The 70670-nt window shown below is 52.8% G+C and overlaps 1 protein-coding gene across 1 annotated transcript; it reads left to right on the top strand.

The window, feature by feature from the left end:
- Window positions 1-10412: 10412 nt before the first annotated feature.
- Window positions 10413-47781, top strand: Cd6 (CD6 molecule). Its single transcript, XM_077797502.1, has 13 exons — window positions 10413-10511; window positions 36630-36698; window positions 37619-37969; window positions 38422-38733; window positions 39244-39546; window positions 40724-40789; window positions 42556-42696; window positions 43061-43159; window positions 44140-44256; window positions 45618-45689; window positions 45915-46172; window positions 46443-46568; window positions 46973-47781. The coding sequence occupies exons 1-13, from the start codon at window positions 10451-10453 to the stop codon at window positions 47035-47037; spliced, it is 2040 nt and encodes a 679-aa protein (XP_077653628.1). The 5' UTR covers window positions 10413-10450; the 3' UTR covers window positions 47038-47781.
- Window positions 47782-70670: the final 22889 nt, after the last annotated feature.

Here is a 70670-nt window from a genome sequence, read left to right as displayed (position 1 = left end):
ATTTCTCCACATAAGTAAATAGATAAGTAAATAAAATAGATAGATGTCGCGACCCCTTGCCCGCAAGGAAGACGCAACTCAGGAATCTTCTTTCAGCAGTTTATTCAGGTCCTTGATACTTTTTCTTCTTTCAGCTGTTTATTCAGGCCTTTGTATTGACATGTCTTTTAGCTTCTACTGCTACTCCTACTACTACTTCTACTGCTACTCCTACTGCCACTACTACTACTGCTACTACTACTGCCACTACTACTACTCCCGTGTGCCCCAGCCTTAATAAAGCAGATAAAGCCCCAATGCACAACTGCCACGTGGACTTTTCTCATAGGGTGCCAAGTCACAGCGTGCCAACTCATTCTGATAAGGAGTTGTTTGTCACAGACTACAGGGGAAACCAGCGCCATCTTGTAATGGCGGCCACAGTTCACAGAAACGGCTCACCACAGATAGAGATCACCTACTATGTGCCAGGCACTGTCCAAGGTGCTGAGGTGACTGAACAAAACAAGCAAAAATCTGTCCTCATTGAGCTAACACTCTAGTGATTGGAGGAAATAGACAACAAGCAAACATAGAGAGACTGGAACAGAACATAACAGGGTGTATTTAAGGTCATAGGTAATAAAGGTAACAATAAAAAATAAAGTCACATATAGAGATGAGGATGGCAGATGCTTTTTAGACCGAATATAATACAATAACTTGTTGTTATAAATCAGGATTTCTTGACCCTGAGACTACTGGTGCACTGGTCTGGGAGGTGTCTGCTATATGGCTGCCTTGGTTATTATGGGTGTTTATTTGCAACACACTGTTCTCTGTTCACAAGATGCTAGCTATACCCTGTGCTAGTCAGCTCTCTGTTACTATAACAAAATGTCCAAGCCAATCAGTTTATAAAGAGAAAATGTTTATTTTGGCTCACAAGTTTGGACGTTTCTGTCCACCACTGATCAGCCCTGTTGCACTGGGTTTGTGGCAAGGCAGCACATTAGAGTGAGGAGCATATGGTGGAACAGACAGCTTACCTCATGGCAGGGAAGTGAAAAGAGAGAAAGAGGGGGCGATTTCCCCTTTACACCCCCAATGACCAGATGACGAGGCCCCACCTCTTAAAGTTTCTACTACTTCTCAAGAGCACCTTGGACTGGGGACCAAGCCTTAGCACAAGGGCCTTGGGACACACTTAAGATCCAAACTAGCTGAGTGTGCTGGTGCAGGCTTATAATCCCAGCGACTCAGGAGGCTGAGGCAGGAGGATCACATATTCAAGACCAGCCGCAGCAGCTTAGCAAGACCCTGCCTTAAAATAAAAAAATAGAAAGGGATGGGGATGTAGCTCAGTGGTCAAGTACCCCTGAGTTCAAGGTTCAATCACCAGTATCCCCCCAGCACAACACACAAATCCAAACTGTACCCCCCCCTCCACACACACACACACATACACATACAGCCTCAATTATGACAATTGAAAAAGTCACATTATCAAATGTCCCCTAGTGGCAAAATCTCCCTGGTTGAGGACGGCTGGTATAAACAAATATGGTGAAGCCCCCACTACCACCCCACCCCAAATAGACGTCCACATCCTAGCCCTGGAGCCTGCGAAGGCTACCTTACACTGAAAAGATCCTCTTACAGTGAAGGATCCTGGGAGGAGGAGCTTATCCTGGGCCATCTGGGTGGCACACCCCTGCCATCACCAGGGTCCTTGTAAGAGAAAGTCAGAGGGAGATTCGACAGACCCAGGTGGGAGAGGAGTCACGGGGGCCACAGGTGGGGGATGCCAAAAATCTGCGGCAGAGGGACATTCTCCTCCAGAGACTCAGTCTGGATTTCAGGCTCTGGCTTCCAGAACTGGGACAGAATAAACTTTGGTTGTTTTAGGTCATTAAGTTTGTGGCAATTTGTTACAGTCACCTACAAACAAATCCAGAGGGGAAGAGCACACCATCCAGGGATGTGGTTTCACCATCGAAAGTCCTAATCCAACACGGGATTCCCATGGGGGGACTTACGGAAACGCCTTTGACGGGGATGAGGGTGGCCCCATGGGCAGATCACACGAAGCTGGAGGGATGAATACAAACTTTGGCCAATAGGCCCCAGCGCCCAGAAATGACAGGGCAACTCGACATGGACTCAGTAGACAGATCTGAACATAGTCCTCCTCTCGGGGCCCTTGGACTCAACCAAAAAGGGCCAGGATGATGTGATTTAGCTTGGGAATTTTTTTTTCCAGTGTGAATTCAGGGTGCACCAACGTTATGTGGGGCCACCTGAGGCCACAGCAAGACAATGGCTATCAAGATGTGCGATCACTGGTGAGGTTTTTCCCTTTCCTAATTTTCCACAGTTGCTCTACTGGGGTTCGGAGGACTTGGTTATTACCGAAAGGTCAAATCTAGCCCAGGGGCCATCCCTCTGCTGCACCCCAGGCTGCTGGGGTCCCACACGGATTATCAGATTCAGCAGGCACCCTCTTAAAGATTCAATGGGGAGTGGTCGGGAGAGAGAGAGGGCCTCGGAGGCCAACACCTGGGAAGGCACCGACGCTGGGTTGCCCTTCAAACAGGACCTGTGGGTCTCAGGACAGGAGCTAGCAGATTCCAGGTGCCCACTTTCATCTCTGACCACCGGGGCTCTTCCCTGGGAACCAGCAGTTCCCAAAGAGGGTCCTAAAGAGACCTGAGTCCCTTTCAAGGGTCCGTGAGGTCAAAATTATTTTCATAACGGTACTAAGACATCATTGGCCCTTTTCACTGATGTAATTTGCCTGGCTCAAAAGCAGTGGAGGGCGAAGCTGCTGGTAGCCTGGCATGCACGAATCAGAGCTGTACTCGTAGCCGTTGGATTCTTCACCCCCCCCCCCCCGTGCACTCAGAATAAAAATGGGGTGGGGGATTGCTGCTCTTACTTGAGAATGTCCTCAATTAAGCAGTGAAATATGTTACCGTTATTAAATCCACAACTCTTGGGTACGCATCTTTTTAATATTCTGCGCCACGAGATGCAGAGCAGGCATAAAGCATTTCAGAATATCGCAGCTTGACAGCTGCCTCTGGGAAAAGCACTTTATTTGCCGTTCTTTGATTTCCCAGCTGCACTGGCTGCACTGCTCTCATGGAACACCATATTTACTTGAAATTGTGGTTATTCAGACTTAAGGATTTGGCAGACTTTTTTTTTTTTTTTTTAAAAGGAATAAAGTGAGCTCATCCCTTCGAGGAAAACAACTGACAGCGTTTGTTGCCAATGATGAAATTGGAGCTTTTAAATGAATTCAAGTTTTAGGAGACTCTGCCACCATGGTATTGACAGCTTCCCCAATGCTTCGTGTCTTTTTTGATGGTTTCAGACATGATATCAGTGAATGGGTTTCTTGATATTTTGTAGTGAAATATGTCAACATTTGCAAGATCTGTGTGCCTCTGTGAACCAGTGTGTTCCAAAATGACCAATGCACATTCTTACAAAATCCATTCAAAGTGCAAGATAGGCCAAGAGATTTTAATTTAATGGTATATAAAAGGCTACGGAAGCCTGGCACGGTGGTGCATGCCTGTCATCTCAGAGACTGGGGAGGTGGAGGCAAGAGGATCACAAGTTCAAGGCCAGTCTGGCAACATAGCCAGACCCTGTCTCAAAATAAAATAGAAAGCGCTGGGGATGTAGCTCCGTGGCAGGGCAGTTATCTAGCATGGGTGAGGTTTTTGGTTCCATCCCCAGTAATGGAAAAAATAAAGGTCATTGACCTGATGTCAGATTTCCCATTGCAACCACCCTTTAGGAAGGATCACTTGTCGAGTTTGGTTGTAGCCAGGGAAGAATATCTACAATCAGCTTTTGAAAGCCATTAAGATATTCCTCCTTTTACTCGCTGCATATGGTGAGCGCAGATTTTTTCCCAAACACTTTAACTAAAACAACATATTTCAGCAGATTGAATAAAGAAGCAGATACGAGAAACCAGATGCTTTCTATAAAGCCAGACATTCAAGAGAGCTGTAAAAATGTAAAAGAACGCCACTATTCCTAATAGGTTTTGGCAGGGGTTGTTTCTTTCTTCTTTCTTTCTTTTTTGTGGTGCTGGAGATTGAACCCAGGGCCTTGAACATGCTAGGTAAGCCCTCTGCCACTGAGCTACCTCTCCAGATATTTTTTGAAATAATTAAGTAAACAGTTTGCATTTCTCAGTTTTAATATCTAATATGATAAACATCACATTTATCATATTAGATTTATCATATTAGTGGATAAATGATCCACTAAGTGCCAGTTCTTTGGAGTCCTTAATGATCTTTGAGAATATAAAGGGTCTTGTGATTAAAAAGTCTGGGGATTACTACCCCCCATATGCCAAAAGGTGAAAGATAAACCCCATGATGATGTACACTGCTTTATTGGGGGAATTTTAGGGGACACATGACCTGGGGCATGCTGGGACGTTGCCTTAGGGTGAAGAATAAGCTCCTGCACCTCTCATCCCTTACCTCTAATCACAAGTCACAGCATGTGGTAGGTGACATGGTTTGAATGTGTCCCTCAAAAGTCAATGTACTGGAAACCCGATCTCCAGAGTCACATGCTCATGGAATTTGGGAGATAATGAGGGTTAGATGAGGTCATGAAGGCAAGGCCCCACGATGGCATGCATCAATGGCTTCACAAGAGGAGGAGGGATGGAGCCACAAGCTCGTTCTCTCTCACCATCTGACACTCTCCATATGCTGTGAAGTAACAAGCAGCCCCTCACCGGATGTCAGCACTGTGCTCTTGGACTTCCTGACCTCCAGAAGTGTGAGCTCCATAAACCTCTATTCTTTATCAGTTACTTGGTCTGTGGTATTCAATGATAGCGACAGAAAACCAAGACAGTGGGCCTCTTTGGGTTTTAGGGCATATGCCATCTGTCGTGTGCCTTGATCGGTGGCCCAAAGCAAGAGAAGGCTCTGTAACAATTGCAGGAAGTGGTACCAGCTGCTGTGCCGCGCGTCAGACCCACAAGGGCCAATCACGCCAGAGACACTTAGATGGATAAGGACGCTTACAGAGTCTCTGGAATCTTCCAGTGGAAGAAATTTGCAGCACAAACCTCTGGGGTACTGGACCAAAACCCTTGACTACTGCAGCAGAGAACCGTGGGTCACTTGAAAGTCACTTCCCAGGTCCTACTTGTCCCCGACAAACTGTGCCTGATGAAGAGTCACCAATGACTAGGAGACCTGAGGACCCGTTGTGAGCTGGGTATTGTCATACACACTGGGTCATGAGGTCTGGATGGAGGAGCAGCAGCACCTGCAGCTCAGGCACACACAGGCCCAGGAGGCACAGATGGCAGATGGCCTCTGGCTCCATTGCAATCCGGTTTTCCTTTTAATCCACACCCTTGTCTTCAAGGGAGCTCCCTGGTGGAGGAGGGAAGGCTCAGAGGTGGTTCACAGATGAGCAACACCAGTCATGAACAGAAGCTGTTGGAGCCTCACGCAGAGGTGACTCTGTCAGACAATGATGAGGGGACCTCCTCGTGGTGGCAGATGTGAGAGCAGCTTTGGTCATCACTGTGTTTGGAAGGATGAGTGGCTTGAGGCTTGGAGATACAGGGACTCCTGGGCAGGGGCCCAGAAGGAGCAGGACAGAAGGGTCAGAGACCAGGACATCTGGGTAGAGGCACGAGGGCAGGGGTGTGGGTTTGTCACAGAGCATGCTGTTCTTTATGTCTCCTGTTCATGCCCAGGAGAGTTCTCTGCAAGGGCCTAGGATGACCTCGCAGACAGGGTGCCCTTCCTGTGGATACTGGGCAGCTTCTCTTCTCTGGCCACACCAGTGCAGGTGCAGTGTGGGGCAGGAATAGAGTCCACAGGTGGGGCCGGCGGTTCTGAGAACGATCCCGTGAGTCCGAGAGGCAGAGCTGTTTGCCCATGGCTATGGATCTCAAAGAGACCTGCTTTTTTTTTTTTTCGACTTTTGACCTTTATCTACTTTCTGTCTCTTGTACTTCATTTCTGTTCCCTGGGATCATTCCCAAATCACCTATCTGTGATCCAGCCCTTGTCCCAGGACTGATTTGAGGGGGAGGCCAGCCTAGGATACCACCTTATTTAAAAGCAACCTCTCCCCAGCATCTAACCCTATTTATCCAGCTCTATTTCTTTTCTCCATGCAATTTGCTTATTATGGCTACTGCTGATTACAAAATGCTCCCCGTAAAAACGTAAGTCCTACGAGAATAGAAATACTTGTGTGTTGGTCCACGCGGCGTCCCCAGCATCTAGAACACATGATAAAGGTGCATCAGATGCCTGAGTGAGGGGCTGGGGCTGGGGCTCAGAGGTAAAGCGCTCACCTACTATGCGTGAGGCACTGGGTTCAATCCTCAGCATCACATAAAAATAAAATAAAGATATAAAAAAAAATGCCTGAGTGATTAGAACCCATGTGTGTACACTTAGGTGCTGAATACTTGGACCCTGGTAGAAAACTCTTGGGTAGGAGCTCAGGGTCCTGGTGGGGAGTACATTTCTAAATTCAGAGCCCAGCCCTAGTCGTCAGGATGCTCCACGGACACAATCTATTTAGAGGAGTGAGGGAGAAATTCCAGGCACTGTGTTTGGAAGAGTAGGAGACGCTCACCAAGTATTAGTAGCATTAATGTGCCACATGGAGGGACGTGCAGTTCAAGGACGTCTCTTTCCGGTTAGAGACTCTGATTCCCTTGGCTGGGCCAGGGCCAGGAGAGAGTTACAGTCTAATGAAAACTGCCTGGGTTCCCCAAGGATGGAGATCCACCAGGAGTCCCCTGCAAACTGAGATCAAAAGATCTGGGTTCCAAGAGTTATAAATAAAAATGAGCTCATTGATTTGGGTATCCAGCTGGGTACATCTTCCAGCCTCCTGTTCAAAGCTTCATGTCCATGAAACACGGGCGGCTTGGGGTGCACCCTGTCATTCCAGCTCCAGCAGCACCCACACCCTGCCGTCCTGCCTCTCGTACGCAGTGCTCCCTGCCAGGAGCACCTTCCCAGCACCCTGCACCCACCTCCACCTGCTGAAACCACCATCCTTCCGTTAGTCCTGTCCTTCCTATTTACTTTTGTGGTCCTCTTTTGGTTTATAACAGGCTCTCTCCCTCATTCCACTCCATTGCTCTATCATTGTACTTAACAAAGTGGTTATGTTTTCGAAATGAGGTGACCCCAAAAGTTCATGTGTCAGAATTTTCAGAGGTGACATGATTGGGTTATAAGAACATGAACTTCACCACTGGATGAATCCACTGTTGGGAATGAACTGGGTAGTGATTGTAGACTACTACTGGTGGGGAGTGGTTGGAAGAAGTAGGTCACTGAGGGTGGAACTTTGGGGGAGCAGCTCTCTCTCTCTGCTTCCTGTGGCCATGTGCTGAGCTGCTTTCCTCTGCCACACCCTTTCGCCATGATGCTCTGCCTCACCTTGGGCCCAGAACCATGGAGTTGGTCAACCATGGACTGACCAAGCCTCTGAAACCATGAGTCAAAATAAAAATTTTCCTCCTTTAAGTCATTCTTGTCAGGTCTTTTGGTCATAGCGATGAAAAAACTGATGAAAACAAAAGTCAAAAGGTAGGTCAACGTTTTCCCTCCCACCAAATAATACAGCTTCCTATCTCTGATCATGCCTTCGGGTTCACTGGCTCTGGTTTTCTGGTTCTTTAGTTCTATCTGTGTTTTCCCCCCTAACTCTATAAATTAGACATTATTATAATTGTTTCGTACACTTGATGCTTATTTAATCTATCTCTCTAATTATATATTTCTTTGCCACCACTCCTACGTGAAACTGAGATTTTCTTTCTGGGATTATTTTTCTTGTTCTTGAAGAATGCCTTGCAGAGTTCCCCGAGGCCCAGGTCTGTGGAGTTGTAAATGCTCTCGGTTTTTATCTGAAAAGGAATCTGTCTTGTCTGTTTTATGTTGTTACAAGATAAACGCCACACACTGGGTAAAAAGAACTCTACTTCTTACAGTGGTGGAGGCTGGGAAGTCAGTGTCGCCACGCTGGAATCTGCCGCCTGACCACATGGCAGAGGGCACCACGTGATGAGATCCAAGAGCGCAGGAGTGTGCAACCTGGGGTCTCTCTTCCTCTTCTTATAAAGCCACCAATCCCACCATGGGGGACCCACCCTCCAGGCCTCCTCTAACACTAATTATGTCCCAAAGTCCACCCCCCTCCCCAATACCATTGACATATGAACATGAACTTCGGCAGATGCATCCACACCATAGCAAAATCTTTTCAGTCTCGTTCTTGGAAGATACTCCAGGTTGACAGCTATTTTCTCTTAGTACTTTGAGATATTTTGTGACTGTCTTCTGGCCTTGGTTGTGGATTCTGAGGAGCTAACTGCAGTTCTGCTTCACAGTTCATCCATATTCTCCCTCGTGAGCCCGGGTTTGGCGACTCCAAGTGCTTGGTGTAGATTTCTTGTTATTCCACGTGTTTGGGTTGGGGGAGCTCCCACAACAGGCACTGAGATCCCTCCTCCAGACCCATTTGTGGGTCAGGGGGTGGTCAGGAGCATTCTGGGTGGATGGTCCCTTGTCTTTCACTCGGTCAATGTTGAGCTAGACTAGCTTTTCTCATCTCATCAGGAGGAGCTTTCTTTCCAAGTTCACCCACTGTGGGTACTGGGTTTGGAGCTCTTTGCTTTAGGCAGGGGGCTCAGATCTTGTTCTCCACTTGCTCCGTCCAGGCCCTGACACCACTAATGTGCTTGGCCACCTGGGATCAGCAGATGCCTCAGGGCAACCTCTTTTCCTGCTTCTTTGCACCTGTGCCTTCTTGTCATCTTTGACCTCCGGTGACTCCCTTTCTTTGCTTGCCATCTTGGCTAAGCACTTTAGAAAATGGCTTAGAAGATTTTTTTTTTTTTCTGATGTTTTGGTCAGAAATGGAAGCCGAACCATCCTTCCCAGCCCATTTCAAATGTGCCTTCTCTCAGGTCCAGAAGACCTCGCCCTGGGTTCATCTCCACCTGGCTGGTGGTTTGGTCACTTGGTGGTTGTAAACCCTGTGCTCCTTGAGGGCAGGGAGGTGGTTCCTCTCTACCCAAGTCTCTGGAGATGAGTGGAACTGAACCCAGGAGCTGCACCTGCCTGTTGTGCCCCAGCCTGTGCTGCCAGTGACTCTCCACTAGAGGGCAGCCTCAGCCGGGGCCAGAGGGGAATCTACCCCCACTGTGGGCGGGGCAGGGTCTTAAAGTGGGAGGGGCCTGATGCCCTATGGCTCCAAAACCTGCCACTCAAATGTGCCCTGGGTTGCAACCCAGTGGAGTCGGAATCGTCACCCTTCCACAGGTGAAGAAATGAAGAAAGGGGGCCAGGGGCAGGAGGGGTGACCTGACATGGGATCCTACAGGATAGGGCCAGAAATGGGAACCAGCCCCTTTCTGAACCCCAGGTTGATCTTGAACAACCAAATGATCTATTCCTTCATTCATTCAGCATTTATTCAGCACCTACTGTATGCTCCCTTTGGAGTACAGTGGTCAATTAAACACACTTGGTCCCTGCCTCCTTCCTGTGGTGTCCCGTCTGTTGGCAAACATCCAGTTGGTCACCACTTGGCACTTCCTGGGCAGCCCTGGGCCTTCCTCCTCCAGCCCTGTGCCCCTGCTGCTCCTTCTGGCCCAGAGACCGCCCCCACTGGGGCCTGTTGACATCCTGCTCTCCCTCCAGCCCAGCTCCCACGCCTGCCTTCCCCAGAGACACGCTCAATCAGCGGCTGGGGTCAGGGAGTGTTGGGGGAGTCAGGCCCTTCTGTGCCCTCTCGGCAGGCAACTCCCACGTGGGCTGGGGTCCCTTCTCTGCGGAAGGAGGTGGGAGACGATCTCTCAAATCTTTGGCCATCGACATTTTTTCTGGGGTTGGCTGAGGTTCATGACCACACCCTGCTGCTTTCCAGCCACCATGACACCCAAGAACCAGGCCACCCTGGGGATTTGATCCCATGAGAGCCGGGCTCTGTGGAATGGGTCAACAGTGGGTCACTTTTCCAGCTTGACTTGACTCGGCACGTGCTAAATGCCAGTGTCCCCTCTGTCACCAGGAATGAGGCATGGCCCTTTTGTTCCTTTCTTTTTCCTTTCTGAGAACACCTTTGGGGAAGTGTGCTCCTCTAGGACTCTCCGGGTTCGTGTGGGCTTGGTGGGATCATGGCACAGGCGGCTAGGGCTCCCCCACCAGCCCTTGCAACACGAGCCCGGCTTCCTGGAGACCAAAACCACAAGCAGAGCGTAGAGTCATGAGATCTCACAGGCTGAGTTTGGTTGCTTGTGTGTAGGAGAGAGCAGCAGAGAGAAAGACACCAACAGGAACAGAAAGGGCAGCCCAGGAGAGACGGGCACACAGCGTCCTCCTCCAGGCCCAGGATGGTGCTTCCCGTGGACAGGCACGCGTAGCAGTCAGAGATGGTGCAAGACATGTGGCTCTTCTTGGGAATCGCTGGATGGCTGACGGCAGCCCTCTCAGGTAGCCACCCTTCTGTCACCTCTTGCCACTCCGGCTGGGTCCTACCCTCTTGGCCCCTTTCTGGTAGTCTCCTCGTGGCCACCTTTCTGGAGCCTGTTAGCAAGACATGACCAGGAGGCCCTGGCTGGGGTGACAGCCCTGGGGCTTGGAGAGGGGCTGAAATGTGGCTGGGCAGTGCTGCTATCCAAAGAGTCCTCCTGGGAGTGAGGTGTTGAGGCTCCGCGGGGCCCCGGGATCTGAGGAGGGAGACACACCTCCCACCAGTAGGCTGGGAACTCCCCCTGCCCCATTTCTTACCAGCTCACAGGAAGGAGCCTCACCTTCCAGAGAGAAAGGAACATGATAGTCCTATTTTCGACGCCAAAGCTAAAGCTCGGGGCTCACCAGATCCTAAAACCCAAACTCAGAACTCCCAACAATCAGTCGCTGGTGGCTTTGGAACAACCTCTTGGGGTAGTTGAGGGCACAGATAAGCAGGAATGCTCTTGAGAACCACGCCTCGCCATTCTGACTGCCTCCGAGTGCCAAGGTACCCTCCCCACTTGGGCCCTGGACCAGGTGGCCACAGAGCTGCGCTTACTAAATTCTTGGGCCCAAGGACCTGTGTGGGAGACAGTCCAAGCCAGCCAGAGCTGGGCAGGGGCCAGAGATGCAGGAGCTCCTGTCCTGTCAGGTGCTCCCATTGGGGACACAGCACTCAGCTTGGGGGGAAGAGGTCCACCCTGCAAAAGGGGAATCTGGTGTTTCAATTTGGTGTGAGGGAGACTCAGGAAGGCCATGTCAGGCACAGGCATTGAGCTGGCTCCTGGGCTGGGAGCATGTGGGGAGCTCCGGGGGGTGGTCTCTTCTCTCAGTCTCCATCTGCAGGTTGTGCTCCAAGCCCCTGATGGCACACTGGTTCAAGGAAAGCCACTTGGCTCTGGGAGCCGCAAATCTGTGCGTTTTCGGCCTGCAAGGGTCAGGCCTTGGCTTTGCGTCCCTGGCTTGGCCAGCATTTCCCCAGGCGGCTCCTGGCACTCAGCTTTCTTCAGCTCTGAGCTGAGAGCAGGCGATGGGAGAGGCCCTCCGTCCACCTCTCCATCAGAGCCCCCTCCTCTGCCCTCGCCAGGAGGCCTAGCCGTCGACTCAGGATGAAGTCAGGGTCAGAAAGGTCCATGGCCGACTCCACCCAGGGCTTCAGATCAGCTCTTCCTCGCAGAATGAGAACCGGGGGTCCTCGTGCTAGAGCCCATGGGCCGGCTGGTCCAGTGGGCCAAGAGAACAGGCCTTGAAAACTGCCTGAAGGGGAGCAGGGACCTCAGGGGCCAGGACAGAGCTTAGAGGGTCAGAGCTGGTCCTTCGAGCCCAGCTCCCTACCGGTCAGTCTCTCTTGCCCCAAGAGCTGCCCGGCCCACCAATTCCCGGCATCATGCTCTCCTTGGTGTTTTTGAAACTCTGTTGATGTTCAATTGACTCACTTTTTGTTACAAATACAAGTTTAGTTTTGAAAGGAAAGTTTACATCACGGTTGTAAATGGAAAACCAATATCATTTGCCATAAATAAAAGGTAAAGAGAAGCATTAGAATGAATGGCAGCAAAAAAACCATTTTGGAACCGCGGGGTTGTGGCCCACGCCTGTCATCCCAGCGACTCGGGAGATTGAGGCAGGAGGATTGCAAGTTTGAGGCCAGCCTCAGCAATTTAGCAAGACCCTGTCTCAAAAGAAAATAGAAAAGTGGTTGGGGACATAGCTCAGTCGTAAAGCACCCCTGCGTTCAACCCCCTGGAACAAGGGGGAAAATCTGTTAATATTCTAGCTGAAAGTTGGAAGCATGCCAAGGACCTTGAGTCTGAAGCTCAAGGGCACCTCCTTGCTAAAGGGGTGATATGAAGGAGGTGATGAAGACCTTGGCTCCAATTGCTTTCTTCTACTAGGCTTTTCGGAGGGACCGAGGCTCTGAGCAGGGTGCAGCTCCCTCACTGTGATGTAGTGGCATTCAGAGCTACTCCCTGAGACTGTGCAGGGCCACACATGGTCTGATTTTTCCTGCTGAGAAACACAGCCTGGTGGGAAGGGCTTTCTGGGCAGAAGAAAAACTGCACCCCAAAGCAGGCTAGCATCCCAGCTCCAGGGCCCACGGGAGGGAGGCTGAGCCGCCAGCCCGTGGCTTGTCTGAGCTGCTTGCTGCCTGTCCTGGTCCTCTGTGTCCTAGATCTGCATGTGGGGCGGGGGGGTCTGTTTGGGGCCAACCATGTTTGGGGAAAGGAATTAGAGCCTCTAAAGAGAAAAGGGAAATGATGAAGAATAGGGAGGAAGAGAAACCGAGAACGAGGCCTGGGGACTTCCAGGACCTGGAGCCCAGGAGCTACGAGGTCCAAAGCCTGAGTGGGCTGCCTGGCCCTGCTGGGCCTTCAGGCTGCTAGAGTCTGGCCCTCTGACCACTGGCAGACCTCCCTGCCCTGCTCCAGCTCTCAGGCCTGGGTCTCCCACGGCTCTCACTCTGCCCAGGTGGCCTGGGTTCTGGGGTGGCCTCTTGCAGGGACTTTATGTTGTTTGGGTGACCAGGACTTTAGGGATCCAGGCCTTCTGATTTTGCTGCTGTTGCTCCCTGCAGCCCTCAGTCCAGAACCCTCCAATTCTGTGGGTCCATTTCCTGATCTGTCCACTGGGGAGGAAGGGGGCAGAGAAAAGGAACTCTCACTGGGGAGGATGGATGGGGTCAGGAGACGTGAAGCTTTGGCCCAGTCCTGCCGCTAATTCACCATGCAGCCAGCTGCTGGCCTCCTCTGGAACTGTTTTCCTGTCCGTGGAAGGGGAGTGTTTGGGGCAGAACTCATAAGGGCCCGTGCAGACCCAACTCTCTGAGGTGGTCACACAGAACCAGGCCCAGGACTCTAATCCCATCAGTGCCGTAGGTGGTAAGGTCCTTAAGGGCTGCATTTGTGTGCTGAAAAGGCAGTTTGTGGTTACTTTAACAATATTTTGGGCTGGGCCTATGGTTCAGTGGTGGAGCACTTGCCTAGCATGCACAAGGCCCTGGGTTTTATCACCGGCCTTGTGCAAAGGGAAAAGCAAGAAAAAAAATATTTGCCTCTTATTAAAAAATTTAAGATGGGGCCAGGGATATAGCTTACAGGTAGAGCACTTACTTATCCTGTGTGAAGCCCTGAGTTTGATCCCTGTACCACAAAAACAAAAAAAACAGATGGATAAAAAATAAAAATTTAAGAATCTGGTTTTTTTCCCCCTTAACTTGCAAATTCAGCACACAGACATCATTTTATCAATAAGCCCATTGATTTTTAACAATGACTTTCATAAAGTCTTTGATATTTGAACCAACCAAGCTGAACAGAGTAAGCGTCCTTAAATAATACATGACCTTGACATCTGCAGCTAATGAATTCCCTTAGATCTGTGCTGTCCGACATGGTAGCCACTAGAAACACACTTAAAATGTGGTAGTTCAAATTGAGACAGGTAAAGTGTAGAATATATAGCAGATTCTGAAGGTGAGTTCAAAGAAAGGATTTAATCTGTAATCATAGTTACTTGGGAGGCTGAGGCAGGAGGAGTTCAAGCTTGAGGTCAGCCTTGGTAGCGTAATAAGACTCTGGATCAAAGTAAAAATTTTTCAAAAGGGTTGAGGATATAGCTCAGCGGTAAAGTACTTGCATAGCATGCTTGAGGGCCTGGGTTCAATCCTGAGTACCCCCCCAAAAAAAGTAATTTATCTCATTAATAAATTGTTAATTACATGTTGAAATGACAATATTTTAGATATGGAGGGTTACTATAATCAAGTTTGCCTCCCTTTTTGCTTTAAACGTGGTTACTAGCAAGCTTTAAAATACACATGTCGCTTGCATTATATTTATACTGAATGCCACCGCCTTTGATATTCTAAATTGCATTTATGAATTTAATGAATCCCATTTTCTTCCTTTTAATTCTTAATTTTGTGGTTCTGGGGATGGAACCCAAACTGCTGTCTGAGTGGAGTGGGAGTCAAGCTCCCTACCACCTGGGGACACCCGGCTCCATGGGTCCCATTTTCTTACAGAATAGAAAACAAGGGCAGGGGTGTAGCTCAGTGGTGGGGAGCTGGCTGAGCACGCGGGAGACCCCGGCTCCCGTCCTCAGCACTGCAAAAGCAAAACGAAAAGATCTTCCCAAGAATTTCAGAGGAGGCTTTTAGTTCTTAAAAAACTGAGATGGGCCCCGACTACTCAGATCTGGTAAATATTCTAATGGCACTCACAGGCATTGCGGAGTTCCCCTAAATGTTAAACTTGAAATTTGAATTGAAGCCCGTGACTCCATCACATCTGTAAAAAACTCTAATGGCCCATAAGTTCTAAATCCTCCCAAACTCAGGACTTCAGGCCCCAACACACAGAACTAGACCCACTCAGTAAAAAAGTACAGCTCCTAGGGATTTTTGTTCATTTTCTTGTCTCCACTTTCTGAAGTTTAATCTTCCTGGGATTAAAAGCCCCCTACTAAGGAGAAATCAATTGTGAAATCAGGTGACTTGGGTTATCCCAAGCAGGTTGGAATTTTCCATCTCAGTGGACTTGAGTTCAGGTCAGTTTTTTTTGTTGTTTTGCCAAAATTAAGATATAGTTCCCCCAGGCTGCTGCTGACGGACATGTTGCATCCTTCGGGACAGCTCGTGCCCTCCCAGCAGGCTGGTCCCTCGCCCCCCAACCTCTGCATCCAAATGACACCAACCTAATCCTCTACATCTGTCTCCTCACGCTAAGGGGCTCCCCATTTGATTTGGATTAAATTCAATGCACACATTTATTTTCTGTTCGCCTTTCTTTGCACATTCTTCCTGTTTGCAAGACTCTATCTTTGGGCTGGTGATGCGGCTCAGCAGCAGAGCGCTTGCCTAGCACATGCAAGGCCCTGGTTTCAATCCCCAGCACCAAAAATAACCAAATAAATAAAAAGACTAGGTGTCACAGGTGTAGCCATAATGTGGGACCAGCTTAGTGTGGCTGTCTAGGTGCAGGCTGGAGACTGGTGAGGACAGTTAGCATGGCCATTACCGCAAGGGCCATCCAGGATGGTGGGACTGGTACACTGACCCAGATGATCACAGAGGGATCTGGAATGAGCCAGATACACTGCCTCCGTGTTCAGCCATTTCCCAATAGGAATTCTACTGGGCTCTAGCTGTTGGAGTCTGAGGCTAAGGAACCAGCCTTCTCCCTGGGCAGGTAGAAACAGGCAGGTGGCCCTGACTGAGGCTTCAGGATGGGGGCTGGAGGGCCTCCGAGAGCTGCCTAATTGGAAGAGCACCCAGGTACGAGGCCACCTTCCCCCGGCCTGGACCACAGACGTGAAACCACTGACTTGGACGCCCACGCCGGGTGCTAGGCCTGCACCCTGTGGGGCTGGCGTCCCCAGCTCCGGTCTGCTTTGCCAGCCACAGTTTTCTCTGACTCTCCCCTCATCCTCTGCAGTGGTCTACCTGGCCTGGGGTGTGCAGGGTCAGAGCATGGGGAGTGGCCCAGAGCTCTCTTCCAGGGGCCTCTCATTCTAACCTCCTTTACCTCACCATCCACTTAATGCTCCTTTAATTGATGCTTTGTTTTATTTTTGTTTAAGGAACTAACCACCTAATGAACTGCTGTGTTTATTTTTGTGGTGCTGGGGATTGAACCCAGGAGTGCTTTTCCACTGAGCTCTGTCCCCAGCCTATTTTATTTAGTTGCTTTTTAAATTTTGAGGCAAGGTCTCACTAAGTTGCCCAGGCCGCCCTCAAACTTGTGATCCTCCTGCCTCAGCCTCCTGGATCACAAGGATTATAGGAATGGGCCTCCATGCCTGGCTTAATCGATGTTTTATAGTGCAAACACATTTATTTTTAGAAGAAACTGTATATGGCTCACTCGAAAGGAAAGCAAATGTAAAGCAGGATCGTGAGGGTAATGGTGAAAACAAACTTAATGGACCCCAAACCGTGTCATTCAATCCTAGCGGATGCTTTGCTATTTTTTTTTTTTCTGGAACGGAGCCGTGTGGGTATGGAAAGGCATCATAATGGCCAAAATAAAGATAAAGGGACATTTACTTCCTCATGTAACTTAATGGCACATGTGTCTGGTTGGTGACACCTGACCATTGTTCGTACCTTGGTGTATGTGCTTCTTGCTTTGAAAACACTGATCCAGAGGAGCTGGGCACCATGCCCCTTACAGGATTCAGGAGGAGGCCGCCTGCCTAGCGGCCTGAGGACATTCTGGATGGAAGGGCCCCAGACCAAGCAGGCCCCAGACACCTAGCAAGCTCCTGCATTTCCCTGGTGAGCCATGAAGTTGGGGGTGGTATGCAAACCATGCTCCCCACTTCAGCTCTGGGAAACGGAGCCCCTGCAACCTGAGGAAGAGAAGGAGCCCTCGGGGGAGGGGAGGTAAGGTAGGAATGGAGTTTTGAAACTACCTCTGACCTTCACTTGCAGGGTCATCTGAGACACGTGTCTTCTTTTCTCTGACCCCAGTGCCTCCCTGGAAAAAAAAAAATGGGCAAATTGAACACTAAGGATGTTGCTTAAAAATCCTTTCCCTCTAAGTATGGTCCAGGGCACCTCAGAGGCGGGGAGCAGGGCGGCTGGCTGTGAGCAGCAGAATTCAGCTCTAGGTTGGGCTACAACTCTAGCTGGGATCCTGGGGTCAGGCGGGCTTAGGTTTCCCGTTCTAGTCTGCATGACCCTGAGGTTGATTCTGTGCTGCACGTGAGAGATAAAGCTCCCAGCTCACCAAGGTGTAAAAGTCAATTTAGATAATGCTTCTGAAAAATACCCAAGCAAAATGCAGTGCTCAAAAAAAAAAAAATGTTAGCTTATAAATGTTGCAAGACCAGGTCAACGAATCCCTGTGCAGAGGAACACAGGGTTTGGTAGTTAACGCTATTTGCTCGATGAGCTTGTTGACCCACGTGGCAAACCCATTTTATAGATGAGGAAACTGAGGTTTAGCGAGGCTTAAGAAATGTGTCCAAAATATGTAGCTGGTAAGTGCCAGGACTTGGGCTTAGTCTCCCGCAGGCAGTGCAAGGCTCCTCAGTCACAAGAGAGTGGCCTGGCTTGGGTCCAGGAGGGCTGTTCTCAGTGCTCCTCCACATGCCATCCCCCCCCCCCCGGGCTGGTGACCTCCCCTCGGAGTTCAGCAGCAGCTGTGAGGGGTCTGACTCCCAGCGGGGGTCCTGGGACACCCTCCCTGAAAGGCCTCTTGGCCCCAGATGAGAGGGAGCCCGGCTCCCCTGCCCACGGTGGCCCCGCTTTCCTACCAGTTGTCAAGTGGATCAGGGCCAAGAAGGAAGGCAAAGTCAAAGCGGCGCCGTGAGCCAAGGGAGAGCTTCCCTGAGGGGAGGCTTCGTCTCTGTGCATTTATTCAGCACCTGCTGTGTGCCAGGCCCTGTGCTGGCGCTGAGATATGAAAGGTTTCTAGTGTGACCAGGGTCAGCATAGGAATGGCAGCTTACCACCCTCACTGCAGGGACTCACCATCCTCCAAGTCTCTCCTTGGAAGGCTCACCCCACACCGGGACTCCTCCAAGCCAGAGTCTGTGGAGGGAAGAACGGCACCATCTGGGGTTGACTAGTCGGCCCCGTACCCCGCCGAGCTGGAACTATCGCCCCCATTTAGAGGGTGGGGAAACTGAGGCTCGGAGAGTTATGTAGCTCATCCCCCGTGGTACCTGATGCTGAATTTAAAAGTCCATGTCTGTTCATCTCCTGAATCCTCACTCGAAATCCTTTCGATTTAGGGTGTCTCAGGGAGCTGGGAGTCAGGGCAGGGAGGACGGGACAAGGCTGTTTTTCAGAAAGGGGGACATTGCTGTCTCAGAGAGTATGGCATTGAGGAACAGAAGGTGTTAGTACACAGAGAAGGGTGCCGGGAACATTCTGGGCACAAAGGCGTTTTAAAAGGAGGGCGAGCGAGAACTGGTGTGGGAGCTGATCGAGCGCCAGTATCGACTTCCTGGTCTTGGCCACCTGCTCTAGCCATGTAACCAGGAAGCTGGGCAGTGGCTACACGGCACGTCTCTGCGCTATGTTTGCAATTTCTTGTTATAATTCTTCTATAATTTCAAAATTAAAAGTTAAGGGAAGGAAAAGGATTTCAGGCAGAAAGATTCACGGAAGCAGAAACCTGAAGGTGGGACAGCCCATGAGGGGCTGGCTGTGGGGACTGACCCTCGGCTAGCCCCATTGATCTCAGGGGTCCTGTTGGGTGGGGGAGGCCACAATTTCCAGGGAGTTGCAGTCGAGGCTCCTCCCGGCTGTTGTGTCGGGAGGATGTCATGAGCTGACAGCCGTGAGAACACCACACACCGCGACCGACGGAGCGATGTGCACACCCAAGATGCACACCTACCCGGGCAGTGGCAGGGACAGTGGCCTCAGGGCACAACTCTGTAAATACATAAAACTGCCTTCTCATGGATTTATGATCAACGATCCCCATTTTACTGATTGAGTGACTGAGGCCCGGGGAGGTGAAAGGACTCTTCCTGGTTTGTAGCAGGTAGCAGATCTCTAACTCGACCTCCATCTCCATCTCCTCCATCTCTCAGCCCTAGAAATCGGGCTCAAGATTTCTGCAGGAAAGTCCTCGCCCTGGTCTCTGGATACTTTCCACACCCCACCCACCCTCAGCTGGGCTGTCAAGGACCCGCGTAGAGCCATCTCTGTGGCGGCCAGCCTGGGTAGCTGCGCTGAGCCTCGGCTTCCCCAGCTGGGCAGCAGTGTCAAGGGCAGTCCTCAGAGCCCAGGGGTGGGTGCAGCTCCATGAGAGGTGGGCGGTGGGGCACTTGGAGAAAGACGGGGCTTCCTGGGAAGGCTGGCCTGCTAGGAGACCCCCTGGGCCCCCACAGCCAGGGCAAGAGCTCACGAGATGGGGCCGCAGAGGGAGAACCCAGAGGGCCCAGGTTTCCACCCACAACTTCATGGGCTCCTGTGGCCCCACTGCCTTCTGCCTGAATACCGCCCCTGAGAGAGGCCATGAGGCGCCCGGCAGGGTGTCGGGTGGAGGAGGCTGAGTGGCCGGGCCTCTGGCCCTTGGGTGATCCTGGATAGGTCCCCAAATCGGGAAAGTGATTCCTGCTTTCCTCTGCAAGGGAGGGTGCCCTGGGTCTCCGCTGTGTTTGGGCACACGTTAGAAGATCCAGCCTCTACACTTCCGGCCACTCCTAACCTCTGGGGGGGACTCCAGGTGGCACCAGCAGATGCCCAGATCCCCTCTGGAGTCCCCCCCACCCGGCCAGATCACCATAGTGGTTAGGTGTGGAGCACAGGCTGTGAAGAGAAACCTCAGATCTGGGGGTGGCTCAGGGGAGCCCACCCGAGCACCCCACTTCCACTGCGGAGGTCACCTCCTGCTCTGTCTCAGGCTGGACATGGAGGTACAGTCACTGTCTTCAGAGCCAGAAGCAAAGCTGAGCTCTGTCCATTTTATATAAGAGCAAACTGCTGCCCTGAGACCTTAAGCGGTACGATCGGCGGCTACCGCCCTGGGACCTGAGTCGCCTGCTGGCCACTGGCCCACCCCCACCAGCTGCCTCTTTCTGAATGGCCTTGGGGATAGATTTTATGCGCCTGTCAGCATGTTTTTTGCTGGGGTGTTCGTCAGTACCAGAAGGGGATCCTAGGGGCAGGCAGAGGCGGGGGGAGGGTGGCACATCGACTGCCAGCTGCCCACCCCCACTGTGCCGGGAGCCTTGCATCCCTTCTCCCATCCAGGGATCATGCTCTCCCAAGGAATTAAGCCACTGGAGAAATATGTGGCCCTGCCCAGATGGGCTTCTAGGAATACAGCAGCGTCCAAGCTGGAAGGAACCCAGAGAGCCAGCCGTGGGGTCCTCTCATTTGTCAGAACGTGGGAAGGGAGGCTCCTGAGGTCCAGAGCCCCGTGAGAAGCCGCCTCTGCAGGTCCCACCAGGGCCTCTTCCCACGCGGTACCCCACGCATGCTCAGCTCCCCACCTCCCTGCAAGGTGGCCGGGCAGACTGGGTTCAGCGTGAGCACCGGTGACCCTGGGCTCTGATGTCCCTGCTGGGGGAGGCGAGGGGTGGTCTGTACTGCAGCTCTGCCGAGCCCGCCCAGCTGCCTCAGTCTCTGGGCTCCAGCATCTTCTCCCAGGGCTTCTTAAACGGTTTATTTCAGCATGATTTCTGACCTACTGAGACACTGCAGGACTAACACAGCAAGTTCCAGATGCAGGCTCCGACTGCTTAGAGAATGCCATTTGCTTTATCATGTCTATATTTTTTTCTCTGACCTTTTACTTTTTTCCTGGACCATTTGAGACTAGGTTGGGGAAATAAATACTCCAATACATTTTTTATTTTGTTTCTTTTTGCTGCTGTTTTTGTTTTCAAGACCCAGTTGCTATTTTATCCATTCTGGTCTCGATTGAGAGCTCCCGTCTCAGCCTCCCAGGTAGCTGAGACCACAGGCACGCACTACCACACCCAGCAGATGATAACCTTTACGACAAAAGAAAATTCTGTTCAATGTGCTGCATTTAATTCTCACTTCTCATTCTTCTCCTTTGATCTTGAGCACTTCCTGAGATTTTCTTTCTCTTGGATGACGTTGATCTTAAAGCATACGGGCCACGTGTTCTGTAAAATGTCCCTCCTCTGAGTGTGTCTGATCATTCCTCCTAACTAGTTTTAGATCATGCCTCTTTGGAAAGGAATACCACAGATGTGATGTGTGTCCTTCTCCGGGCACCGTCAGCAAGTGTGTGGTATCACTTGTCTTTTGCTTAGCCTAATTGATATCCCGGCTAAGGTGTCATCTGCTGAGGGTCTCCACTGTAAAGTTTCTCTTGGCCCCTTTTGTAATCCTGTAGGCAGATCCTTGGAGAATAGGTAAAGATCTTGGTGCCCTCCCGCCAGTTGTGACATTATGAATGATCCTAACCTAAGTCGGTTCTTCTAATTATGGTTACCTGGCGGTGATGTCATTCGGCTCCATCATCCCCTCTATGTTTATCTTTATCGACTGGGTATCCTTGGCTGGATCCTGGGTGGGAGCCAGCAGAAGGCTTGTAGGAATGAGTCAAGTAGGAGCGCTCCCGCAGGCCACCATCTTGCCCTGCCTCAGATTTTGGAGGTTGGCTCCATTCCTCTCCGCCACTATGGCCAGTTCTCATTTGTCACCTCTCTGCTATCATGTGTGGGTGCCATTTTCAGTCACAGAGGTCATGGAACAAAGCCCTAGTCTTCAAGGAGCTTATAGTTGAAGGAGAGACGTGAACAAGCAAGTAAACACATTTTTAGAGTAGCATAATGTCAGAAAGGAAGGGGGCCGACCTGCTAGAGGGGATTTCGGAGGAATGGGAGAATGGGGGAGAAATGAAGTTGGAGAGGTTGGCGGGGTGGGGGGCATAGGTACTGGGGTTTAGGATTATTTCAAGGGAAAGGAGAAATCATCAGAGAGTTTTGAGCGTAGGAGTCTGTGATGCGATCTTCCCTTCGTGTGTACAAAATTACTCAACGAGTATTTTTTACATCAACACCTTTTCCAAATCTAAGTTTATTTAAATCTAGAAATCTTCCTTCGCTACCATATGTCTGGAACCAATACTACTTCAGGGAACAGGATAGACCCAAATACACACATAAAACTTGGAGAAAGAAGGCGTTGGTGCTCAGCCTGCCTGTCCAAGCCAGAGTGAGCTCTTCCTTTGTGACAAAGTGTGGGGTGTCAGGGGCTGAGCAGCCCCCCGCTGAGATTTCTTTGCAGGAGTAAGGAATTGGAAAAGGCATAATTTGCTTATTGTGTGATTCAACGCTATTTCATCTTGCATCTTCAATTGCCTTCTGAACCCAGGCTGGCATGGGAAATGGTTCACTAATTGGTAGAAGCAGCAGGTGGCAGAGGCCGCCAGGGCTGCCTGGCACAGGAGAAAAGCAACGTACAATCTGAGGTGGGGGGCCGGGAGGGTACCCCCGACTCCTGCAGCCAGACCTCACGGGGTCCAACCCAGTCTCTGACCACGGAGAAACTGAGGCCCCGAACAGGGGCAGGGACTTACCCAGGGTCCTAGTCAAAGCTGGCCTCAATTCTCCCGGCTCTCTGCACTCCCACCCAATTCTGGCTGAAAGTTTAGACATGATGTCAACATTAGTCATCCTTATTGTAAAAACCTTGCAGCGACCACATTAAAAGGCCTGAAGAGAGAGAAAGGCAATCTCACCCAGCACCTTGGCACAGCACAGTCATTCGTTGGTGGAGGAGGGAATTTTTGAAGTCCCGGGAGTGTCCCGGTCATCTCCGGGGCTCATGGCTTTGGGCTGGTTTTCGTCCACATTGGTGAGGTGGCCGTGGACGTGTGGATTCTGGGATTTGTGTTGATTTCAGCCTCCACTGAGAACTTGGGCAAGTTCCAGGACCTCTGAGCTAAGATGGGTACAACCCAGAGGTCAGATCCCCAGCTTCTGTGCTGTCGATGGAGCTCCTTGAAGACCCCGATGGATAATTTTTGGTCACCTGCAACTATGGGGCTCAGTTCTCAGCCACCTCATCATAACCCCGAAATGCAGCCCTGCAAGGCTTTTGTGTGCTGACAGACTCCGTGGGTACTGGAAGTGAAGGATGGCATCTCCCTCCATCTTGCCAGCTTCTCTCCTCCCTTCTAGAACTCTCTAGAAGCTCCTCTGAGCTCCCGCCCCTGGAGGACTTTTTCTTTTTTTGTGGTGCTGAGGATTGAACCCAGGGCCTTGTGCATGCCAGGCGAGCACTGTACCAACTGAGCCATGTCCCCAGCCCTGGAAGCCATTTTTTGTTGCTGGGCCTGGGTGTAAAAGTGGGTGACTTCATTTCCTAGGGCTGTCACAGCCAAGTATCACAGACTGAGTGACACAAACAACAGAAATTTATGTTCACACAGTTCTGGAGGCTAGAAGTCCAAGATCCAGGTGTCAGCTGTGAGGGAGAACCTGCTCCAAGCCCACCATAGCTTCTAGAGGTTTCCTGGCAGCCCCTGGCCCGCCTTTGGTTTGCATCAACGTCTTCCCAATCTCTGCCTTCATTTTAATACGGCTTTCTGCTACAAAGGTATTTGTGTCCTAATTTTAGGACACCTATTGGATTAGGGTCCACCCTCCTGACCTCATTTTAACTTGATCACCTCTTTAAAGACCTTCAAGTAAGGTCCCATTTGAAGTACTGGGACATAACATTCCAGCATATCTTTTCAGGGTGGGGGGACACAATTCAGTCTACGGTAGCGGGTGTGTACGTGGGTCATTACTGTAGGTTCAGGCAGAAGTGAAAAATCCCAAGCCTACACTACTCAGGAGTGGCATCTCTGGATCATGATGATGGACATGTTTTCCAGAGTGACTGTACCAAGTCTGTGCCCCAGCAGTGGACCCGTGGCCTGCCCTTTTACCCAGTCTCCTTGCCCATCAAGGGTGCAGAGTGTCCCCCTGTGGCCGGGCCTCCCTTGGACCACTAAGGCCGGGGACTTTCCTGTGTTTGTGGTCCTGTGGCTCCTCGTCTGCCACGTGCCTGTTCCTTCCTGGTGCCGGGTTTCCCTCTCTCACCTTTTCCTTTTCCTTTCCAGAGGAAGCTCTCCATTAGTGCAGGCGAGGAGAGGCGGGGGGGGGGAAGTGAGGGTGACTTTTCTGGCCTCATCTGTGTGTGTGTGTGTGTGTGTGTGGTACTAGGGATTGCTCTACCACCGAACTGCACCCACAGTCCTTTTTATTTTTATTTGATTTTTTGAGATAGGGTCTCCATACATTATCCAGGCTGGTCTCCAACTTGCAATCCTCCTACCTCAGCCTCCTGAGTATCGGGATTATAGGTGTGCACCACCGCATGGGGCTCTGTCCTCACGCTGTAACTGAAAGCTGCTCATCCCGGATACCCCTTCAGGGGAGAGGCAGGAAACCTTTTTGAGTCACAGTCTCTTTCGGGAGCCCGCAGGCCAGGAGCAATGGAGAGTTTAGAGTGCTCTGGATTTCAAAAAGATGATAGTGTATGGTCATTATCCATTATGTAATGCCTCAGCAGGGGACAGGTCAGCTGCTGCAATCAAATCCCTTCACACTTCTGTAGCAACATGTGCAGTTATTCACACCACAGGGAGTAAGTCAAGGCCATGAAGGTCCTCATAGGGATCCAGGTCAGGTCCTGCCACCGAGAGTTATGGAAATGCCTTCAAGTGGGGAAGCTCCGGGGCTTCCCTTGCAGTAAGGGGTGGTGCAAGAGGGTTCCCAGAATGCCACTGGCCAGGTCCCTGGGTGCCTGTTCCCTCTTCGACACCAGTACAGGCATGAAGAGGAAGCTGGGGATTTGAACACACACCTGGGTTTCCCAAGTCCACACACTTCTAACTCCATGAAACTGGCTTCTCTGCTCCCCAGGACTCCAAAGTTTGGAAGCAAAGAGGCCAACCACAGGGGCAGGCTGGAGTGAGTGGGGGGGGAGGCTGAGCCAGACCTTCACCCCAAAACTGTGGGTGCTAGGTGCTGGAGGCTGAGGTGCCCTCCCCAACCTCTTCAAAGGTTCCCAAGCACTCATCCTACTAAGGAAGTGACCAAACATGTCTCCAAGTGTCACTGGCCCCAGGCGGAAGGGCTACAGACTTTGCACCACAGAGAGAGGCATTGACCAAAGACACTCAGAGGCTGAGAGAGCCACAGCGCATTCCCGGCCTTAAAGTCAGGGCTTGCATGCCTTTTCCGGGAAGCCCAGGGACCCCCTTGATGCCAGGCTAATGGTGGATCAAAGTGTGTGTGCGTAGAGGCGTACAGAGAGAGAAGCACGTCACCCCCTACGGTCGCTCCTCCTTATCCATTCACTGTGGAAGGTGCATGTTAGACAGCTCAGGCTGGGCCAAGGCCTGGATGTCTACTTCTCTCCATTGCTTTTTCATCCCTGAAGACTCCTACTCACCCTCTAAAACCCCTCCAATTCGTCCCTTGTTCTTTGAAGTTAAAATTATTCTCTCCTCCCTCTGTTTTTTTCCCCAGAACACTTTATTCTCAGCCCTAGGATAGCACTTATATCCGATCATCATCAACTGTAAGCCCATCTGTGCCCTCCACAGGGGCATGGGCCAGGCACAGAGCTGATTGAGAGTGAGGAATCAATGGCGGATGAATGAATGGCTGAGCGTTCAGAGAAGTGAGCCCTGGAGGGCTGTGGGCTCCTCAAAGGCAATCTAGATGTGACTTGCAGAGGGGAGCGTGGGGTGATGGTGCATGGGACAGGGGAGAGTGTGGTTGGGATGTAGAAAGTTCTGAAGTCAAATCCTGGGTCCACTTCTTAGTAGCTGTGACCTTGGAGAGACCGTCCCATGCTGCTGAGCCTCAGTGTTCTGACCTGAAACGCTGAGACTTCACAGGCCCCTACAGAGGACTGAGGAGTGTGCTCGTCTGTAAACGGGGTAGGCGGCGGCTGTTCAGAGGCTACCTCCCTTCCAAGAACCCACGTTCATTTCCTGAACTTGAACCCCTGGGTCCACTTGGACCCTGAGCCACATGGAGCCACATGGCCACTGGCCACTGCCAGTCCCCAGCAATTAAGGACATGTGGAGGTCACAGAGCATCCGGCTGAACATCCGCAGCTTCTCTGTGAACCCGGATTTAGTAAAAGAGAGGAGGTGGGTGGTGGGTGGGAGAGGGGACCCGTGGGCACAGGGGACAAGCAGGTAGCCGGGGCTGGTCCCAGTTTCCAGCCCAGGCGAAAGTGCCGCCTGTCTTAGAAGGACCCTGTTTCCTGCCAAGAAGGGATGCCAAAGACTTCCGGGGGCTCCTGGGCGCCCCACCTCGAGGTGCCTTCTCTTAGAGGTTTTAGGCCACCTTGAACGGTCTCAGCCTCTCCTCCCGGAGTGGGGACAGTTTTCACACCCGGGTTGCATCCACCCAGAAACTGCTGCTTCGGCAACTCTGGGCGACTGAAGCAGGGCCCCTCCGAAAGCCAGTGGGTGGGGACAGGCCCCCTGGGAAACCCTGCAGGCCGGCGGTTCCAGCTCCATTCCTCCAGCCTGCAGGGCCCAGCGCGCCTCCCCAGAGGACCATGCTCTGGGGGATTTCATTCTCGAGTTCAGTCTCTTGAGTCTCTAGCCCAAAGCACCAGGCCCGTGCTCCTTCCAGCCTTTGCTCCTGCTCTGTCCTCTGCTCAGCATGCCCTTCTCCCTCCTCTCACTTGTCCAGGCCACCTACTGTCATGGGAAGGGTGCATCTGGGCGATAAACTTGGGTCTGAATCCCAGCTCTGTGGACTCCAAGCTGTGTGACCTGGAGTGGGCAGCTGAGTTTCTCTGAGCTTCTTTGTGGGTAAATGGGTTTTGAAATAGCACTTCCTCATGGGTTGTAAGACGTATCGAACACAGAGGAAGTCCTCGGTAAATGTGGGGCTGCTCCCCTGCCCAGCGACACGCTCCTTGACCTTTAAGCCCTAGCCCAAAGGTCACCTTTCCTGTGATACATCCTGGACTCTGGTCAGCTCCGCCTGGTCCGAGCAGACCTCTCGCTCCTCTGGGTTCCTCCAGTACGGTAGCCGGGACTCTGTCCACAGAAACGATTCTAGTTGGCTCTTGCCACTCAGACCTCCTAGGTGGACGCTGCAGGGGTGGCCGGGGTCCCTCGCCTCCACCTTCCTCAGAGAGGAACAGGCCTTGGAAATGCTGGGGAAGGTGTGGTGAGTTCTAGAGGTTTCCATCCATAATAGGGGCAGCTAGGATTTGTTGAGCACTTACCGGGCACCCTGAGGTGATGAGAGGGTGTGATTAGGGGAGCCCAGGAGACCCTCTGTCTGGGTTCAATCCCCCCTCTGCCTCTTATGAGCTCCAGAGTTCCTTCACCTCCTGAATCCTGAATTCTCTCATCTATAGTGGTGATAACAATCATGTTCACCTCTGAGCGCTGTTAAGAGCTTTGCCATGGTTTTCCCAGCAGGGCACAAAGATCCCTGGCACAGCACACTGGCATGGCTCGATTTACCAACGTTTTCCACATATGGTTGTTTTAAAAAATTATTTTTTTTAATTTTGATCACTAAAAATCATATATTCTAAATTGTCACAGAATTAAGAAAATACAGAAAGACAAAAGGAAAAAACTTTCCAATGATGCTGCCTTCAGATAGCGATGGTGACTCCCCTGTGACAGAATCTTCCAGACCCGAGGGAGATATTGCAAACTCACAGAAATGAGTTTTGAGGATTTTAACAGGGCATCCAACCCCACTCCCACTTAAGAGATATGGAAATTTCCACCATTTGCTCAGATCTAACAAGGACATAATTAATAAGAAGGGAGACTGTCCTTCCCCACTCAGAGCACGGGATTGTCTTTCCTCCCATGCTTTTAGGCTCTCATTACACAAAAAGGCCTCCATGCTCCGTGGGTGATACTGGGGCACGAGATGTGTTTTGGGTGGATGGTTTTCTCCTGCAGAATCTTCTACAACTTACACTTATCATTGTCTCTAACATCCATCTAAGTAGGGGCGAGGGGAGATCTAGTTCATTCATTTAACGGGAGAATCCAGTCTATGATACAACACAGTATATTTATTTCCAACCAGTGGACTATTGTTACCGTACTTCTAATTTTCTTCTGTTACAAACAGTGGACATCCCTGAGACTATCCTATTTTCTGGGATATATGTATCACATAAAGGTATAGTCTGGGGATTAAGGATCTTGAGCTTTATTTATTGTCAGTACTTTTTTAATTATTTATTTTATATTTTTTTTAAAGAGAGAGGAGAGAGAGAGAGAGAGAGAGAGAGAGAGAGAGAGAGAGAGAGAGAGAATTTTTTAATATTTATTTTTTAGTTTTTGGCAGACACAACATCTTTGTTTTGTATGTGGTGCTGAGGATCGAACCCGGGCTGTATGCGCACCAGGCGAGCACGCTACCACTTGAGCCACATCCCCGGCTCTTATTATTTACTTTAAAAAAAAAAAAAACTTTTTTCATTGTAGATAGACCTTTATTTTTAAAATTTATTTATATGTGGTGCTGAGAATCGAACCCAGTGCCTCACACATGCCTGGCAAGTTGCTACCACTGAGCCCCAGCCCCAGCCCCTATCGTCAGCACTTTTTAATGCATCATTTTCTAAAGACACAGTCATCCTTTATATGGAGCTTGTGATCTGCTTTTCCACCCTCTGAGCATGGGCGAGCACATGCATCTATCTTCTTGGGCACTTATGGAGGCCCAGGAGCTGGATTTGTCTTGTGAGTGTGCATCAGTCCTATGAGGCTTTCCCAGCCATGAGGTGAGGGGAGATTTGCCCAAGGTCACACCAGAGTAAAGAGGAAGCTGGGTTTGGAGCCCAGACATTTGACTCTGATCCCATGCACCTTCTGCTGCCCAAGACCTGGTAGGTAGTTTTCTCCTCCCGGATCTAAGGGCTCCATGCAAGACCTCCCTGTGAATAGGACTCTACAGGAGGGACCTGGACCTCCCCCTCCCCCACTCAGTGGTCTGAATTCTACGGCAGACCAAGATGATGGGTTCCATGAACGTCCAGTGTTTCTGCCCCTGTGGGTTTTCTTGGAGCCAAATCCTCACAGTGATCCCTTGGGATTTTGACTGAGGGACTCATGACCCTCCATATGGAGGAGTCTCATCTTAACACCTGGTAGCTGCAAAAAAATAAATAAAAATAAAGCACAGCCCAGGCAAGCCTTGAGGCCGAGACCAGAACCTCTTCTTTTAGAGAAACTCCCATTGCCATGGCAACTGCAGCCCACCGCTCCTCTCCAGGAACACCTGTCGCCATCTTTGCAGAGCCTTCCAGGGAAGCCAGCCGGCAGGTTGTGAGTGAGGGGGTTCTAACAAGGCTCAGAAGAAAAATGGGGAGGGAGGAGGGAAGGTGCAGCCCTGGGGAACTGGACTTGGTCCTTTGGAGAAGTCTAAGGGGCCCTCAGAGCCATCTCGATGCCCAGGATGGAATGAATGTGGAATGAATGGCCAACTGCCCTCTCCTGTCCACTCGGACTGTACTAGAGGAAGGAAGTGTGATGGGGAATCATAACAAGAGTACCTGCCAAATCTCAAGTCCCAAGCACTTTCCATACATCATCCACAAACCCCTCAAAGCAATCCTGTGTGGCCTGCCTCCGGTGCCCAGAGCCCCATCAGAGCCCAAACCCAGCTGGGCTTAGAGACTTCCCCCAGGTCTCACAGGTCGTGATCCACAGAGTTGGTTCCGATTGCTGTTGTTTTTTTCTGTTTCCAAAGTCCCTCTTCTATGACAAAAAGAGTGTACTGAGTTTGGAGGCTGTGACACAGATGGATGGGTGCCTGGGGAAGGTGGCACCTCTTCTCCTCTCTAGATCATTCCACTTACACTTATCTCTCAAATACCCGCCCCAGCTCCCAGCCCAGGGAGCGAGTTCAGCCAATGTTAATGGAATTGAACGCAGGCCAGCAACAGACTCATTTCTCAGCCTTCCAGGGGAACGGGGCCCACACGCTCTCACTTTCTCGGGCAGGCGGGGGAGTTCCAGAAATTTAACATACCCCGGAGCCTATCGTGTTGCATTGATCTCACCGTCCGCTTCTTCACGGCAGAGATTATGAGTTGTCCTTTACCTCTCCTTGGATTCGGTGGTGGAGGAGGGGCGGATTAAAACCCAGGCATGCGTGGAAGGTGACATGCAGGGGCACGTCCTCTGCTGCGTGACATGGTGGCAAAGTCTGAAAAGTCTGCCTTTCTTTGGCCTGAGTGACTGAAATCCTTCAGCCCTGGGACTCAGTGAGCCTTTGCCCTCTACTTCTCTGGGTCAATCAGGTGCCTAGTTTTCTTTGGGTCCCCAAGCCTTTCCTAATTATAATGGAAAAGTATAAAAACAGACAAAATAACACCACAACTGTAAAATAATACCACAACCTGTAACGACTGGCTTTCCCTTTGGCCCTAAAGGGAGAGAAGTAACTCCAGCCTTTCTGCGTTTGGAGACCCCAGAGGGTATAAGCTGGTGCAGTTAATGCAGTAGGTCTCCCGTGTGAGCGAGAGTGACAGATCCAAAGAAGCCCCCAGCATAGCTGCAGTTTGTTGAGACAAAGCACAGTCAGCCCATCTGGGTGTTCAAAGGCAGAACACGGTCATCCTTTCTGATCCAATCATGTTTCTGGTGTAAGCCAGCCCGACACTTCTCCCCAGTTTTAACAGAACAGCATGGTTTTTCTTCTTTGCAGTTGCCTGAGTGATTGCTCACCACCAACAACACTAAGCGAATCTCTAAACCCCTCCCGACAGCAGGAGCACCCTCCCAGGGCTCCTCCCCTGCTAATTCCATGATTCTGCTAGTTCTAGATCCTTCCAAATGGTCTGTCTCTCCAGCCTCAGAATTGAAAAGAGGGATGTTAGTGACGGAGCCAGGTGTGGGAAGGTGTGGGCACAGCTTGTGGCTGGAGGACCCACCTCTTGTCCCTGCTGTGAGGGGCTGTGGGACAAATGTCTCCCTGGGCCCCCTGCCCTGTGGGGAGGAAGGTCTCCTAGTGGCTGCTCATCTTTGGAGTCAGGGACACCCCCCCCCCCCCGCCGTGCATGCTGGGCTGTGTTACTGGTGCTGGGGAGAGGGGAGAGGGGGGTGATGGTTTCTAAGCTCAGGGCTGGCTGAGCACCGCGGATCCAGGAGAAGTTTGGAAGATCACCTGGGGCTGTCGCCACTCCCTGCCTTCCTCCCTTGGCATGGTCACCCAAGCAGAAAACAATGTGAGTCTCCAACCCAGGGGGAGGGAGTGATTAAGAATGCAACCCTGGGGTCCAAAAAAACAAGAGCAAAACGCTCTGTACCTCAGTTTCCCCACCTGATAGACTGCCGAGGAGAATTACATGGGTTCATTCCTCTAAAGTCACTTTGAAAGGGTTGGGTGGGTAAAATGACTGTCTAAAAGCCAGCTGTCACTGCTGAGCGGGTTTATGTCTTGGGGTCTCCCTTTTCCCTATCAGAACATGGGGAGCCTCACAACATCCTTCTCTTATCTGCATCTTGGACTTGGGATAAAAAGTAGGTAACTGTTCCCATCAGGAGGGTGGGAAATAGAATACTAGGCACCTCTGGTTGCCTCTCGAACGTCCTGGGAACGTTGGTGCAGCTGGCCACCCACTGCAACTCAGGGCCAAGGGCAGGCAGGTGTTTGGGGACTGCTTCCTGAACCAGCCTGAGCCAGGGCATTGGGGGGCAGGCCCGCCTGGGTGCTCACAGCCTCTGTCTCCTTGCTGAAGACACAAAAGACTGATCTGCCTACCTGAGATGATGGTGGTCTCCAGGTCAGCAGAGGCTGTTAATTAAATATGTTAAAGTAATAGATAACTTTACTTACCCCAATATATCAAAACTATTGTCATTTCAACATGCTACCTGGGAAACAATTACTAGTGAACCATTTTTACATTTTTTTTTCCTCACTCAATCTTTACAACACAGGGTGGATTTTACCAGGGAAGTACATCTCAATTTGGACACCAAAGTCTTCATTAGCGATACTCCATCTGTATTTAGATGTTAACTTTTCTCCCACGTCATTAAGAACTGTTTATAGCCAGGCAAGGAGGCACTCACCTGTAATCCCAGCAGCTCAGGAGGATCACAAGTTCAAGACCAGCCTCAGAAACTTAGCAAGGTCCTAAACAATCTGTCTCAAAATAAAAAAATAAATAAATAAATAACGTGGGCTGGGATGTGGCTCAGTGGTCAAGCACTTCTGGGCTCAATCACGGGTACTAAAATAAAGGAACTCTTTATAGTTTTCAGCAAATATTTTTAATGTGCTGTTTCTAACCAATCCCCCAGTCATTTTTAGACAATTTTCTTATCTCCAGGTCTGGGCTATTGTTTCGTGGCTTGTTTTGGATTTTGTTGTTTTACTATGAGAAACAACACGGCCGGAAGCTTTTGCCTCCAAAGCAAAGTGCTTCAGAGCTCTGTGCTCCCTCGTGCAGTGATTAAATGTCATCTCGTCTCACCCTCACCACAAGCCTGCAACCTGAGTACACCTCTGTGGGGGTGGGTACTCGAGATTAAATCCAGGGACCACGGAGCTCCATTCCCAGCCCTTTTTATTTTTGATTTTGAGACAAGGGTCTCACTAAGTTGCTGAGGCTGGCCTCAAACTTGCAATCCTCCTGCTTCAACCTCCCAAGTGGCTAGGATCACTGGGGTGCACCACCATGCCGGCCTCCTGGGTACCTCTTATTGGCAGCTCACAGAGGGACAACCTGAGACTCAGAGGGTTTCAGTGATTTGCCTGAGTCATGCCAATTAGACGGGAAAAGGCATCTCAAACCACCAAATTCGAAGGTGTGGACTCTGGTCTCTATGGAAGGGTATTTGGGACATTTCTTTGGGAGACGTTTCAGAAATGGAAATACTAGACCCAAAGGGCCTGGTTTGCTGCAGCTCCTGTCGTTAAAGGCTGTTGACACATGGACTTGCAAACGCTCTCCGTGGATCTCCTCTTCTGGCAGGTGACACATGCCACACTTCCCACACTCGTTCTTTTTGTAGCTCCCACCTCCGTCTTTCTATAACCTCCACTCTCCCTGCCTCCTCCCCCTGCATCCCCTCGGCTACCATTTATTGTGCACCTACTTGTTTCCCAGGGCCTCTAGTGGTGCCACCCTCCTTTCTGGTACTCACCTTCCCCCCGGTGGCTGGTGGTCCCCGGCAGTGTTCCTGTGTGCCCCCAAGACACCTGAGGATCTGTCCCCGGAGTGTGCGCTGGCACTGGGAAGGCCAGGGGGGCCTGGGCTTTCTTCAGTGTCTACACCTCCTCTCTCCCCAAGTCCCTCACGGGAAATCCCAGGGGCCCGGGGGAAACAGGAGACCCCAGAGCCCCATCTCCTCCGTCTCTGGACCAGGAGGCTCTTGGGTGCTCTCACTCCTGCTGTGCCCAGTCCCTTGAGCTGCCCCTTCCCTCACCCAGGGTCCCGTCCAGCTCAGGGGCTTCCGCTGGGGACTGGCTTGAAGGGCTGCTCCTTCCTGGGCTGGGGGGCTCCCAGCTCCTTTCTCCTCCCCCACCCTTTCCTCTTCTTGGTCTGTCACTTTCTAAAACACAGGGCACAGCTCAGGATGATTTCTAGGGACACACCAGAAACTTTTAGGCGGTGAATGAACTTAGCATTAAGTAACAGTGCGTCGTGTGGTAAAGAGAATTCAGTGATCATCCTCGGTTCCTTCTGATTCTGTCAAAGAACTGGTCTATTTGCGGATGACGGTGTTCCACGCCACTTCTAACACGGTTTCAGTTGTGCTCTGTTTATTTTAACACCATCTATTTTAAGCAAACCCTCTAAAACACATCTTTACGTCTGGGTAGTATTTTTGCATGTCAGCCCGTGTAACTGATTCTGCATACACGAAGCCATAGCACAGGCGATTCTTCAAAGCACGGCCTTTAAAAAACTGCTTCTCTTCATCACTCTCCTCTCTGTGTCTTGCTTCCCCCCCGGACCCAACGTGAAAATCCCTCCAGGGGATCTGGGTCTGCGTCTTCCTTTATAAGAGCTGACGAGGCCCCACGCTGGAACTGGAACCGCAGGTTCCCCCCCCCAGACGGATCTTCACTCCACCAATTTTTTGTCTTTCAAAAACCTCATAATGAACATTTTTTATGTCCAGGTATCTTAAGGCAGTAAAGCAAATCCACAGGTTTCTTTTCAAATACATTTAATGCATTAAAAAAAAATAGAACTAACTTGAGGTTAGTTAACTTCAGGGCCAGGCAAGACAGGTAACGGGGACCAGAAGCGCTCACCTCGCCATGCTCCTGTGTGCAGAGGCCAGGAAGGAAGGGCAGCTCAAGGTTGCTTTTGCTTGCTGTTTCAATAGCACCGGAGAACACCAAAGCCAGGCTCATGCCTTGGGAACAGGGACCGTAAAATACCTGTGACACAAAAACCAAAATGCCTGAGTAAAAACCATGTCACTCAACTGCCTTGGAGACAGCTGTCCTCGAAACTGGCAGCTGCCTGCTCTCTCTTCCCTTCGGTCAGTCAGTCAACAAACAGCACACACTAGGGCACAGGGCTGACCCAGCCTTGGGCCCTGCCCACCTGGATTTTCTGGTCTGGAAGAACCCTTTTGTGACTTAACTTATGAGAGAATGATCCTCCACACCCAGAGAGAAAAGCAGAACTGAGTTAGAGTTCCAATACACACAAGGTCATACAGCCATATCCTCTACTCACACACAGTCCCTCCTGCTCACCCACGTGGGTGTGCACACACATACGCACACTGTAGCCAGCGCCACAATCTCCTGTCCCCCTCTTCCTGCACATATACAAATAATTGAAAGCTACACGGGAGCACTGGGATTGTTGCTGTGGGAACCAGAATTCTGAAATCCCAACTTGTGGGCATCTAAATTATTGCTCTGAATATTACATTCGCTGCAGAGTTGTGCTCTGAATTCTGAGCCATTTCCCCTTCAGGGTTCAGGCTGGGCAGCCAACCAGGGAGCTAGCGAGGAAGGGCAATTAAAGCCTGATTACTTCCTGTCGGGGTGATGGAGTGGCCCCGACAGCACTCACAGGAGGACTGTATCTGCTGGATGTGTGTGTGAGCGCGTGTGCATGCTCATGCTGATGGGGCGTGGGTCCACGGGATGTTCTAGGTGAGGCCCTGAGAATGTGCAGTAGCATGCCCAAACCTTCTGCTTCTGCTTCTGGCCAGGCCCAGATGCCCAAGACTGTAGTAACAACTACAGCCCCAGATCTTCATGGCTTAGCACAAAAGAGCTCTGTTCCTTCTCATACGAAACCTAGCCTGGGTCAACATCCCCTCCACCTCCTAGTGCATCTGGAACCCAGGGCATCTAATATCCCACAGGATGAAGGAGGCTCGCCTCCTCTGCCCTGCATTGGCCCGGAAGTGGACACATGTCATTCTGCCCAGATCATAATGGCCCAAACTTAAGTGTGTGAGAAACAGGGAATGCCCAGGGGCTCACCTGTGAGCATGTGGGCCCCTGCCACAGCTCTCCCCTCAGGCTTGCAAACTAGAACATTCTGGGCCAGAGTGGGATGAACTCCTTGGGGACAGTTCAAATGCTGGTTCTGTTGCTTGCTACTTTGGTGGCCTCAGGTCATGCACGTATCAGTCAGGGTCCCAGCAAGAAGCAGGTAGCACACTCAAAATACAGGAGTTTGGAGGGAAAAGGAAAAGGAGCACTTACGAAAGGTCCTGTGGTAGCCAGCAGCTAGGATCAACTGAGGTCTTATTTCCCAGGGCCCAAGAAGATAAGACCAGAATGGTTAGGAGACCCAGGAGATGGCAGAGGAGAGGTAACCACCTTGAGAGGAGTTGTGACCTTCAGATAAGGGACAGCCTGCTCAAGGGACCAGAGTCAGGGGAATAGAAGCCACAACTTCACTCGCCTCCTTCCTCCCTACTTTGTTGGGGCTCCCCATTGGTTGAACCCAACAGGAGCCAAAAGGCCCAGGAAGATGCTGAGGTCAGCCTCCTGGGGCAGAATGGATTGTGGCTCTGGAGGTAGGAGAGGAATCTATCTGGCCTCTATCATTTGGGCCTCCCTTTCTGAATCTGTAAAATGGGACTGCTATTACCTCCCTTGCTTCTTTGTCAAAAGTAAATGGAGACTGTAAGTGAAGACCTCACGTAGGAAAGACCCTTCGCCAGGTCAGTTTCTCAGCATCTAAAAGCACCCTGGGGTCTGTGGTTCCCAGGCCAGCATGTGCCAATTTGCCTAAAGTCTGGTATGAAATTCTCAAATTCTCCAAACAAGAATGTTTTTCCTAAATCACTCCCATTTCCCAGCTTCTGCCGTAGGCCAAGTATTTTACAGATTGTCTCACTGTAGCCTCATGATATTTTCCTAAGTGTCACTGTCAACAAACCAGGACTGGCAGAGATAGGTGAAACCACCCATCCACAGTCACACAGCCAGCAGATGGGTCTGGCCTCAAAGGCCCACACCGTTCCTCCCTGCTCTACTCCCCGTCCCTCGCCCCCCACATCTTTTAGTTGGTGCCAAGGACCACGTTCAGTCCAGAGACCTCATATAGATAGGCTCCAGAAAGTGCCACCCCCACCCCTACCCGCCATCAGGTATCTCTGCCCCCTGCCTGAGCTCACGCACCCACCACGGCTGCTGCTGGTTCTTTGCAGGTCTGCCGTCTCCAGGCCCTGCAGGCCAGCTCAATGTCAGCAGTGCAGAAAGCAAGACTTTGGAGGCAGGTGAGCAAACATTCTTGGGGGGAGGTGGGGGGAGTCCGTGGTCAACTTGTTGAGACCAAACAGGTGGACGCTTGGGGTAGTGAAAAAGGCAAGCAGACTTTTAGGTGAAGATCCCTGACTTCCAACAACACCACTCCTTCCCGGCCCAAGGGCTGGAGTCCACCATTAGACTCACTGTGAGATCTAAGGTTTCCCGTGTTTGGACAGTCACCAATAAGTGGCAGGCACGGGCAAGGCATGCTTTTAGCACCTTGAGGGGATTTTTTTTGTTTCCAAAATAAGCTAAATCACTCGTGGTTGGGGTGCTGGGGTGCCCCCAGATTAGCCTTGCATTTACTTAGCACATGTTTATTAAGGGCACACTGTGTGTGGAGCACACTGGGGTACAATCCTGGGCAAAAATGGGCCGGTGGTTCCCAAAGGAAGGGTTTTGGAGTGGGAGGACCAACTTTGGCTGCAGCAGTTTATCTTCCATGTGTGACCAACCCCATGTGGGTCCTGAGGCCAACTTCAAGACAGTACCTTCAGAGTAGCTGAGGGGTCCCCTGGGAGGGGACACAAGGCCCCCACTGGGCCAGGGCCCCTGAACTTGAAGTTTGCCCTTCTTTGACAAAGGGTGTCCCCAGAGACAGTGGCAAAGGAGAAATGTTTGTAGGACTGGGCGTCTGGTTCTCTGTCACCTCAGGCCTAACCCTCCTAACCTCTAGAATCGCACTAGAGCCATCCTCCAGACTCTAAAGAGAACCAGAGAGAAGGTCAGGCTTGGAAGGGACTTGGGAGTGACCTAGCCTGGCCCCATTTTGCAGACTGGGAGGCTGAAGCCAAGAGCCCTGGAGGAGGGGTGTTGGCCAAGGTCACTCTGGGTTAGTGTCACTGCAGCTGAATTGAAAGAGGTCCCATCTTGCATCTGACACTTCCAGGGGAGCCGCTGGGGGTTCGCCTGGTGAACGGGAGCAGCCGCTGCAACGGGACAGTGGAGGTCCTGCTCTCGAAGTCCTGGCAGCCCGTGTGCGGGGCGCTGTGGGATAGCAGCGCCTCCGAAGCTGTGTGTCGCGCCCTGGGCTGCGGCACGGCGGGGACAGCTGCCCCGCGGGTCCTTCCGACTATGGAGGTGTCTCCTGGGTCACCCACGGGGAACACCAGCCGGGCCCCGAACGTCACGCAGGCCCTAGCGCCAGCAGTCCTGTGCAGCGGCGCTGAGTGGCGGTTCTGCCGGGTTGTGGAGCGGCCGTGCAGCGGCGACGGGTGGCTGGCCCAGCTCACCTGTGCAGGTGCGTGTGCCCACCCATACCCTCGGGCCCCACTCGAGTTCTCAGTCACCACCCATCGCTCCAAACACTGGACCCAGGCCTTGCTCTGGAACCCGGTGGGGAGAACCGCAGGGAGCCAAATCCGAGCAAACCCCTCCCTTGCTAGTCCTCGAAGTCACCAACTGGTCCCCCTGGGGTTCCAAATCCTCATCTGGTCTGTTGCTTTCCTTACTGGGCCACCTCACACCCCTTCTTTCTGTAGACAGGATCCCTTAGCGCTGCGGCTCCCCTGCCCCAGATCCCTGGCCCAGACCCCTGGCCTGCAGCTCTGCCCACCGGTGGGCAGCCCAGAGGGGATTCCCAGTCCTGCCCTCCAGGTTGCAGGCCCTCTCCCCAGGCCCACGCCCCGCCCACACCCTCCGGCCCCTCCCTTCCTGACCCCGCCCCCTCCACCCAAACCCTCCCACCCTCAGAGACCCGCGATTTGCGGTTGGTGGATGGAGGTAGCCCCTGCGCTGGCCGCGTGGAGATGCTGGAGCACGGCAAATGGGGGACAGTGTGCGACGACACATGGGACCTGGATGATGCCCAAGTGGTGTGCCAGCAACTTAAATGCGGCCGGGCAATCCAGGCCCTGCCAGGATTGCACTTCACCCCCGGCAAAGGGCCCATCCACCGAGACCAGGTGAACTGCTCAGGAACTGAGGCCTACCTGTGGGACTGCCCCGGGCTGCCAGGAGACCAGTACTGTGGCCACAAGGAAGACGCCGGCGCCGTGTGCTCAGGTCAGTGGGTCCTCAGTGGGCACATCACAGAAGGGAGTTAGTTACCATTACACCTAGGCCCAGTGCCCAGGTTAGTGCCAGAGAGCTGGGCCCTGCTCACAGTCCAGGAGGAGAGATGGGACCCAAACAATGCCAGGAGGAGGTGACATTAGGGGTGGGACTCACCCTCGGTGAGAGTCGGTCATCTGGTTTGGAGCAGGAAGGGGGACTGCAGGCAGGGAGTCCTCTGAAGAGCTATTGGGCCGTCCAGGTGAGACTCCAGGTTCTGGTCCGGCCAGTGCTGCTTATTCACATGCACGAGAATGGGGGACACACTTTGGGCAGCCAGGATCTAAAGTGCAGCATCAGGGGTCAGCCGGAGGCGGGGCAGGTGAGAGGGGACCGTAGACACAGGAGGGAGAAGACCCAGATCTGGAGGCTGGAGGGCTGCGTTCTTCTCGGCATCTGGGACCTGGAGTTTCCACCTCGAGGATCTGGACCTGACTCTGCCCCCTGCCCCTGCCCCCATAGAGCACCAGTCCTGGCGCCTGACGGGGGGCATCGACCCCTGTGAAGGGCAGGTGGAGGTGTACTTCCGAGAGGTCTGGAGCACCGTGTGTGACAGTGAGTGGTACTCCTCCGAGGCCGAGGTGCTGTGCCGGGCCTTGGGCTGTGGAACCGCGGTGGAGCAACCCAGGGGACTGCCCCACTCCCTGTCAGGCAGGATGTACTACTCATGTGAAGGAAAGGAGGCCACCCTCTCTGACTGCTCCTGGCGGTTCAACAACTCCAACCTCTGCAGTCAGTCAATGGCAGCCAGGGTCCTCTGCTCAGGTATCCTCCCCCTGCGCACCCCATTCCACCACCAGGTGGGCTGGGAGTGTCACCTGAATCTCTGTACCTAAGGGCTTGCAGCCCAAGGGCCACAGCTTAGACTGGATCAGCAGGGACCATTCCCTTACCATGCGCAAGCAGACATTGGTAGTTAATCAGGACTTTCTTTACTGCAGGTGCCCAGCTCAGTCTCAGAATCATGAATCAAATGCGTATGAAGGCATTATTGCATGCTAAGCCGTGGTCTCCACTGAAGGAAAGGAAACTTTCCAAGTTGGCTCGGGAAATGAAGCCAATTTGCCATCCCTGAGCTGGTGATCATGGGAAAAGTCACCTTAGGAGACACCAGTAATAATAGCTGCAAGAGCATCTGGGCATTGCCCAGCACTCAGGAGCTCATTTGGGTCTAGCCTCATACCTAATCTATGAGGTGATATTGATCATGAGTCACAGTATCATCATCTTACGTACCATAGAGTAAAACATTTGTTTTTTTATTTATGTGAAATCAACTGTTGACATGCTGTCAAAAGGTAATAAGGCCATCTTCCAATTTCAAAGGTATAAGTATGAAAAGTGAGATTGACACCTGAAGAAACATGGTGTTGGTACCCTGTGGAGCTCAGACACTTGATCACGGTGTGATTCTGGCTCTGCCGTGTATCGGCCAGGAAGCTTTGAACAGTCCCTTAATCTGTGTGGCTTCAGTTTCCTGAATACGTGGGCGCTGCTAGGCCTTCCATGTGGCAGCTGGGAAATCAGTCATGTCCGTCAAGGGGCCTGGTAATCCCCGCTCCTATGTGGGCAGAGCTGCTCCATGGGAGTGCAGATTATGGTAATGAGGCTAACACACAAGCGTCCCATCCCCTGAAGCCCACAACTGACTAAAGACTGAATGGAAGAAGGATTTGTGGTCTGCAGCAGATTGTACATAAAGAAGGGATAATTCTTCCGTCAGCCCCTATTCTGACCAAAGCACCTTCCCAGGGTGTAATTCATGATCCTCCTATGGCTGGGGGTGGGGGGAGGCAAGTTTCCTTAGCCATGTGTCCCCGATGGGAACACATCCTGTTCCAGGTCACTTGTCTGTCTAGTTCAGATTCTAACACAGGACCTGGCACACAGGAGGTGCTCAGGAAATGTGTTGAGTGAATGAATGAGTGGTGCTTTCTGGCAGGTTCTCGAAGATTGCAGAATATCTCTACTCCTGAAGTCCCTGCTAGTGTTCAGCCAGCCACCATGGGTGAGTGCTGCTTCTTTTGGAAGCTCAGTTGCCTCTGTGGTGTGTGAGCACGCGCGTGTGCGTGCATGAGCCTGGTAATCTGCATTACCATAATCTGCACTTTTTTTTGGTGGTTTGTCCCCCCACCCCCACATAATGCATTTGCCTTTCTGGGCACTGTGCTCCCCTCCTTGACAACTAGCCCACAGTTCACAGGAGTCTCCTCCCTGACTGCTGTGACCTCCTGCTGGGCTGGAGACCCCGGGGTCCTGTAGTCCTGATGCCCTCCAGTGGGGGCACTCCTGGAGCAGACAGGTGGTAGGCTGCTGAAGGTACCAGCCAGGGTGTGGGTCAGGTTCCAGGCACTGCACCCAGTGCCCCGTCACCCTTATTTCCAGGCCTGTACTCCTCCTGGCAGCTCAATGGGAGCCGTCTCATAACCCTTGCACAGAGGAAGGAAGAAGCGAGGCTCAGAGGCTGAGTGACAGCCAGCGGTGTTGCCCGGGACTGGCACCCACTGCTTTAATGCCAGACCCAGGCTTGGTCTGTCTGCCAGCTGGGTGCAGCTTGGGGGGTATCAGAGCAGACTCCTGGGGTTCAAATCCCAGCTGTGCCTCTTGCTAGCTGTGTGACACTGAGCAATTCTTAACCTCTCTGCCTCAGATCCCTGAGTACAGGGGGTGATGATCACAGTTCGCCTCCCCTAATGCTGAGTTGATTTTTACCGAGCACTAGCACAGGGCCTGCACTGGGGGAGCACTGCCAGCCGTTCTTATGATTATCTAGTGCAGGCAGACAGCCCCTGGCAGCCCTGGGCTACCCCAGAGTACCTTCCCCTCCCGACTGGGTCCCCCTCGCCATCTCAGACATCCCAGACTCGGCTCATGGAGAGAGCAGAGGGGCACAGTCCTGCTGGAGGCCCTGGTGGTGGGCGAGGGGCTCAGGAGGGAGTGAGATGCTGGGAACTGCACAGGCTGCAGGGGGGTACCTGCGGACCCCCAGCACTCCTGTTTCTTCCCGAGGTCAGGGTGGGGGGCCACGCCTCCCCTAAAGAGCAGAGAGAGCAGCCTCCCAGGTCCATGCCCCCAGGACAGCCCTGACCCTGATCCATCAGCTCATCTCCCTGAAGCCCCCCAGCCCAGCTTCCCACCCTGGCCCCCACTGCCACACAGCAGACCCACAGGGAAGGAGAAGTGAGGGCAGGTGAATCCCAGGCACAGAAGGGAGATCCAGCTTTCCTGGTGGCTTGGTCACGGCCAGGGGTGGCTCAGTCACCTCTCCGAGAAGTCAGCCTTGGTTGCCCCCACAAAAAATAAGGTGGTCCTGGTAGGGCCTCATGTCCCCAAGTTCTCTGTCCTTACCTCCATCACAGCACACGTCTCACTATGTGGGATTGGATCTCTGTTGATCTCCCTCTAGAGAGCCCTAAGGAGATCTAGACAGCATCCTGAGGCTTTTAACACTAGTGTCTTAACTGCCATCCCTGGATTCAGTGCCTGGTATGCAGTGGGTGCTCAATAATTAATTGTCTATTGAGCAAAGACTAAGGACCAAAGTCTCGCAGAGAGTGTCACCGGAGGAAAGTTTTGGGCAATAAATTCATTTTGTCAATTATTCATGAATATGCATGTATTGAGCAACTACTGTATACCAGGCACTTAAAGGGAGGAGAAAGTTAGGTGGAAAGGGAGGTGGCTCTGCTGTGGGGAAAACGGAGAGGCAGGCAGAAGGGTGGAGAGTCGCCTGGGCCGCTCCTTTCTCGCTCTGAATGGAGCCCTTATTTCTAGGGTCGTCTGTGACAGTGAAGGTGGAGGACTGGGGGTCCCGGGAGCTGACGCTCCTCATCCCCTGCGTCCTCCTGGCAGTTCTCCTCCTCGTCTCCCTTATCTGCATGGCTGTCGTCCTCTTGAGAGTTAAAGGGAAATACGGTAGGTGGCTCGCAGCAGGGCACAGCAGGCCTCAAGTGTGGCCCTCCCAGGGGCACAGGAGCCTCCGAGGGACCCCAGCAGGAGTGGCGTGATCCAGCAATGGCCACCCAGACCCGCCCCTGGGGAGCTCCTCCTGGTGATGGGAAGGATTTTCCCAGCATGCCTAGAGGAAGCGGCAGACCAGATGGGTGTGTGTGTGTGTGCGGGTGTGTGCGGGTGTGTGCGTGCCTGTGAACAGGTATGTGTGCGCCTCTGTACTGGGGTGTGCAGGGAGCATGAGGAGGAGGTGTCTCATTGAGACCAGAACCCGGAAGACAGAGAGGGCAAAAAATGACGTGTAGACTCTCTGCCCGCCCTCCCTCAGCCCTCCCTGCTCCAGCGAACCAGCAGCACCTTCCCACCACCATCCCAGCAGGGAGCAATAGCTACCAAGCGGTCCCCATCACCATCCCCAAAGAAGAAGGTAGGCTGTCACCCACCTGGTGGGGAGGGGGACAGGAAGGGTGTCGGTACCACCCAGGTCTAAGCAGGACCTGGCTGGGGGGAGACCTGTGCAGGTCAAGTCCCTCTGTGGCTTGGACTGAAATTCCAGTCCAGTCTTCCTGGGACTCCGGGCTTTCCAGTTCTGGATAAACGTGGGCCACGGACACTCGGGATCGTGGTTCTCAGAGGGAACCTCTGCTCTACTAATTGGCTCATCCCTTTGTGATCCTGGCACGTCCTGCAGTATCCTGCCCCAGCAGCTGCCCTGCAGAGCCCCATCTAGATTCTCCGGGGACATGATTTTATTTCATATTTTCTGACTAAAGACGATCGGATCAGTTGTCTCAATCAATTGGATCAATTACCTCTTGAAAGGCTTGCCCAGGAGTTTGAGTTGAATCATTTGCATTCTGAGCAGATCCGATCACCTTAATTTGGGAAGCGTTCAATGCCATGGAAAGCAATAGAAAACTCAGCCACACATTAGGAAGATGATTTGCACGCAGTACCCATGTATTTGAGAGGAGGCTATAATAGAGCGTGGCACCCGCTGAGCCCAGGGAGCCTCACGGAATAGTACCACCTATAATTTAGAATCAGGTAGCCTGCTTCCCTGGGCAGGGGGAGAACCTCTCTGTGCCTCAGTTTCTTCAACTATAAAATGGGGTTGATAATATCCCTATTTTGCTGAGTTATTATGAAGGTTAAATGAGACCATATTTTGTACATGTTAAATATGTTAAAATAGCGCCTGGCACATGGTATTAGCTAAATTAATAAAAGCCGTTTCGTTCCCCATATTTGACATGGGGGAGGACCTTGGCAATCGGGGTGGAGGGTCCTGTACAAGATGGACCACCTGGCGCTCTTCCTGCCACCCATTCTCTGGGCACCCCCATGTCCTCCTGCCCACCGCATGGCCTGTCCTCCACCCCCGGCCCTGCTCTGTTCTCTCCCCAGTTCCCAAGCTGCCCATCCAAGTCCGGGTCCCGCCCCCCGAGGACTCCAGCTCGGACTCTGACTATGAGCACTATGACTTCAGCTCCCAGCCTCCCGTGGCCCTGACCACCTTCTACAGTGAGTGCAGGGCCACCTGGCCGCCTCAGGGAGAAGCCCCAGCTGATCTGGGACCTTCAATAGGCCTGGCTGGACAGCACGGCCCTCTTAATTCCCCCCCCCCCCCCCGCTGTGACTGTCAGTGGCCCTGCGCTCAGGTTTTCAATGCCTGTGACCCCGGAGGGACTTGACTCCCACCCCTGTCTCTGGCCACGCAGGGTCTCAACGCCACAACCAGGCCCTGGACATTCCCCTGAGGGGCCATCTGTGTGAGGAGTGGGAGGTGCAGGCGGGGGACGCTGGGATGCCCCGCTGGCCTGCCTGGCCCCTCACCCTCTCTGTGACCCTCCAGGGTCCTGCCTGCTCCAGCTCCTCCCCTGCCTGCTGGGATTTAGAGGAAATGGCCCCCACAGCAGGCCCAAGGTGGTGCTGGGGGTGGGTGGACCAGAGGGCCCCCCAGGTCTTGAAGAGTCAGTGGAAGCCTGTTAGACGTTCCCAGCCAGACTCGCTTCTGCTGTTGAGTTGCGATGGGAGTTTGTCTGTGTGCGACAGAGACCCCCGCAGGACAGGGCCCTGAGAAGTGGGCGGCTTTCTAGCTGCTCTGCAGTCCCTAAGACGTCACTCCTGTCCCCACTGTCCCCTGGGCCACGTTCCCATGGCAGCCTACAGGAAAAGCCAGGAGTCGCAGCCTCTGTGCCCAGGCTGAGACTGCGGGCTGCAAGACAGGCAGGCACTGGCCACCACCGGCAGCATGTGTCCAGACCCAGGCCAGAGGGAGAAGGGGAGCAGGCAGCCAGCCCCGCCCGCCTGCTGGCTTGGCCTCCCGGGAAGGGGTGGGAGGTGCCACGTCTGGGAGCCCCAGGAAGGAGTCCTCAGGACCCGGGACCCTGAGCCCAGGCACGGAGGACACACTCGGAGTCCCAAATCCTGTGACACTGGGACTAAAGTCAGTGGTGCTGGGTTCCAGGACTGGCTCCTGTCCTGGGTGCTTAAGACTGAACCTCCGTCCGTCCGTCTGTCTCACTCTGAAACAGAAGGTGCCCCAGGGCCTGTGACAGGATTCTAGCCCATGGCTTCTGCTGGGGACAGGTTCCTCCCAGGGCCCCATCAGTCCGTTTCTGGAGCCACCAGGTCCCAGGAGGAAACCCAGGCTCCACTTTTCCCGAAGTGGTGGGAGGCACAGGGCACTCGGGCCTCTGGCCAGAAGCCGCCTGTCTCGCACGTCAGCAGTCGGCCTGGACCAGGGCGGGGGCTGGAACCCTGCAGGAAAGGCCGACCCCCTCTCCCTGTGGTGTCCCCCCAGAGAACCGCAGCCTCCTCCCAGGCCCCGAGACAGGGAGGTGAGCCTTAGCCCTCCCCACTGCCACCTCTGCTTTTTGCAGATTCCCAGAGGCACCGGGTCACAGAGGAGGAGGCCCAGCAGAGCAGGTTCCAGATGCCCCCTTTAGAGGAAGGTGAGTCTGGGTGGGGGTCGTGGTGAGGTGGTGGGTGGGACGCCGACCTGGCCTCAGCCTCAGGAGCTCAGCTCAGCTTGAGACACACCGGCAGCAACCTCCCTCCATGGAGGGGCCCTGACTTTAACCATTCCTAAAGGCAGTAAGTTCTTTCTGGAGTCTCATTTAAGGCCCTCTTAGTATGTTGCTTCCTCTCTCCTCATCATTCTCTCTCTACCGACGCAGGGGCTGAGGAGCTGCATATTTCCCACGTCGTCCCAGCAGCCATCCCTGCACACCACATTGCAGACCGTCCCTCTCTGGTCCCCCAGTTTCACCCAAGGATCAACAGTGGGTCCAGCACATCTTCTGGGGAGGATTACTGCAACAGCCCCAGCACCAAGCCACCTCCGTGGAACCCCCAGGGGTTTTCTTCAGAGAGGAGCCCCTTCCAGGAGCAGCCCCCCAACCTGGAGCTTGCTGGGTCCCAGGCAACTTTTGCAGGTAGCTGTGTGTCCCCTTGTCTTGCATCCTGTAGCCAGCCTGGCTAGAGGAAGCACAGAGTGGAAGCCCTAAGCCACACCAACTTCAGGATTCCAGTTCCAGATCAGCAGTGATTTGCTGTGTTACCTTGGACAAGTGTCCTCCCCACTCTGGGCCTTCATTTCCTCACTTGTCACACTGGGGTCTTGGTACTCCGGAGGGCCTTCCAGCTCCAGCAGTTCAGGAGCTGGCTGTGTCCTGGCAGAGGGTCATTGGTCCTGTGGGTCCCAGCAGGGCCCTCGGTTGATGACAGTTCCAGCACCTCATCTGGCGGAGAGTGGTACCAGAACTTCCAGCCGCCACTTCAGCTCCCCTCGGTGGAACAGCTCCCCTCGGTGGAACAGCTTGAGTGCCCAGGTGCTGGGCAGGGGGAGAGACCCTGGGAGAGGGGACGGAGAGAGAGACTGGGGAGTGAATGAGTTGGGCGGGGCGGGCTCTGGATTCACTGGATCCATCAGCCCAAGGGGGGAAGGGAGGAAGGCGGGAGAAGGAGAGGGAAGGGATGCGGGTCCCACGAGGGGTAGATCCGCAGTGAGTGAGAGGCTTGTGAGTGAGCTCCTTTTGGGGCCGGGATTCAGGCAGAAGCAGCAGGTCGGCCCCTGGGGGAAGCCTGCCTGGACTCCAGCCTCAATAGACAGCCAAGGCTCTGCCCTTGGCTGACACCCTGGCCCAGAGGTGCAGTGAGGACCCAGGTCCAGACCTGCTCACTCCGTCCTGTGGGGCAGCAGGGCAGTGACTGGGCCTCCTCCCTGTCCCCACAGGGACCCACAACCCCCATCGGGACTCCACCGACCAGGAAGACTATGATGACATCGGAGCTGCCTAGCCTGGGTCCAGCCCGGCTCCAGGGAGGGCCCCTCTCTGCCCTCCTGCTCCCCTCTCCCTGCTTTCCATCAATCCCAGGGGTCGAGCCTTCCCTGGGGAGGTGGAAGGGAACGTCCCTGAGCCCCGCAGTCTCCGTCCATCCAGCAGACTGCCCACACGGCCCCAAACAGTAGCCCCAATGGGGGTGGCCCCGGAGCGTGGGCTCCCTCTCAGGGTGAACAAGCAGGGCTTGGGCCATCTCTCCGGAGCTCTAGAGGGTGGTGCTGGGTGATCCTACCCTTGGGTGTCGGGGCATTGATTTCCTGAGCCTCAGGTAGCTCAGAGGTACTAAGAGTGGCAGAAAGGGCTCATCCTGATGCCACCCACAGAGGCCCTGGACTGGGATGGCTGAGCACAGCACCCTGAGAGGTGGGTGCCAGCCACACACACTGGCTGAGCCAGGCCCTCACTCGCTGTGGTCACTGCACGGCGCGGCCAGCTGTCAGCAAGTAGGATGACCATGCGTCCCACCTAAGAGCCAGGGCCCGGGGCCAGTCCTGCCTCTGAGACTACCACAGACCCAGACGGTTCTGCTGTGCCCATCCCTGGACACTGATCCTTATTCTGAGCTTCTTATGGTTTATGAGAACTTGGGGGCCCAGTCCCCATCGGGGGAGGGGAACAGAGATGATTTCCAGGAAGGGCCCAGAGACTGCACGAAGCCCCCCGGTGAACCAGAGAATATGCAGCCCTATGCTGAGAGCCACACGTGTCCAGGCAGCCTCCAGAGGCTCTGCCAGGCCTTTGGCGTCCTGTGCTGATGATCCTGAGATTAAACTGAAATGCTGAATGAAACCAGGACGTGGAGTGAGAGTCCTTGACCTTGGCCAGGCCCAACTATGTGCGTGGGAGCATGCGTGTGCGTGGGGTCGCCGCAGATGAGGAGAGGCGATCTGGGGCCTTTATCTAGGGAGTGTCCAAGGGACACCAGCAAGAGCGCGAGGAAGACAGGAAAGGACCGAGAAAGTGTTCTTGAACAGGCTGATGTTGTGGGCAAGTGCCCTGCTGAGTTCCGGGTCTTAGGACTGTCCCGCCAAGGGCAAGGGAGCCGGGACACTGGTCCCCCACCTCTGCCTGCCTTAGGGGCCACCAACCCCCTCACGCCCACCCCCAGTACCCCCCAGCTGCCGTGTATGGGGTGAGCTGAGCCTGCCCCAGGGTCCAGAGGCACTGCCACCGGCAGAAGGCACACCTCCTAGGGCGACGGTGCCCGTGCCGGGGAGGGTGCTCTGCGCGTGGGCGGGCGCGGCTGGCAGTGGGTGTTGGGTGCCGGCCAAGCAAGAGGCAGCTGTTAACCATTTAAGCAACGAGGACGTGAGAGTGAGCTGGAAACCCTCGGTGGCCCTGCACCGTGGAGGATGTTTGGGACACAGGTGCTGTGCTGAAAGAGCCCCCCTGCGTCCCCGGCCAAGGGACTGCACACCGCCCAGGAGGGGTGGAGCTGGGCTGGTGGAGACAGGACTGCAGCCCTCTGTCCACTCAGTGGGGATGGAGGGGACAGGGCCACGGGTGCCCTTGCTGGGCAGCGGGGCGGGGCCTGCCTTCCGTTTGCGTCCCAGGGGTGGAGAGAAGGCAGGCGCTCCCCAGGGCAACCGTCACAGGATGTGGTTTCCTGTGATGGGCCCCCCTGGGCCAGCGGGGGATTCCTAGGGGAGGAGCCACGGCTGCGGTGGGCGGGGCCGGTCTCCCGCGGAGCCGGGGTGAAAGCCTGTTATGTTAGACAAGGGTTCAATGCCAGGCTCCAGCCTGTCCTGGCTGGGTGTCCTCGGGCAAGCCACACAACATCTCTGAGTGTCTCCTTGCTGTACATTTGTCTGTAGGGTGTGCACGGCAGGAGAGCCCCACTCCAGGTGGTGGAGAGGGTCAGAGGTTTGAGAATGAGTGTCCCCTCTCATTGGTAGACCAAGAGGATGAGCGAGAGACCTCCTTAGAAGGAGGAAGGGGAGGGACACGCTGAGGTTTGGAGGCGGAGGGACTTGTCCAGGTCACGGAGTTAAGAGCAGAGTCCCAGTTCTGCCCTGTCCCCACCCTCAGAAGGACCTCAAAAACCTTCCGGTCCACTTCTCCCACCTGGCCAGAGCTGCCCGCCTCAGCAGAGACACCCCCAGGCACACAGGGCCAGAGAAGGAGAAACCCTGACACTTGTCCCCTGACACTCCTCTCCCTGGACAGTCTGGGGACACAGGCTGAGGCGAGGTAAGGGAACTGAGGTCCAGAGGGTGACCACAAGGCCTAAGGAAGATGATGAGATAGGAATTTGGGACTAGAGGGACAGACTGAGTCTCAAAGGAAGTGCCCCCAAAGTGTTAAAATCAGGAAACACCAGGGAACCTCTGAAATGCAGAGCACGCCCACAAACCGTGGCCACTCCTGAGCGGCAAGCCCTTGGCCCTGACCTTGACCCATGCCCTTAGAACATGAGGGCACCAGGGAAGTGCCGAGAAAACTGGCTGGAAACTATGCAGCTCCGTCCGGGCTCCACTTCCAGTCCACCCTAGCAACTGTCCCTCTGTGAACCTCAACAGCCCCTGCGCGCCCCACTCTGGACCTGGCCTGCTCTCCCTGGGGACCACCTACTTTCCTAAGTGAACCTCGATGCCCTCGGCTGCCTGGGGCTGAAGTCTCCCCTCACATGCGCCAAGAACCAGCTGTTCCAGTCCCCGCCTCTCTGGGAACTCCTCCCGCCCCTCTTTGGAGACACCTCCTCTCCTGGGACAGCGATGGGCGCTGCACCCAGAAAGACCCTTCCCCATCTCCACGACTGCTCCTGAGTGAACCAGCATGTGCCAGGCAGAGCCGGGTCAGGGAAACCCAGATACGTGGTGTCCCGTAGGCCCTGACTGACACGGGGAGCTGCCGGCTGGCAGGGGAGCTGAGAAGCAGCAGGTGGCTTTCCTGCTCCCTCAGCAGCCCCCAAGGATCAGGATGCCTCAAGGATGTTACGTGAACCTGGCAGGTGGATCCCTGCTGTGGGAATGGACAATATCCCAGCTGTGAGCTCACAGCCCTGCTAGTCCAGGGAGAGAAGGAGGTTCTGGGGAAGCACTGGTCCTGCTTGAGCTGGAGGAAGGCCATCTAGAAAGGGTCACCCTGGGAGGGATGCCTGAGCTGCTCCTGCAGGCTGAAGGGGCAATAGTGACCCAAGCTGAGAGGGAGGCGTTCCAAGCCGGCGGGAGTGATGAGCTCAAGACAGCAAGAGACTGAGGCTGGGGACAGTCGATTCTTATACCAACCCTGTTTTGAAAGCCATAGAACTAAGGCTCAGAGGGGGTAAGTGAAACTCCCAAGGTCACACAGCTCAAGCGTGGCCATTGGGATTTAAATACAGGACATCTAACTTCAGAAGCTGAGCATTGACTTTGCCTCTTCTGGTGGAAACTTGTTCCTGTCCCTGTGGCATTAGAGCCGTGCTGAGGGGCCCAGCCAGAGCCCCAGCCTATCTATTTGGAGACAGCGGCCTATCTGTCTACCAATAGCACAGCCCCGTGGTGCACTCTGGGATGTGGGGCTTGGGGTCACGACCTGGGTACCCATGCAGAGCCAGACTCTGTGCTGAGCCCTGAGGGCACAGAGAGGAATGAAGCCTGGCTCTTACCTTTGGGGAGTTTACAATCTGGAGGGGACTGACAGAGATGGATGACTGCAGTATGTCATCACAGATTGGTGGTGGGGGTGACAGTGAGGTGACAGTGATCAGGTAGGTTGCGTTTACCATGTGCCCAGCAGGCATTATGTCATAAGGGCACTCTGAGAAGGTATCATCTCCTCTCTTTATAAATAAGTCAACTGAGTCCCAGAGAAGTTAAGCAACTAGCCAGAAGCCACACAGCTTGGTGGGAAGCATCACTTTTCTACCTAGTTCAGAAACCCAAATGTGAAACACTGCATGGCATAGTGAGGGTGCATCATGGGCACGTTTAACCCACACGAACTTCAGTGTCTGCTCAGCAGCAAAAAGAAAAGAGCCACGGAGGACACCACTCCTCCCCGTGGAGCCTGCTGCCCTGTCTCTCCTCTCTAATCGCCTGCCGTCCCTCCCTCCCTCTTTTTAAGTGGGAAATACTCCTAAGGGGCTCAAATCTGCAACACCAAGGACCCACGGCAGGATGCTCTCGTCCCCTCCTCCTGCCTACCCTTCCCTTCCCCTGTCCCACCTCACCCCAGTGAATGCATCGGCTGATGCCAACAAACAGACCTGCCACCTCTGCTGTCCCTCTTTCCTATTAAAAATGGGGTTCTGTCCACACACTCAGGCTCAGAGAACTTCCTCCGGATCCTGAAGAGTAACGTCAACGTGTTCAAGGTCCACCCCACGTGCCGCTCAAGGCCTTAGGACCTCCACAGCAGACGCGGCTCCACCACGTGGCACCGGAGGTTGTGCAGTCAGAGGAGAAGCCGCTGCCTGGGCAGGGTTCGTTGGGGAAGGTGTGACGAAAGGGGGGACACTGGCAGGCCATTGAAGGGTGCGCGGGGTTTGCCGGATGGAGCGTGGAGGACGTTCTCAGGGACTCTCACGTCAACCTAGCAGCATCGTGAGACAGTCCTGACACCTTTCTTCCCACACACATCCCTCCTCCAGCCCGTCACTCCCGAATTGCTGGGGGACATCAATCAAGGACCCTGAGAACTGCAAGGACACCATAAACCATCTTGTGACCACCAGACCCACGCCGACCCCTCGTGCCTTCCGGGACCCTCCCCTCCCCGAGTCTCCTTTCACAGAAGAACTGGAGTGGGCCGGGGGCTTTGGCGCTCAGGTGGCCGCGCTCTCATCCAGCATCTCCGCTTCCCTGGGTGAACCTCTGGCACCCGACTGGCACGTCCTCAAACTCGTCTCCGTGACATTTGTCATGGAACCCACTCATCCCGAGGTCCTCAGTTGAGGTCCCCATCTCAGGAACTGAGTCCTCTGTGACACAGGATGGTGCTCATTGCCCGAGAAAGGGCACGGGAGAGAAGGACCCGGGCACAGGGGAGTGACGAGCAGTTTCTGGGGCAGGGGAATGACCTGGTAGGACAAAGCTCCTGTCATGAAGCAGCGTGAGGGGCAGGAGCCTGAGGAACAGAGGCCAGATTGGAGGTGGCCACGGAGCACAGGTGGCCACGGAGCACAGGTGGCCATGGGGCACAGGTGGCCAGGACTGGGGATGAGATGAGGGACGGGTGAGTGAAGGCTCCCAGGATGCAGAGCACAGACAGATGACTTCCCAGCATGCAGCCTCCAGCCCCAGGGGAGGGGATGGTGGTGACATTAACAGCAGCAGCTGCCATCCCGAGTCCTCGCTCCACGTCAGATGGGGACACAGCATGGACACCAGCCTTGTTGATCCCATCTTACAGCTGAGGAAACGGAGGCTCGGAGGCTCCCCCTTCACCGTGGAGGAAGGACCACAGCTCCCCCGAGGGTGGGACGGGCCCACGGAGCTCTTGCTCTGCCTACTGACTGCATGCCCTGCTGGGCAGCCATGTGCCCTGCCGCAGGCCCCGTGGTTCCCCTGCACCCCCAGACGCCTGGAGAGCCCCTGGAGCTCTGGGGGATGGGGGGAGAGCCCAGGCCCGGGCTCCCCTTCCCCGTCCTGCTGGTACTCATCCCTGTCCCTGGAGACCTCACCTGCGAGGTACACCTGCCGCGCTCCACCCCCTCCCCATCCCCCATCTGTGGTTTCCCCTTCCTCTCAGAGACTCCCTGGACAGCTCTGGGGGTGGGCAGAGGAGATGGGCACCTGCGTGGCCACTCAGGGGGCCCCTCTGGGCCACCTGGCCTGCTGAGAATGGGACGGGGTCTCCAGAGCAGGGCGGCGCAGGGGAGCCCCGTGAAGGGAGAGCTGAGTTCAAAGTCGCCTCAGTGGAAAGTTCATCTCCCACCACATCCTTCAGCTGTTTACCAGCTCGACAGGGCTCTGCATCCTGACATGAAAAGAGGCTCACCCTCGACATCATCATGGAGGAAGGACCAAAATAGCAACTGAGGAAGACAAGCAGGCGGGGGAGGGAGAGGAGAGAAGGGGATCCGAGCAGACAAGGGAAAGGATGGGCAGCAGGGCCTGAGGAAGCCCTGTGTCCACCCCCACCTGTGTCCATCTCCACCTGTGACCACCCCCACCTGTGTCCACCCCCGTGTCCACCCCCATGTTCACCCCCACCTGTGTCCACCCCCTATGTTCACTCCCACCTGTGTCCACCCCCACCTGGGTCCACCCTCCCCGTGTCTACCCCCATGTCCACCCCATGTCCACCCCCACCTGTGTCCACCCCCCTGTGTCCGCCCCCATGTCCACCCCCACCTGTGTCCACCCCCATGTCCACCCCACCTGTGTCCACCCCCCATGTCCACCCCCCTGTGTCCACCCCCATGTCCACCCCCACCTGTGTCCATCCCCCATGTCCACCCCCACCTGTGTCCACCCCCCATGTCCACCCCCACCTGTGTCCACCGCCGTCTGAGCAGGAGAAGTGGCCGCAGGATGGGGGCAGGATGGGCAGGAGGGGGTGGGGGCGCTTTCCTGGGGAGGGAATCCAGCCCCCCAGGATGGCAGCCAGTCCTGCTCTCCCTTTCCAGGCCACCACTTCTCCAGATGGCCACCCCCCTGAGTCAAAGGAGTAGGGGACCTGTGCCCTGGGGCAGGGACCCTGCTGAGAAGTATTTGGTTCTGAAGGACCAGCTCAGGAGCATTCCCCTGCCTCCGAGTGCCCTTTCCTGGAGCCTGGCTGGCCTCACTGCCCACACCTTGACCCCCTCACACAGCTGGGGAAGGAAAATGACCCACGTCCACACTCGCCCAGGGCCACCCAGTTCCCTCTTCGAGAATCCATCGACCTGACCCCGCTCCAAGCTTCCCCTCCTGGGGTCCAGGCGGGTCCAGGTGGCTCTCATCCAACAGGAGACCCTCAAATAGTGGGTCAGCTGTCCCCCAACTCTCCTGAATGTGGGGCAAGTTCTGCAGCATAGGACAGAGAGCACCTGCCACCCAATAATTGCAGCCCCAGCACGGGGATCTGTCCCTGGCAGGGGCCCCACGAGAACTCAGGCTCAAGCTCACCCTCTGGCAGGACTCTCAAGCCCTTCGGAGGGCCCGCTGAGCCTGGTGCAGTGGCACACGCCTGTAATCCCAGCGACTCGGGAGGCTGAGGCAGGAGGATGGTAACCTGAAGGCCAGCCTTGGACACTTAGGAGATCTTTTCTCAAAAATACAACTAAAACAGCTTGGACTGTAACTCAGTGGTCAAGGGCCCCAGGGTTCATCCCAGTACCAGAGGGTCGGGGAAGAGGGCCCTTCTGAGATCTAGAGCCAGGCAAGGCCACCCACCATAGCCTCTGTCCCCAGGCCACCTGCCCTGGGGAGAGGTAGTCCAGGCCACAGTAGCCAGGTCACTGTGCTCATGTTGAGGCTCCTTGGCTGCGGGGACTCTCAAGGGTGGGGGTGATGACTATGGACCCCTGCCCCATAATGACCCCGAGAGCCCACCCTTCGTTCCAGCTCACTGGTGTCCCCGCTTGTCCCCACCCCCTGGACAGGCTTTCCTCTCTGTCAAGGTTATCGGGCACCTGCAGCTGGGACCTACAGGCACCACCTTGCACAAGCACATCTACCTCCCAGGCCCCACCAGCACCCAGGGGAGAGCCCAGCACCCTCCTCTGCTGGGTGAGGTGAGCCCCCACCCAGGCCTGGGACAGTCCTCATTGCCTTAGCCCTGGACTACTTTGTCTTCTTTTCGTTACGTGGTTTTTCTTTCAATAGAGATACTGAAATAACTCGGGGTCAGCAACCCCCGAACTTGCCTGAACATCCAATGCACAGTGACATTCTTTGTCACAAGATCATGACAGTCACCCTCTGCTCCCAAACTCATGGCCCCTTCTGCTGCTTTTAAAACAGATTTTTTTTTAATTTATTTTTTTAAACAGAAATTTATTTTTAAAGGAATCTTCAGACATTTTACAAAACATCAGCAGGTACTGTTCAAACATGGTGACGTCACAAAATACAAAGATTCAAGAACTGTTTCAGACTAAAGGAGCCGAGGAGACATGACAGCCAGGCATGGGGGCTCTCACCTCTGATCCCAGAGACTCAAGAGACTGAGGCAGGAGGATCAAAAGTTCGAGGCCAGCCCGGGTAATTGAGGGAGACCCTATTTCAAAATGAAATATAAAAAGGTCTAGAGATATAGCTGTGTGGTAAAGCATCCTTGGGTTCAATCCCTAGTACCACAGAAAGAGAGAGAAGGGGAGGGAGAAAGGAGGCATCTAGGAATTCTTTGTATTATGCTTAAAACCTTTTTTATATCTGAAATTGTATTAAAATTGAAAACCTGCCGGATGCAGTAGGGCATACCTGTAATCCCAGCAGCTCGGGAGGCTAAGGCAGGAGCCTGTTCACGAGTTCAAAGCCAGCCTCAGCAAAAGCAAGGTGCTAAGCATCTCAGTGAGAACCTGACTCTAAATAAAATGCAAAATAAGGCTGGGGGTGTGGCTCAGTGGTTGAGTGCCCCTGAGTTCAATACCCAGTGCCAGATAGAGATAGATAGATAAAACCAATTTAAAGGACACTTGTGTTGCAATTGCAAGTGGAAAACTGTTATCTTCTGGTATAAATTGAAAATGATTCTAAAATAAAGCAACACTGGTACTCTTGCTGGATACGTTTGTCTGCGCAGGTCTGAGCGGAGGACTTCCCCTTCCTGGCCAGACGCCAAAACAGCCAAACAGCCAGAGGGAGAGGAGGGAAGATGTCCTCACCCCCACCTGGAGTGTCTCCTAGCTGTCATGAGAAGACAGGCACCGAGTTAAAAAGGACATTGCTTCCCACTGTGTAGAGTCCCGTGTCCTTGAGTTCCAGAACATTGATTCCACGAAAGTCTAATGGCACCCTTAGGACCGGTTCCACTGGGACGCCCTGGTGCCAGAGGACAGGCCCTCGTCCTCAGGAAGCTCACAGCCCGGCGGTCCTAGGTGGAAGGTGTCGAGGACAGGGCAGGCCCCTCTGAATCCCAGTGTTCCCAGGGCCCAGGTGTCCGGGGTGGCGGCCGCAGAGCTGGCAGGGACCCCAGGAACTGAGGCAGCGGGAGCAGCTCAGAGCTGGGGAGGAAAGAGAGCATCGTCAGTGGGGGGGATGAGCGGCAGGACCGGCCCGCCTCTTCACCCCAGGAAAACCAGCCCCAGGGTCGCGGGTCCCTTAAGCGCCTGCTGGGATTCCTGCTGTCCCTGCTGCCTGCAGGCCCTTCCTCCCCAGCGCCAGACTGCTAATCTCTCAAAGCCACCATCACCATCAGTAATAAAGACAGCCTGACTTGCCTGATATTTTTGTCACTCACACTCTGACGGAGGTCCTGGGGCAGGAGGGGGACCCTGGAGGTGAAGACTTCTAACCCATGAGGTGTGCAGGTGAATGAGACCGGTCACCTCCTGGCCAGGGCCACGCTTGTCCACTGTGGTCACTCTCCCCCCGCCCCCACCCGCGGTACCATACTGAGCTCTCTGGAAGGAGCCCACGGTGCACAGCCCACCCTAAGGAGTGGGGAACTGCACTCCACCCCTTGAAGGGCAAAGCTTCTCCATAGATATTTGAAGTATTTCCTCAGGGGGGTTTGCCTCTGCTCCTCTATCTGTTCAATTATTTATATATATATCAGCCGAGCCCAGTAGTGTTTACGCTGGACTATAGCCCAGTACATTTTATTTTATTGCTCCATTTCTCCCGTTTCGGCCATAGTGAGCAATTTCCATTGGCCCCGTGTGACAGTCTCACATCCTGTCCTCCTGGGTTTGTCTTGAGCATGTCCTCCTTATTTTCTGGTCCTATTAAATGTTCCAAGGCTTTAATAAAGGAAGGGTTTTATTGTGGTTGTTTTTGAAACTGGGTCTCATCAAATTGCCCAGGCCGGCCTCAAACTTGTGATCCTCCTGCCTCAGCCTCCAGAGTAGCTGGGATTAGGGATCCTAGATGCGCACTGCCACACCCATCTTAAAAGGAAGGAAATTCTGACTCTTGCTGGGATGTGGATGAACCTTGAAGACCTTATCCTCAGAGGAAACAGACTAGGCACAAAAAGACAAATACCATACAGTTCCATTTTTAGGCAAATCACAAAGACAGAAAGTAGAGTGGTGGGTGGCAGGTGCCGGGGACCTGGGGTTGTGCAGAGGCAGGTATCGGGAGTATGGTAGAGATGGTGTGCTGCAGTAGGTGTAGATGGTCATAAAACATTACATTTACGATCACTGAACTATATGCTTAAGAACAGGTACATTTTATGTTATATGTGTTTACTATCATAAAAATATTGAGGGGGAAATAAAAAGACGCTCAGGCTCATCTGGTTCATCCCCTGCTGCAGCCTTAGAATCAGCCCCACTTTCCCAAGGAGCGCTGCTTCCTTTAGATGGGGAATATCAGAAAATGGGACCTGGGTGCTGCGTGTGGCTGCTCCTAAGCCTTGAGTCTCCGTTAAGGTGGACACGAGTTCATACTGATGTCCCAGCCCTAACCCCCGGGGATCCTCCTGCCCTCTCTTTTCTTGAACTGTAACCCCCCCACCCCATGTCTTCTCAAAACAACCTAACCAGTGTTTCTTGAGCACCTTCTACAGGTCACTTCTCTGCTCATCTCCAGGGATGCCCGGGGTGGGGGGTAAGACGTGGTGCTGCCCCCCCTGTGGCTGCCCCCGCCAGTGGATGTTGGCTGAACAATAATCGAGGGTCTTGGTGCCAGAGTGACTGGTTTTCGCATCCCAAGGAAGGGGACTGTACAGAAACAGGAAGCAGACGGGAACGTAGCTCCAGCAGGCAGGGGCTGTTGCCTCCCCACCGCACCCCGGCACCCCAGCACCCCAAGGAGAGTCTGGCTCCCCGCAGATGCTCAATAAATGCTTGAAAATGGGTCCGGAGGAGCAGTCCTCCGTTTCCCTGGGAGCACCTTTCAAACGCCTGGCGCTTTTGTTCCGCACAAGACACACCTCAAGGTCCCCTCCTGCGCCGAATCTGAATCACCCAGAATCACCCAGAATCACCCACGTCGTCGGGGCCGGTGGGAGCTGCTGCCCGTCTGCCACCCACCTTCCTAACCGTGCTGCTGGGTGCGGTTATCTAGTCACATGGTCTGACTCTATGAAGGTGAGTGGAAAATGGAAACACCAAGGCTTGATTCCAACGGGAAGAGGGGGTCTCGCTGACCCAACCCGGCTAAGTCCCAGCGGAGACCCCCGAAACTGGTCCTGAGGTCCACCTGGTCACGTGGCCTGGCCTGGCCATTACAGGGGGGTTGGGATGAGGAGCCACCAGGCAGGCACTCATGCCGGCTAAGGAAAAGGCTCGGCAGCGTGTGCGCAGCCTCGGAAGGTCTGGGTTAACTGTCTCTGAGGAGAGGTAGGTTTGCTCCTCCTTTGACATGTTTCTATAAATAGGCCCGCTACAGCCTGAACATCTGTGTCCCACAAAGGTTTTAAAAAGTTGTGAATGATGTCACCATCTCCCCCATTCCTGCCCCAATTTCAGACGAGGAAGGGGCTCGGCCTTGCCCCTCCCCCGCTCTCCCCAGGCAGCCCCTCCCCACCCAGGTCCAGGACAGGCCAGTTTTCTGAGGGTCCCAGACACCACCCCTGCTGTCCTTCTCCCTGTGTCCTGAGCCAAAGGGGCCCAGGCCTGCTGGGGGACAAAAGAGCCCCTTGAGCAGTGAGGCAGTGACACCTCTGATCATTAGCACCCTTTAGCGTATCACTTTTTAATCAATCAAGATGAAAAGATGAGGCGTGATCAGAAAGCCGGCCTGGGGCGGTGTCCCCAGGCAGAGTGTCTGTGCCGCCTGCTTAGAACCAACTCCTGCATTGCCTCCAGTTTTCATCTAATTTGCGAAACATAAATCCTGCTCCTGCTCCAGTCCCTCTCCTCCCCTTCCACCAGGCCTCTGTGGCAGCTACTGTCATTATCTCTGTCATCTAGGGGGGACAAGTGACATGAGATCCAAAACTCAAACCCAGACCCGGGAAACCTGGGCCCTGGCTCTGCCACCGCCCTCGGGTCTCCAGGACCAGCCTGGCACCAGGGGAGGGAAGAGAGGATGGACCCTTCTCCTGATCCCCTCCAGGGCTCCGATTTTCCTCCAAGAGAAGAACGCCCACGCGAAGCCCGGAAAGCCGCCCTGGGCGTTGTGCCTGCGATGAGTTTATCGTCACCATCTCCGCAGCCGCCCCCTCCCCGGGGTCTGGATCTGTGGGGCGCTGAGCACCTCCGGTCTGAGAGGCTTCCTTAGGTGGGTGGAGGGGCCACCTACACTGGCAGAGTGCGGGTGCCACCGCCCAGGACCCCGCGAGTCCAGCCCCCTCCCCGAAGCAGCGGAGGACGCGACGCAGCGCAGCAGACCCGGCAGCCCACCAGCCTCGGTCCCCTCGGTCATCAGAAGACACTGCAGAGCTGCCAAGCCAGGAGGAGGGACACTTATGGTCCCAGCGCATCTGACCCTCTCACTGGAAGAGGGGCTGAGTCTCACGGACACCTGCAAAGTCCAGGCCTGTTCCGGGCTTTGGAGATGAAGCTGATGCTCAGAGGCTGGGTGACAAGCCCCCCCAGCCAGCGTCCCAAAAGTCTCAAACTGGCAATCTGGGGCCAAATTGGACCTGTGGATGTGTTTTTGAGGCCAACTCAGTGTTTATTTCTATTTCTGGAATGAATGACCAACATTTGAAAATCAGGAGACTGGACAGAGAATTCCAGATCCTGAAAGTGTGTGGCCTCCGTTTAGAACCAACCAGGGGCTCCTGGCGGCGCTGGCTTTGCCATTGCTGCCTGGCTGCTCAAAGCTCCCCTCACCAAGGACAGCTGGTCATGCTTGACCCATGGGAAGGCACAGCACGGAGCCTGGCCAGGGCAAGCTAGAGGGGACTCTGATCACCCAGCCCTCCTTGATGTGCCTCCTTCTGGCCCAAACCATACAGCACAGCCCACTGGAGTGGATGGGGCCATACTGTTTCTTTCTGGGGGACCTGGAGGGCCTGGACACTGTGGCCTGTCCCTGTCTGCCTGAAACTCACTTGGCACCTCCCGTGAGACCCACAAGAGATGAGGTTTACAAAGACAGGGTGGGTGGAGAGCAGATATGTGGCCCCGTCCTGCCATGGAGGCTGGCACCCTGGGTGGGCTGGCCTGAGCCCTGGGTCTGGTCCTCCCCAAGGCTTCTGGGAAGTTTGTGGAAAGGGCCAGGATGAGCTTCTGGGCACTGGCAGGTATTCTGACTAGACAGACTGACTTGCACAACCTTTGTCTGTTCACTACAAACACTGAAACGGACCAAGGCTGGGAAGAGCCCCTCACCAAAATGTCCCCCGCCAAGCCACCTCACCCCTGTGCCCTACAGGTGTTGCTTCCTCAGAGGTCATTTTTTTTTTTTAGAAAAGTATTTATTTATTTTTGAATTTTTAATATTTATTTTTTAGTTCTCGGCAGACACAACATCTTTGTTGGTATGTGGTGCTGAGGATCGAACCCGGGCCGCACGCATGCCAGGCGCTACCGCTGAGCCACATCTCCAGCCCCCTCAGAGGTCATTTTTAAAGACAGGTACTCTGGCAGGTATCAGTCATTAACACCTGGGTGTGAATTGCTTTCTCAGACTTCTCAAATTTTTAAAGGTGGAATAGAGATCACTTTGTCCAAACAACACTTTTTTTTTTTTCTTCCAGATTTAGCCACAGTCAGGAGCAGAGGCTTCCTGAAAACATCCAGATAGCAACTATCTCAGAATTTGCTGCCCATGCCTGCTCCCGTGCAACTACTCAACTCTGCCATAGAACCATAAGGCACGTGCTGACAGTACATAAAATAACATGTGTGGCTGTGTTCCAATTACATTTTAACGCTGGGCGCTAAAATTTGAATTGCATATAATTTGTGCATGTCATGAAATATTCTTTTTTCCTTTCCCCCCCCCCCCAGTCATTTAAAAAATGTAAAAACTCCTCTCAGCTCTCAGGAACTCCAGAGGGCCACAGTTTGCTTACCCCCTCCCTCCCCGCCTAGTGGGATGGTTTCCAGAAAGCCACCTTGTAGGCCTTGCGCATTTCAAAGCTGTTTTCTAAAATGTTTCATCAAAAGTGCAAAGAAGCAGGATGTGATTCATATCTCATCGCCAATGTCATATTTTCAATACTGATATTTGAAAAGAAAATTTACACCATCCTTTTAAATAAAACCAGTGGAATCGAACCTTGATGTCCATCACTGTTTATTAGATATTTTTGTTATTCCTTTTCCCCTTGGAACTTTTATTCTCCATACAATTTTTTTTTTTTTTTGGTACCGGGGATTGAACTCAGGGGCACTCGACCACTGAGCCAATCCCCAGCCCTATTTTGTATTTTATTTAGAGACAGGATCTCACTGAGTGACTTAGCACCTCACTGTTGCTGAGGCTGGCTTTGAACTCTAGATCCTCCTGCCTCAGCCTCTCTGACCTCTGGGATTACAGGCGTGTTCCACCACGTCTACATTCTCCATATGATCTTATCCTGATATCTTTCCACGTCATCTTGTCCTCGTAAATTTTCATGTTGCTAAGTCTTACAATGACCTTGAATGATTCTTACATGGTTCTTTGAAACCAAAATATATATAAATTAAAATGCTAAGATTTTATCTTAATTCACTGTGGCCGTAGGCTCTGACAAACTTTCCTCTTAAATTATTTGCCAACTACAATCACTGTAAGCACACAAAGCAATATACCCTGGGTATTACAGATTTTGATATTATTTATTTTATCAATATACTTATATTATTTAATGTTATACTTATATTAGCCATAAAAAGCTAAATTTAATTGGAAGTGTATCTTAATGTATTTAGAGCATTTTCCCTCTCATTTAACATTTAATTATATTATTAACTGCTAGAACAAGATAGGAATTAGCATCCTATTTTTAATTTCTATAGATATGGGTACTGACTGCATGGAACTCAGGTTTTTTTTATAGTGATTCCAAATTCTTCAATCCTGTTGGATGCAAAAAAAAATCACAAAATAATCTCAATTCAAACCATTTTTTATTTTATCTTATTCTATTTTGTGTTTATGGGGATTGAACCCCAGGCCTCGCGAATGCTAGGCAGATGCTCTACCGGTAAGCTACGTCCTCAGACCTACTTTTTATTTTTTAAAATGTTGAAAATAAAAACTGGAAACCGTCTGACTTGCAAAATGATTTGTTCTCCGTGTCAGAGTCATCTAATTCCTCAGCACTCATGCCGATACTTCAAACTGTCCCTTGATGGTGCCACCCAAGTTTTTCCACCCAGTAGAATCCGGAATGGGCCCTGACGGCATATCTTTAGTGAAGTGGGAGAAGAGCCATTGTGAAGGGCAGACGTGAAGGTCAAGGAGCGTGAGAGGTGACCTGGGAGGAAGGAGGTCCAGAAGGAAGCCAAGGACCCAGAAGCGGATTCCCCCGAAGACCTTTCCATCTGAAGACCCCCAGCTCAGCCCTTATCCTGCTGGAGAACTAGAAGTGATCTAAATCATCTCGTAAGCACAGTTCCATGCGACACCCGCCCCCAGACACCAGGCTCTTGCACAGCTTTTAGCAGCCTCAGGCAGTGTCCACAGGATGACCCCGCTCCCTTTGAGTCCCTGGAAAAGCTCAGGGCTCCCCAAAGAGTTTAGCGGTTGTTCCAGCCCCTACCTGAGGATGGGCCCTGACCCCCCTTTTCTTAGAGCACTCATTTTACAAACTTCCAATCACAGATCCTCTTTGTCCCTGAGAGATGTACCTCGGTCTCTCCTGTGACCCAGGAGCATCTTCCTGGGGGCCTGACAGCCATTCCTTGGACATGCGGTCCCCGGGACACAGAAGGCCTGCCCCCCTAGTCTCTAGGGGAAGGTAGGAGCCTCACTGTGATTCCCGTCTGTTCGCTGACCGGGAGGCCCAATCACAGGGACACTGATCACACTCGGACCCTTCCTCAATCTCTGTCACTTTTCACTTGACTCTGCCTGAGCCCCCTCCCTGCCCCCTCGTTCTGCCCTAAGACGGCAGGTCACCTCGGTGCACTGGACTTGTTCCCTACTACAGTGGCCACCCAGAATGACACGTGTCTTCGATTCCCTCAACTGGGGCATGGTTTTGTCTGTCTCCGACAGTGCACAGGCCCCTTCCCCTGGCAGAACCAGTGACACATCAGTGTCCCTCCCCAAGGGACCAGAATCCAGCAGACCCCTTCTCCAGAGTGCTGGAGGCAACTGCCAACAGTGGTCACAGGAGCCACCAAGAGGACCCTGAGCTGGGCGGCCCAGCCACCATCACTCCTGCGGAGCCCCTGCCCGCCTCCCCCCAGGCGCGCCGGCCCCTCACAGTTCAGACGTCCAGGCAGGACAGAAGGAGGACCTCTGAGTTCGGGAAGGGCCTCCTGTTCTGGGAGAGGAGAAGCAGGACCCTGGTGATGGGGGCCTGAGAGGAACCTTGATGATCCATGAAGATCACCAAAGGTACCGGGCAGACTGCACAGTGGAGTGGGTGGGGAGGGCAGGAGGGCACCAGGTGGCTTTCCAGAGGCTGCAAAGCTAGTCGAGAACCTCATTCCCCTCCTTCTCAAGCCACCCTGCATGGCCTGACACTCGGCTGACATGGGTCAGGTAAATGTCTGCCGATCGACAGCATGACCCCAAGTCCCTCTCACGGCTCAGACCCGTTCCCCTTGGCAGGTCCCGGATGCCACCGCAGGAGGTCCAGGAGACTGTTCTGGGCGTGGGAAGCCAACGTGGATGTGGATGTGGTAAAAATCCAGGTTGACACTTTCCCTTCTGAAATGGAGCAATGTCCCTCCCCCAGGGAGCTGTCTAGCTGCCTCGTGGTGGGTTCTGGAAGGCCTTCCTGGGGCGTGGGGGGATAAGCAGGAACATTTAACCAGGAGGGTACCTGGGGCAGGGGCGTGGACTCTGCCCCCCCAAGGAGCCCTGACTTCAAGGCCCCTGGAATGACCAGGCTCCATGCAGACACAGGAGTGAGGTCCCATGGTCCCCTGAAGGGGTCTGGTGGCAGCTGCCTCTGAGCTAAAGAATGGGTCTTTTCAGAGACCTAAGCTCTCCATCCAAAGCCCAAGGGGAAAGGCGGCCACAGGGGCAGGGCCACAGGGGCAGGGCCACAGGGGCAGGGCCACAGGGGCAGGGCCACAGGGGCAGGGCCACAGGGGCAGGGCCACAGGGGCAGGGCCACAGGGGCAGGGCCACAGGGGCAGGGCCACAGGGGCAGGGCCACAGGGGCAGGGCCACAGGGGCAGGGCCACAGGGGCAGGGCCACAGGGGCAGGGCCACAGGGGCAGGGCCACAGGGGCAGGGCCAGGACCAGCCACTCCAGGAGACCCGCAGGCTGCTGGGAGGGGCTTAGCCAGTTCCGCTCTACGGAGCCCCTCACCATGTGGGGCTGAGTCAGTGATTGTAAAAAAGTGGGAAAACCTCCTAAAATGCAATCAGGACTGGCTGATCGGTGGTGGCACAGCCCTCAATACGCTCTGCAGAGACCCATATGGAGCTAGACCAGCTGTCCCCGGGACGGAGCCCAGCACGGGACCCAGTAAGGACATAGTTTAAAACAGCACGTGGCAAGACCTTGTCTAGGTAACGGTCCCCTCCCTCTCTCTCCCTCTCTGCCTCCCTCCCCCACCTCCACACACACCAGACATCTGTAGTCAGCAAAGTGTCAGGGTCAGCGTCCTGGGCTAGGACCTGCATTAGGGCCCACACTCAGGGGGGCCTCAAGTTGCAAGCTCTCGTGTCACCATCTCAATTCTTTTTAAAAAAAAATATTTATTTTTTAGTTGTAGTTGGACACAATATCTTTATTTTATTTATTTATTTTTATGTGGTGCTGAGGATTGAACCCAGGGCTTCACACGTGCTAGGCGAGCGCTCTAAGGCTGAGCCACAACCCCAGGCCATCTCAATTCTTAATTAAGTAATTGGCCCTGTACAGAATAAATTCCCTTTTTAAAAATCATTTTTGCTGAGGTATAATTTACATGCAATAAAACCCACCCATCTTAAGTGGACAGTTGGATGAATTTTGACAAATGTGTGTGTGTGTGTGTCTGTGTCACCACCACAGTCAAGACAGAGAGGGTCCCCACCACCCATAAGGCTCCTCATGCTCCCTGCAGTCAAGGCCCCACCCAGCCCCACCCAGCCCAGGTGACCACCGATGGGCTCTGTCTCTAAGGTTAGTTTCACCCTTTCCAGAATGTGCTAAAATTGGAATCACACACACACACACACTCTTGTTTCTGCCTTCCTCCCTCTGGGCTTTTTCCTGGAGTCTCCACATTGTCCTGTCTCAGTTTGTTCTCTGTCTTTGGAGTGGAGCACGGAGACAGATCTACACTGCCATTTGTCTCCCGCCCATCAATGGACATTTTAGAAGTTTCCAGTTCGGGGCTGTAATGAGCCATGCTGCTCGGAACTCCCACATACGCACAAATGAACAAAGTTGCCTTTCTCTTACCCCTGAGCAGAATGGCCTGTCGTATGGTAGGAGTGTGTTCAGTTGAATAAGACGCTGTCAAACGGTTTTCCCAAGTGGTCGGACCATGTTTACATACATAGCTGGTTGCATTTTTAAATACGAGGCACAATATATTTTTCTCCAACTTCTAATGCAAAAAATAGACATTCTAGACTAATGTCCCTAAAGTCTGGTAACAAGAGTTAAATAGGCATCATTTATTGTACTGCTTTCCGCTTCTAACTTACAGGTGCTTCCACCTGAGAAGGTGCCTGGAGGTTGACAAAAAAATATACTGAGCACAGTGGCTGGAATGCGACTCACATCGTGTTGTTGTTTCATTTGGGCTCGACCGCTGAGCTACACCCCAGGCCTCACCTAATGCTTCAAAATGAGTTTATCCTGCTTCCTGAATTATAGGGCTCTCTGATGGTAGAAAAGTGACTCGTAGGGTCACCTTGATGTTTCAGGAACTCTATAATAATGGTTGCTTACTTCTCACGACAAAAGCTACAATTACTTGTATTTTTTTTTTTTTACATATACAAAAGGAACAAAAATACAGTTCAAAATCCTGATTATCATAAGGCCATTTTTGTGTTTGTGTGGGTTTGGTATTCCTAGTACTTTCTACCTGATGTAATTAAAAACCTGAAGTTCTTATCTACAAAAGCAGCACATTATTCTCACAGTTATTTAAAACAAAATGCTAATAATTAAAAATTTTTTAAATATAAGAGGCCCCTCCCCTACACTAACCCCCTTGCTGTGGACCTCCAAATAGTTCTCAGGTCTGCTCAGTCCTCATATATACATGTATTTCAACGCTGTGGACTTTTAAGCACATGATTTTAAAATTTATATAGTTCTACATCCTATTTTTTTCATTTAGTACCACTCTTTCAATATTCTTAGGGAAAAAAAAGGTCTTTAATGTATGCATAATATTCCACTATGTATGAGCACCTTCATTTATTAAACTATTTCTAAAATGCTAAAGCATTGGATTGAGTCCATTTGTGTGTGTGTGTGTGTGTGTGTGTGTGTGGTGATGACAATGCTGTAATTAGAATCCTCATCAATAAAACTTGGCTGCCTCTTTGATTCCCTGCTCAGGTTAAAGTCCTAGAGCTAGAATTTCTGGATCAAACATGTATTGTTTTAAGTTTGTTTTTTTTTTAAACTATTAACAAATCATCTCCAAAATATTATGACCTATTTATCCCTTGAGGGATCAAAATTCGTTGCACCATTCCACAATTTTTGAACTATTTTAGGGAGGAAAATTCTTTTTTAGCTGGTAACAGTGGCACACGTCTATAATTCCAATGGCTCGGGAGGTGGAGGCAGAAGGATGGTAATTTCAAAGTCAGCCTCAGCAATATAATGAGACCCTGTCTCAAAATAAAAAGATTTTTAAAAGGGCTGGGCTGGGGATGTTGCTCATGGGTAAAGTGCCCCTGGGTTCAATCTTTGGTACCAAAAAGAGAAAGCCCTTTCTTGTTGCTGAGTTAATGTGCAGGCTCACGGTCACTAGGGAGGCTGGGTGTTCTTTATCTATGTTTTTGTCTTTTCCTTTAGAAACACACGTCTTCCCATTAAGCTCTTCTCCTTCTCTTATGAAAATGTTAATCATTTCATGTATTTCTGAATCCCCAGCATTTATAACAATGCCTCAAGCGTTGCAAGCTCTCAATAAATGTTAAACGGATGAATACCCATGAGATATCCATCTCTCTTCCCATATGTTGCCAATCCGTGTTATCAAGCAGCGTACATTTTCTCATGGTGCTTTGTGATTTACAGAAACTTAAAAATCTATTTCTATTTTCGTTTTGATGCTTCCTTCATTACTTTATTGAAAATGAAATTAAATACACATCGCCTATATCATCTTCTAGTTTTGTTTTTATAAAACAATTTTTTTTTTTTTTTTTGCAGTGTTGGACGGAACCAGGGCCTCCTGTCCTCAGCTAAAACGTTTAAAGCTTAATGTCTGGAAGGGCAAGTTCCATTTCACCACTCAAATAGTTTTAGGAAAAATTCTTGGTAACTTTTGTGACTTTATCCTTTAGTTGAACTTTAAAATTACCTAAATCTGCTGGGTGCAATGGTGCACACCTATAATCCCAGCAGTTTGGGAGGACTGCAGGAGGACTGCAAGTTCAAGACCAGCCTGGGCAACTTAGCAAGATCCTGCCTCAACATTAAAAATAAGGGGCTGGGGGTGGGGGTGGCTCAATGGTAGCGTATCCCTGGGCTCAATCTCCAGTGCCCCCAAAGAAACAAAAAAACGAATCCACTACCTCTACCACATGAGTGCCATCCAGGTTTAGGGAGAGTGTCCTGTAACCTATAAATTTCAATACATGGTCTTTTTGTCAAGTGCGAAACCACTACTTCTGTTCCCAGGGCTTTGCTGGGAGAGGTGGGAGAGCCACACTCAATGACGCCCATGGCACTCCAAGCTCTGCACCAGCCTGCTGATGTTCAGCCCAACAAGCTCAAAGAGGTGATTAATTTATTAATGAATATCTTGAAAAGACAGCGCCACGTTAATGAGACTGGGGTCCAATAAGTGCTCTCTCACACCTCCGACTGGAATACCAATTGAGACTGTATTTTGAAGCAACTGGAAAATGTGTACTGAGGGTTTCAACAATGTCTGTGCTGTTTGACTAGAAGACTCCCATTTAGGAGCGGCTAAAAAAAAAAAAATAGGGGAGAAGACATATGCACAAAGATGTCCTTGACTATATGAATCACAAAGGAAAACTAGGCCTAGGTGTCTCATACCTCGGAAGCCTGTTCAGTCAATTCTGGAATGGAGAGCAGATAGGACTCATGCAGTTTTCAGAAGCGATTCTCTCTACAGATCCTAGCAAGAGGTCCAGCAAGCCAGCCTAGTGGTGGTCAGGATACCCTGATGGTGGCATTGCATGGGATGCTTCCCCGCCCTAGATTTTAAGAATAGTTTTCCACGTTTCCGAACATTTATTTGCTTGATAATTTTTGAAACCTGTTTTACATGAACAACGAACATTTTTTTTCAAAATCAATGTAGCTTTTTATTATAAACAAATCTAGACTCATCGAAAGAGGGGGGAAAAAAGATAAAACACTACACTGTGCACAAAACCTAAAGGTAATAGGTAAACGTAACTGACAATCTCACCCAAATCCTCCATTTTGCACAATAATAGTAGGTATCCGTGTGCATATGCACACCCACCCACAGAGATGTGCTTTGTTTTGCAAGTTGCTTCTTTCACTCATCAATACACCATAGACCTCCTTCCACATCAATAAAGGTCCGTCTCCCCCACTCTTTTTAAATGGTCTGTATTTAAATATTTCCACAGCACATCTCCTTGTTGGCATCCTTTGGGTGCCCCGGTTGGTGGTCAGCATTGCACTTGGTCATGAGCCTGGCAATAGGTGAGCTGCTCTGGGGGCCAGCCGGGTGCAAGTGCTCACCTCTCCCCCTCAGGGCCTCACTTTCTGGCTTTGTAAGAGGAGGATGCGAGGGAGGCTGAGTTAGCCCTGTGATGCCTCCAGCTGTAGCAGCCTCTGATTTCTTGAGACGGCAGCTGATTTCTCAAGACGACCAAGTGCTTGTGTGACATTCACAGCAAATGGCACAGCTAAGAATAAGTGTTTCTCTACAAAATGACACTGTAGCAGCCCCCAAACACCTCCCCTGCCAGTTTAAGTGGCACTCTGCGAGGCGGCTTCTGATGCCACCTGGGGTGCAGCTCTGCCTTCAGCCACGCCAGCACCCCCCAAAAACGATGGCCATGCAGCCCCCAGCCTTTCTTCTGAACACAGAGAGCTGTCAGAGTTCTGTGTTTATCTTCACCTTTCCTTGAAACACACACACACACACACACACACACACACACACACACACGTCTCTTAAGCTCTGTGTTTGCTCTGAAGCAGATCTCTCAATAATCCACCTTCCTTTCACACCATGTCCCCAGAGATTGCTCAGGTGGTGGGTCCCTCCTTTGCAAAGCATTTCTGATGTTGCATAGCAAGCAGGAGAGTGGCATTTAACTGGGCACAGTGGCTCCAACCCAATGACGGCAAGAGTAAACATTATTTGAGTACATACTATGTGGCAGACACGGCTCTAAGCACATTTTTGTGCATCATTTCATTTGTGCAGACTGAGTGGTTTCTGAAGGCAGTTATGGGAAATTCTCATCAAGAATCCTAGCTCTAATCAGGAAATGAGGCTTAGAAACCAAGCTTAGAAAAGTCCAAATCTTTCTGCTACTCCAATAATTATACCTAGTGGTTTATAAACACCGTTCACGAGCACTAACCTAATTTGTCCCCTGCAGAACTGCTTTTATTAAACTGTCCTTTGGGGCAGACCTTCAGCATCAGGAGATTTTTATCAGAAATGGACCCATGAAACATGGTGTTCATTGTTCAAAGAGCCAATGAGACGTCTACTGTTTCAGGACAGAAGAGAGGCTCCCCAGGCTTCCAGGTTACCTCTTTGCTTTGGCCACCAGGAAGCTCAGAAGTAAATCCATGCTCTACAACCTATCAAATCGACAGATCTTTTGATGCATGGTGACAACCTCCCCACCAAATGCACCTCATTTTCTACCCTTGTTTTCCTATCACCCAGATTTTGGTTATTTCCCATCCTTTCCCCAAATGTACTGTTGCCTGTATCCATGGTGGAATGGGAAGGAGAATAAGTGAGAGGTAGGGCCCAAGACTGCTCTGGACGCCCAGCCTGGTGAAGGCACCACCCGATGAGAGAGTCCACTGATGGGCTGACCTAGTCACGCCCTGTTGCCGCAACTTCACAACAACGTGCAGGTTGCCCCCCTCCATCTTCTGCAGCCGCTCCACCTCTGTTCTCACCCATCAGACAGACCTGGTCTTCTTTCCCACATGCAAAGACAACGAAGACAGCAAACTAAAATGGGCCGTCTCCTGTGGGTCCAGGACTCTCAACTCCCAGCCTGCCAGGTTCCAAGGGAGCAGGCAAGACAGTCTCAACCACCTGGTGGCAAACACCACCTTCTCCCTGGTCCTGAAGCGGTGCCTGGCTGCCCACCCTCTGGGTCCAGCCACCAGGTGCAACGGTGA

The sequence above is a fragment of the Urocitellus parryii genome, chromosome 4, assembly GCF_045843805.1.
Source record: "Urocitellus parryii isolate mUroPar1 chromosome 4, mUroPar1.hap1, whole genome shotgun sequence".
In the NCBI taxonomy this organism is placed as follows: Eukaryota; Metazoa; Chordata; class Mammalia; order Rodentia; family Sciuridae; genus Urocitellus; species Urocitellus parryii.
The sequence above is the reverse complement of the archived record's forward strand: the minus strand, read 5'-3'. Positions and strand labels throughout refer to the sequence as shown.

Coding starts and splice junctions, on each gene's coding strand:
- Cd6 (XM_077797502.1), top strand. CDS start 10,451: ATGGTGCAAGACATGTGGCTCTTCTTGGGAATCGCTGGATGGCTGACG. Junction 36,699..37,618: donor AAGCAAGACTTTGGAGGCAG/GTGAGCAAACAT, acceptor TGACACTTCCAG/GGGAGCCGCTGGGGGTTCGC. Junction 38,734..39,243: donor CGCCGGCGCCGTGTGCTCAG/GTCAGTGGGTCC, acceptor CTGCCCCCATAG/AGCACCAGTCCTGGCGCCTG.